Source organism: Teleopsis dalmanni, chromosome 1 (assembly GCF_002237135.1).
Source record: "Teleopsis dalmanni isolate 2A chromosome 1, ASM223713v2, whole genome shotgun sequence".
Classification (NCBI taxonomy): Eukaryota; Metazoa; Arthropoda; class Insecta; order Diptera; family Diopsidae; genus Teleopsis; species Teleopsis dalmanni.
The window spans coordinates 189,970,266-190,031,933 of record NC_051846.1 but is presented as its reverse complement, the minus strand read 5'-3'; the positions used below and the strand labels follow the sequence as shown (position 1 = coordinate 190,031,933).

The following is a 61,668-nucleotide window of genomic DNA, read 5'->3' as shown; positions in this document are numbered from 1 at the left end:
AATAGGAAGATCGTAAAAAATGGCGCTAGGAACCAAAGCACGTGCTGTAAATTATTTTCGATAAGATTGGAATTTAAAAATATTTTAAAACAAAGAAATAAAAAACAATTAAAACAAAACAAACATAATCATTACTAATTTTTGCTTATCAGTATCTAACACCTGAAATATAAAAATATAGACATACTAATACACTTATGAATGTGCAGCGTCAAAATATTATAAAGAAATAATAAATATTATATACAAAAACAAAAAAATTAAATTGAAAATTTACATATAAACAAAAATAAAAATAATAAACAAAAAAAAAACATTTTAAAAATTAAAATTTATATCGTATTTAGAATAAAAGATATTTTAGAAATACAAATAAGAGAACAGAAATGCTCGATAATGTACAATTTTATATTCAAAATACATACATACATATATAGAGATACATATACATAAGTATAACTAACAATTACTAAAGTACTTGCTGATTGTAAACAATTTACTTAGAAAATTATATTGAAAATATCGGAAATAACGTATATAAATATAAATATATTTATATATATAGATAATATATATAAATATAAATAGTAGAAAGAATTAAATATAAAAAGCGTTCACTGACATTTTGAAACTATACAAGAAAATGTGAAGTCAGAGAGATAATTCTATATATTATAATAAATATAGCGGAAGCTCGTATAACTCAACCTTGAAAAAGTACTATTCAGTATCTACAAAAGATTTCTTTAAGCATTTTTTTATGCAACTAATGTATCATTTATACAACAAACAATTGTAAAATATCTTCATAAAATATACATATAAATCTATATATATATATATATATATACTCTACATATATATATAATAAATAAAATAAACAAAAGTGCAATAAAATTACTTTACTATTTAATAAACTTAACTCGTATGAAAAACAATATTTTATATTGTTAAAAAAATATAATTATAATATTTAAGAAAAATAAAAATAAACATAAATATTTCTAACAGAAATTGAAATACCTTACAGGTAAAAAAAAATTAAAATCAGTTTGAAATAACTTTTTAGTGCTATTCATGATTCCGAGTAACAAACCTGATGATCGAGTAACCGAGTAACCGAATAAAACTTGTAATATTGTTGCCACTTTGCACTGTTACTAACTCATTTGATTACCGAGCGAATGAAGACGACGATTGCGATCGTGAATACCACTATTATATATTATCAGACACATACATGATTATCTTTAATATCAATAGAATTTCTGTAAAACGTGGCTAATGCTTTTTTAAATAAATTTATATACAATTAAATACACAAAATTTTTAGAAAAACTCACAATAAAATTATAAATAATTAACATAGAAATCTTTATGTATAAAATTGAAAACAAATTAAATAAAATATAATATAACAATAACAACAAAAAATATTTATGTACAAGTATGAGATTCTAAATATAAGCACACACATACGAATAAAACATACATACAAATTGAATACTATATTATATATAAATATATATATATACATATATAAAGATGATCAATAAAATTAAAACAATTTATTAGTAATCAATAAATAGTATATGTTTTATTTAAATAAAGAAAGTAAAAGTTATATTAAATACAGATCTCTTCGCTTTTTCTATCGTATCTCAAGTTGGAAGTTTTATCATCATTACATGAGTTTACTACTCCAGATCTACTCAAACTGTAATAATGTATTAAACACATTTTGAATTTTTTACAGAAACTTAAAAATTGTTGTGGAAATGTAGATATTGACCAGACATACAAAGCAATAATCCGATCAATTCTTTATGCTTGGAACTATAAATCTTAGGTCAAAGTAAAATTGATATATGTACATATATAGTCAAACAGAAATTCAAGATAACGCTTATAGAAGCAGATTTATACTACGTTAAATTAAAACAAATACTAAAGTTCTGATTTTGTTAGATGATACGGGATTGGAGACCCAAACAAATCTTACAGAACCAGTTAGACTGATTTCGCTGAATTGATATAGTGAGAACTGATATAAAACTGACTCAGAAACAGTTGCGAAAAAACTTGAGAGATGAAGGAACAGTAAAAAAACAGTTGACAAAAATATCTAGAACCAGTTAGACAGATTTCGCTGGATTGATGTAGTGAGAACTGATATAGAACTGACTCAGAAACAATTGCGAAAAAACTTGAGATGAAGAAACAGTAAAAAAACAGTTGACAAAAATATCCTGTATATAATATGATGATTCCGTGTACAAGACAATTATAAGATTAATACTAAAGATGTGTTCTAGGAAAGGAGTAGGAAAACAGATACTTTAACTTAACACTAAAGAGATGGGAAAATGGGTATGATGACTGAGAAATGTTAATCATATCACCAATCAATCATTTTAAAATTAAATATTAATATATTAAAAATGTATTTTGTTTATTTTAACATACAATATTATAGGAAATTAAAGTGAATATTTAATTCATTCTCTTCAAGTGAGGTAAAGTTTAGAAGTTGGATTTTTCACAATTCTTTGTTAAAGATCCGATTAAATTTCCAAAGCGGCTCTGTTCTATAGTTTAAAACTCGGAATCATTATTTCTTTAATTAATCGGTTTATCTACCCTTAAAAAATGGTAATTAACGGTAGTATGTTGAGTTAAAAATCCAGTATTCCATCAAAATTCTGATATGCTTAGACTGAAAAACTTTTCCACATTTTTGTTTGTGACTCAAATGAGCTGTTTAGATAGATAGCCCTTTAATATTATATAAGGCTTTCTCCAACAGTTAATATGATACAATTTGACAAGTGAATAATCCGCTAAAAGATCCAAGTGCTATGAAGATAGCTAGAGCTACTTTGTCAAATGTTTCGTTATCATCGTATCTGAGTATAATAATATTACTTTATTCATTGTAGCCAATGAACACTATATATTAATTTATTTTATTATAGAATATTTATATAGAAAATTAAAAGCAATTTATATATTTATATTTAATTTTTATTAATATTTAGTTTAAAAATTTATATTACATAAATTATTGTTTCACATTAAATTAATTTGTCTACAATTATTTTTACATAATGTCACTATTTATGTTTTGAATTGTAAAAATTTTTTAATTAAATTATTAGGTATCAAAAGGGCGTTTTTATAAAAAAAATTTATAATAAATTTTATTTAAAATAAAATTGCTATATTTAAAATTTCATTTTCTAAAGCATAAAATAACGAAGCGTTAAAATAAATATAAACAAAATAAAAATGTTGTCTCTTAATACATTTCCAGCACCACAATTACACGTATGTTGCATATAAAAAATTGCCAATTTGTTTATAAAATTATTATTACCTAAATTAAAATATATCAACACAATATTTGCCTCACATGTTACATATTATTACAACTCAAACAGTAGTTAAAAATGATCACCAACTTAATTCATATAAGTTACAAAATTAAAATAATAAAGAAATTATAAGATTTAACAAATTAACTTATCGATTTGTGCGTTGGCACAAGCTTATGGAATACTACAGAATAAAGCTCAGTAAATAAAATTTCAACAGTTTAATATTGCTACTATAAACATAAATAATTATTTTATATTATTAAGTTTACTATAGCATAAAGAAAACTGACTATAAGAATATTTTTATGATCTTCGACGTCGAATTTCTTTGTCTAATATTAAACTTATTTTAAAAAATAAACAATTGCGCCAAATATGAGATGATATTTTACACTACAATACAACAATCTATGTCCATGTATAACACCCACGTACGCAATCCTGTTGCTTTAACTATAGGTTTAGTAGTTTTATGAACCAAATTGTTCCTTGGCTTGATCAATGGGACCGAATTCGTAGCTACCACGACCATCAAATTGTAAGTAATAATCATGATGTGTCCATAATGACTTGCGATGGGATACGGTAAATAGTGTAATGCCAGCATCACGGCAATAGCTATACATTTGACCTTCTACATCGACAGATACAGCGCTAGTGCACTCATCGAGTATAGCGAATTGTGGACTATGATAGAATAGGCGTGCCATAGCAATACGTTGCTTTTCACCACCTGATAATACATCAATCCAATCTTCGATAGCGTTTAGACCATTTTCACGCTGTTCCAAATATGTTAGCTGTACAACATCTAAATATTGCATTAAGTCCTCATCAGTTTTGCCATTGCGTACCATATCATCCCGTGTATGTGGGTAGATTATCTATAAAATAAATATTTAAATAAAATTTATGTTTTTTGAATTAATATTTCTTATTTGAGAAAATATTTACTTGATCACGCAATGTGCCCAATGTCATATAGGGTCTTTGAGGAATGTAGAAAAGCTTGCCACGTAGAGGTTTCGTCACTTTACCACCCCAAGTTGGCCACAGTTCACCAAGTATGCGGAATAAACTAGATTTACCACAGCCATTTGGACCACATACTAACACATTCATACCAGAACTATAAAAAAACAGGAAATTTTTATTATTATATGTAAAATAAATGATTAAGAAAATTATTTCAATGATACTGAAAATGTAGGCTTTGAACTTGACTATTTATAAAAGTAAGTAATCTTCAATATTCGCTATAATATTTTTTACTTCAGGTGTTTTTAAAGCTTACATGGACAAAAAAACATTTGGTTTAAAATATCGAATTTATAGGGAACAATAAAATTCGCTCAATTGATTGATTTTCTTTGTGTTAGTTAAGTTTATCAACTTATATTCAGTTGATAACTTATATTTTCTCTCCATCCTTACTACTATCTTTATGCCTATATTGTGTTATATCCCAATGGACATTAGTTGCTATTATCTAACATGGATAATAAGAGGTAAAACTCTCAATTGATGACTGGATACAGTCACGTGCTAAGCAGTCACTTGTCAAGAACAAACGTGTGTCACACTGCAGTTCCACTTCCCCTGACAAAACCCATCGGTTTACTTGCATGAACGTATATATCAACTCGAGCTATATTGCATTATTTTTCTGTCCTACTGAGTTTACAAGGTTTCTCTATATGGCTCTAGGATATGTCCATTCATTCTTATTCAGTCTTATCCAAAAGCAAACTCTTGATTTCTCTTATAAAAACCTACATACGTTGGCAATAAATCATCGATCAATATATACAATTTTTAAATTTATAATACGAACGATGAATAAAAAGTAGTTATGACACACGGTGTGCTCAAATATTTATAAAAATTTTATTTAAACTCTTTTTCTTCATTATAAAACCTTCTCTTTATAAAAATGGATAACTTCATCATTAATTTACTTAAATATTTCCTATTAAGAAATTTATGATGCTTACCGCACTTCGAAGGTTAACTCCTTTAGTAGTATATCACCGTTCGGAGTTACAAGTGGCACTTTCTCAAATTTAATAATATTATCAACAAACACCATTTCACCCTTGTTTGGACCGAAATCGCTTTCACCATTTATAACATTATTAACCATTGTACGTTCATATGTGCCTTTATTTAAATCATTGAGTACTTTTACGAGTTCAGTCATTCTAGCGGTGAAGCCTATATAAAGAAAATGCAATATTCATTAACACATCTTTATTAAAGATATAGGAAATCATTGACATACCAGCTAAACGAGACATTTCACGTCCAGCCAAGACTAAACGTCCAATAGCCTCAGCTAATTTGATTAACATTCTACCATAGGTATAATAGGCCTATAACATAAAATATTATGAAATATATATAATAGGTATGTTAAAACACAAGGAATTTACCTGTAAACGTTGACCACTCTTTTCACCAGATAAAAGAGGATGATTCTCGGTAAAGAAAGGAATTGAGACCGCATAAAAGCCAACAATTGAAGCGAAATCTATAAGTTTAAATTATATATTTAAGCTGAAATAGAATATTAATAATAGATTTTATAGTTTGACTTACATTTTCCTACGATATTATCAATAATACCCATGCTTACACGGAACTCTAGGAATTTTCTTAAATGTGAACGTAATTTTGAGAAACTAGCTAAAAGTGTTAGTTTCTCACGAACATTGCCTTGATAGAACGCCACTTCTTCAGAATTTGTAATGAGTCTGCTATTTACATAACGGAATTCGCCTTCCAATTTTTGTTCTTCAACAGTTAGGCGACCTGTTGGACGGCGTAAACGGGTCAGGAAAATGCCAGCAAAGAATAGGTACAGCATAAGCACAGAAGGTGTCTGAAAAGGTTATGGGTTATATTAGTAATAAAAAAATTTATTAGTTAATATCAATAATACCTTTCCGCCTAAATTCACTGTTAATCGGTAAACATAAATGAATATGTCCAAAACAGGTTTACTGATGTTCGAATATAAATCGGTAGCGCTTTCACAGAATTTATCAATATCTGTTGTGAGTAATTGATCGGCATTGGCTATTCTATTATCCAAATTGGACATCTTATAGTATGTATAGCCCCTATAAAATAGTTAAATATTAATATAAATGTCAGTACATATTAATAATTTTTATATTTATTAAACTTACCTGAGGTATTGATTGTACAGATGATGTGTCAAATTCGTTCTAAATCTTAATTTTAATTCACCTAAACTCCATTTTAGTATATTTGTTACAACTGAAATCTATAATTTAATAAAAAATTTATTTAATTTTTGAAATATTAATTAAAAATTCTAGAATTTTATATACCATTGGCAAGGCAGCAAGATATTTAAGTAGTGCAGATCTGAATTTTGTTTTGTTCATGTGTATAATTGTGCTTTCCACGACAGTGGCATTTTGAATCATCCATATGTCACTGACTGAACGTCCAATCAATGAGGCAGCAATTACGAGTAATAAACCACTTTCAACGCTCCAAATTCCGGGAATCAAAATTGCTGTAAGTAAAAAATTTTGTAAATAAGTGTTAATGTTTATTGAAGAAGCTGAAACTGAGTACAATATGATTCATTAGAACATGATGAGGAGTGATATGCTTTAATTGATGGAGTGAGAAAAAACTTAAGGACATTAAAAATAAATTACAACTTTTTAATTCAAAAAGTATGCGTAATATTGCTATATATTATTCATGTAATTGAGATAATTAAATGATAAAAATCATAACAATGTTATGCACTTAAGGATTGTGTGTTAAGGTGGGCGACATTACTAAAATTAGCTAATGGTAAGGACTTTCTGAAAATGACATATACAAATAAGAGTAATCACTAACCGCACGGGGCGGTACGCAGATCTTAGATCAATCATTGAATAATCATGAGGATTATGAGTAACACTCAAATTACTCAGTGAGATGGGTGGGACTCTGCAGAAGCCCCCCAGCCATCATAGAGTAAAAGTGTCCAGATGCACTAACTCGGAAAAGGTTCAACATAATAATAACACAAAAAATATTGTTACTATTAATCTTATTCTTATTTTCAATTTCAATCTTATTTAAACCATTTTCAATCTTATTGTCAGTATTTGTATAAACTTCGCTTAACTAAGATATTATTATTCAAAGATTTATAGCCTGGAGTAAACCAAAGATCTTATTTTTTTTTTATTTTTTATATCTCTTAATTCTAGCTTCTCTTCATTATATTTAATCATCATCCGTGACTATACAGTCCATTAGGTCCTAAGCCTGTTTCTTGGTCGCTCTCTTCTTCTGGTGCTTCCTACTTCGTTCTCATAAATCTTAAACGGTACTCTCATATCCGGCATTCTTATCACATATCCAACCTAATATGTTCAATATGTAATCATTATGCATATTTCATTATATTCTAAGTTATGCTGTAATGGCAGCCTATTGCTCATCAAAGCTTATTTGAGCACATATAATGGTAATATCTATAATAGAATATAAAGGATATTCTTTATTTAATTATATCCACTTCAAAAGTGGATCCATAGAGAGTTTTAAAAGGAGTGCAAAACAACTATACACAATTGCCATAATACAAAAAGAGCAGATAGCATAAATATACAAGTAGTATACATATCTACCAGCCATTCAGAGGATAAAAATGGTGGTTCAACCAAATGTGGCTTTCTACGTTTAGGAGTAGTTTATTCTAATGACTATCCCCTTTATTCCTTTAGGAATTTGTTTGTGAAGATAAGGAATGGATAAGAAGCAAGCGAGCACAATTTAATAGTGTCTAACTTATGTAAAGGACAAATACGAAAGGTTTAGGGGAAAAATTTAAAACTCGGTGGAATTATCTTATTTTGGAATAAGAAATTTAATTTCTTGTTGACATGATTTGCCAATGACTTCAATATTATTAAAAAAACCTCTATTTTAATTTAAAAAAAATTAACAAAAAGTAAAGAATAATTGATAATACAATTTAATACGATACGATTAAAAACAAATATAAAATAAATTCTGATGTAAAGATAATACAAATATGCAAATATATATGGAAGTAGATAATTAAACAATTTTAGTTATAAATACCAGAAAAAGGCGTGGATTGAAAGTACAAATTGTACACTCATGATTACTTATTATTATTATTCATAATTATTAGTAATTAATTTTCAAAAACATTAAAGTTATATTTTCCAATAAGTTGAAATTATACTGTATTGGATTAATTAAACTACAAACACGTTTCTAGAGGTTGCTTAGACTACTGTAATCATTTTTGCTAAATCATCCCTGAAAAAGGCATTGTAAATAATATTTCCGCTAAGTCAGACCCAGTCATCGGTGAAGGCGAGAGACCTATTAAATTATCTAAATTTAACGGGATGTATTTAGACTTTACTATTCTATACATAAAAGGGTTCTTGCGAAGACTATGGTAACAAAACGGCAAAAAATCGCTAATTGAGGTACATAGAAGTTATCTAATGGCCTGCCATTGAAACCAACCGACCAACCAGACCCAGTGAAACTATAAATGAGTTTCTTGATTCAACAACTCATTGTTCTTTAGACAAATTAATCATTCTTCCTTTAAAAAACAAAGTTTTTAATAAGGAAGGAAGTAAAGTTGTAGAAAGGTAAGGTAAGAAGCTAAATAATTTAAATTAGATTGAGACTCTGTAGAAGGTGGCAAGATTTATAGGCAATAATTATGCATTCCAGATCTAAGTTCTGAGTTTTCGAAGCATTAAGAAGAAACAGAGGATATTCAACTTGTAGAATGGAGATCAGAACGTTTTTTGTTAAGGCGTTTTTGCTATTAGATAAGGAGTGCAATTTACGCCATACTACTTTCCACAAGTATAGATCAAGGAAGATTATGTATTTAAGGTCTATTGTCTAAGCTTAACAAACGATTTAAGAGGTATAAAAGACATTCAACCTTTAGAATGAAAATCAAATAATTTTTTGTTAAGAAGTTTCTAAATTTAAAGAAAGAGAGTTATAATTTTCACGAGCATAGATCAAGGAAAGAAAAAAACACTAATAATAATAAATAGTTTGTATTTATATATATAATAGATATATATTATAGACAAAAAGATAATGCAACTATTTTAGTTTTGAATATAGCAAAGTAAACTTTGAGAAATTAAATTTTATATTTTACATTACTTGAAGTAAAATGTAAAATTTTCAAAAGTATGATATTTAAAAAATAAATTACAATAGAAATTCGAACAAAAATTCATAGGATAGAAATTCAAAATTACATCATTGCGTCATAGCAAAAATTCCTTAAGATGGCATGTCTTGCAGCAATTGCCTTCACTGCTGTGGTCCACTTAATTTTTCGTACATCATTCTTTTTCACTCAGAGTTTGGACAAATGCTCAAAATCACCAGGTATTTCCAGTTGGATTTTCGTCATTGCCTTGTTGGATATATTATCAGATATTAAATTATATCCGTATCGTTACGCGCATTTGGGAAAATGGATCCAAATCTCTGTTGAAATTGTTATGACAGTCTTGATCACGGAATTCATAACATTAGTTATGTGGTGTACTTTCGAGCGTATAATCGGACGACTTACAAAGGCTTTACTTTTGGTTGTGGGTTTGGATTTGAGTACCTATCTGAAATATGAGAAAGTTATTTTGGGTACGATAACTACTGCTTTCAGTCTCTCCATATTATGCTACGCTTTACAAGCTACCGATCATATATATTTTGTGCAACTAAAATGTAAGCGGTTTGCCAAGAAAGTTAAAGTGGATTGCCTACATTATTGGTACAACTTAACAGGTGGTCCCAAAATTTCTCGAAATAAGATGTACCAATATTATTTATGTGATTCCGATGACTAATGAACTGAAAAATTGGTCCTAATTTCGATGTGCATATGAACATATATATATAACTATACACGAATATATAAGAGTATATATTTAAGAATCCTCAATTTGCTGAATCGCAATAACAATAAAAACATAATTTAAATGAATTTTAAATTAATCTTTTTTTATATTTCGAACTTACGTAAAAGCTGTCTTAGTTGCTTGAAGAATACTGCATTGACCTGGGCTTTAGATTGCTTTTTCCCTTTCTTCTCCGTTATTGTGTACTGTATTTTGTCTTCATATCCCGGTTTTCTAAGAAGAGGAATAAACAAAATATATAAAGTATTATAGGTTTTCATAAATTTAAATTAAGTATTTATATCGCAGTGTTAGATCTCTAAATGTTTAGGAAATCCTCAAATATTTAATTTATATGAAAAACTTCAGATTTTAAGTATAAAATAAATGTTTATGGGAGCATTCATATGAAAAAGTTGGATATTAATAACATAATATAATTTATCTTTAATATATTTCACATAAAATTCACACGATTATATGTAAAAGATAGCCACTATATTCTATACAGAATAAAAATTCTTTGAAAAATAATAAGTTCTCACTAGTCAACAGAAGTTATGAAATTGTCGATAAGGCACATTAATCAATCAAAAATGTAATACATATATATTTATGTAGTTCGTCAATAAAGGTAGAACAAAAAGTCGAACATTAAGTGAATAAAAAATATCTATATCGGGCACAATGGTCAACTGTGCCTTTGTTTTAGCCTGTCATACACTCAGGAAGAATGGATAACGATAAATTCTCTTTCCCCTGTTATGACATGTAAAGTAATACGAAAGTCAAATTTATTCAGTTTGTTTAATTTTTTCTGAATGCAAACACTAAAGTAAATAAAAGGAATCTTAAAATTTATATACAAAATAAATAAGTTGATCTATAGCCAGATAATCAGACCGGCATTTGTCAACTCTACTATCCAGAAGCTACAAGTTGCTTAAAGTCAGGTTCTCCGAAGACTCTTTAAAGTACCATGGTGCATTCGCACGAATGACATGCTGAGAGACCTCAGAAAAGATCAAGTCAAAAAATACATAAGGGACAGAGCCCTGAAGCTGCCCTACATAGCACTATCTAATCTCAGAGCAGTCACTAGCCCTACGGAGCGGTATGCAGATCTTAGTTCAATAATCGAATAATTAGCAAAGCTTATAAGGAATACATAAATTAGTCAAACAGAAGAGGAGACTTTGTAGAAACCCGGCTAAGAAAAAGTGAAAGTGCCCAGTTGCACCAATTCGGAAAAACCTGAACATAAGACATTTTTTCAATGAGTAAGATATAGTATATACTTCATATCTGCTATTGCTCTGTCAGGGACCCCTGCGCAAGGTAATTTAAATACCCTAATGATATTTCTTAGAGGATTATAGTTCATTGCAAGCGAACTAAATCACTTAAAAGACCATTTGAGTGTCATTAAATGTTCATGTTATATGTTTGAAACTCTTTCAATTCAATACGCTAACGCTATAGGTCATAGGTCTAAGTGACTTCCTAAATTTGATTCTATTTAAATATCAAAGACTACTCTAACGATTACTAAAGCCTGTATTATTTCATATAGGTAGTATTATAGGAGTGCTAATCAATCTAACATGGTTCTATATTCAGTTCACACTGTATTAAAAATGGATCAAACTATAAGATATAGTTTAATCTAAACTAATGGTTTTCAGCATTTTATGTTTAACTAATACATAGATCTTTTCAAAAAGAATAACCGGAAATAAGTACTAGACTAAACCATGTATTACGTGCTTGCATAGCGCAAAATTTCGCACATATATTTAATTAAAATTTTATTTAAAATTCGAGAAACTGAACATTCAAATAATTGTAATCATTTCCGCCACTAACAACAAATGATTTAATATATACCATACATACTATAAATTAGAAGTGTTTATTTAATCATACAACACGCAATCTTAATTACCCTGTGTAATGTAAAAATGGAACAAATCAAATTGAACTAATCTAAACAGATGAATAAAATTAAAAAATAAAATTAAAAAAAATTGCGAATAACTAAGTAAAATTTTATACATATTTATTTTTAGATTTGTATCGAAAGGTATTATTAATTCCAAGTTATGCCATTACAACACTTGAGAGAAATAATAAAACTGATTAATGTGTGTCATGATAACAAAGTATGGATAGGTCAGTATAAATATTAAAGTTCCTTCAATATATTTCAATTTTGTTTTTTTTATTAACGACTCAACTGAGTCTTTAGTAGAAAGACTTTCTAACACTCAATTTTTTTGTTTACATTTAGAATCCAGAGATAGACGTATATAATACATAAATAAGGGTATTTTTATATTTTCTTCCAATTTTATTTTAAAGTTACTTTTTCTTTTTTCTAACCATATTTCAAGACGCTTGAAACACAACATGTACGCGATTTACCTCGCCAGACTTAGACTTCGGTAATTATTAACTGCCTATCCCATTATAATGAAATTAAGCAACATCTCTCTAAAGAACATAATGGCGTTTTGAACAGCTACTGGTCTATAAAACTAAGGTAATTTTTCACAATAATCCTCAAAGGATGCAGTGACGTGGTGATAAGTTCCCAACCCGTTTAAAATTTTATCTAATCTAAGCTGCAGTTTTATGGCAGTCAAAAGGTGCCCAATCGGATGATATCAGCTTCCAATCGGGATCGCTAAAAACACTTTATAAATAAGGCCACGACCGGATACCGGTTATAGTCTGGCCGGGTCTGCATTCCGGAGCCATTCCTCAATCTCGACGAATCCCCAAAGGGATTTTACAAGCGGATCCGCACTGGCAACAACAACAACATAGACTGTTGATAGGCTATCATACAAAACACATATTTAACTAAATGATTATTAGTATATATAATGCGTCTTTCAACTCTGAAAGCCTCTAATTAATAATTGAATAATAATTAAAAGATGCTATTACTAGAGCAACACTACAGATAACTACCATGCTAAAGAACTGATTTATTTTTTCGACATCTAGATGTCCTTATTCAGCAAGAAAGAACTTAAGTATTAAATTATGACGATGAAAATGCGGAAAAAAATTAAGCGGCATTAAACTCATAAGTAATAAGAGGGAAGATATTCTCAAGACGAGCTTCCATAAAACACCGTTATTGTTAATGGTAAACTATAAGTCTAGTCAGAAGAATGTATATTTATATATTTAACTATTTAGTAGATGTCGAATTGAATTTATTACTTTAATGAGAGCTGTAAGAAGTGTTTGTCTGTTGCACAGTTTAAAGTTTTTCTTAACAGGTAAATTAATTTTTACTATTTTAAAAGTCAAATAGTTTGTAGCTACATTAGTAGGTACAAAAAATATGAAGTATACGAGTATTAACATACTACACATGTTCCAAGAAGCAAAAGTTTATAATGAAACATTTCCCTTTCAGAACGTTTTAATCAGTCAACCAACGCAAGCCTAACTAGATAACAATAACCTTATCAAGAATGAAATTTTATGTTCTCCCATACATATGCGGAATAAAATGACAATGACAATATATGAATCAGTGATTTGTAAACATTTGTAGGTACAAATACATTAAACCTATTTCATACGTTATTTGGACTTCAAATTTGCGAAAATGGTATATATGGTATGTAAAGATATTAAAGCATACATATTTACGAATGGTTAAAACAACAACTGAGTACATTTTTAAATTAACATAAATAAAGTTCACTTATTTGACAATATTGTGCGATATATAATAGGTGTCTTTATATTAATATTCATTCTTTGGCGGGACGTATGAGCAATAAATTTAGAAGGTTAGATACTGAATGACGAGTTGCAAAGTGTACTGAAATATTTAATTAAATAAAATTAGTGAAGACATAAGTTAAAAAGAATACAAAAATTTTAATATGTTAAATTGGAAGCATTTAAATTAATGACAGTCTTTGAATATAAAAAATATAAATACATACATATATATGATACAAATTGGTTTTGATTCTATCAAGGAATCCATTGGCATATATAAAATAAAATACAATAATGAGTTAAATAATCTAATGAGTGACGGTATAGTAGATAGATACTTGAAAATACAAAGGTTTAAATTAGCTAGTCATGTCTACATTATACCAGAAGATAATCAACTGAGTCAAATTTACTTAAGAAGTTCACTGGAAGCAGGGAAAAACCACAAGCTTGCAAATATATATCAATAAAATATTAAAAAATTATTTTATTAAATAAAAAAATAATTATTATATAATAATTATATAATAATATTTATTAAGAACTAAAGTTACAAGTTTTCTGGAGTACACAACATACCCGGGGATGTACATATATTATATGTATATAGGTTTTTTTTATTGTTGTCATATTGTTAAGAATTATTTATATATATGTATGTAACATTTGTAACATATATAGATGTATATAGACATATAGAATATATGTATGTTATGTATAATATATATAAGCATAAACATTTGAGTGTTTATCAAAAAATTCTATTGATGATTATTATTTTTAAAATGTTAAAAATTATTAGAAAGCAAAGATGTTTGTAGGGAAGATACTCTGTCATAATTAATTACTATAAAATGATTAGTACCCTTTCAATCTGAAAAATTCCCTATGGAAGATGCTTTTCAGTCTGGTCAACCTAGACCAGATTATTGTTATTATTGGTGGTATTATTTCAATCTGAAAAACTTGATGTGAAAGTTGCTCTTCAGTCTGGTCAGCTTATTACCGAATAATGTAGAAAATTATGGATATAAGCTTCAGAAAGACCAATATGCAAACAGTAGATATAAAAAAATGAACAACTATCGTTAAGGGACTAAAGAACTAAAAATTAATACAAATTTGTATTCAAAAAGAAGTATGTTCGGAAACACATTGGTATGCAAAGTTAAAAAAATTTAAAGACTCAAGTTTTTATCTACAAACTATTATTGGACCGGAACAAGTTTGACATATATTTAAATCATATGATAACATAGCTGATCAGAAGTGAATAATATACTATATTGTGGCACGAAATTTAAGATGAAAAAGAGATAAAACTCCATGAAGCAGTAACAAAGCTGGCAGAAATAACAAGCAAGGTATTGGTATATGTTTGACAGAACTGCAATGGTCTCTCCGTAATGAGCTACGACCATTTGACTAAAGGATTCATCTCATATTCTGCACTGACAGAATTTTACACAATTAAAACAAAAACTTAAACTTGTAATTTGACAATATATTAAAAGTTGATAGTTAGGTCTAAAAAGCCCACTTGAGCTCAAATAATGGACCATTGTGGTACCACAGAAATAGTATTAGTATGTACATGAAATGAAAGATTAGTATACGACCAACGCCGAAAAACGTTACGACTTTACCATAAGATAAAAGAAAACCAACCTGACAGTTCTATGAATTTGGTTAAGTCACTAATATTACAGGATGACAGCTCGATCAGGTCGGTAAGAAAAGCGGCCCCGAAGATTTTTGGTCTCTTCCTAGCTAAATACGTTAATACTTAATAAACCATATTGGGTTTGAAATAATCAATATTTTTAAGCTCATCGGTCCTAATTAAAAGTGTGGTAGCCTTATCGGTTTGCGTTATTTTGCCATATGCTTCCTGCTTAACCTAATAATACATTTATGACATTATTTTATAACAGACAGCTGATAAAATATTAAAAAGTAAGTGAACTAAAATGTCCAACTGCTTAAATTTATTAAAGTGTGATAATTTGTCTGATATTAATTGTACAAGTATTTTTTAATTATTAAAAAAATTATTTAAAAAAATATATTAATATTTTTACAGCGATTTTATTTTAGCAAAATATTTCTGCCGATTCATGTTGCTCTCATAAAACGATGACGCACGTAAGTTAATATTTTCATAGACATTTAGATTCTCTATTTAAATGCCTATTTGGATGATATTCAATAATCTACGAAATTATTTAATTTTATAAAATTATAAAAATTTTATAACTACTTTTATATAAAGCACACGTCTGCAAATTTTGATCATTTTAGTTTGGTTTATTAACATATTTTTTTTTTTTTTTGAATGTTATTCTTCTCTCTCTAGGAAATTTTTATTTAGTTTTGGACTTTGATCCACATGTGCTGTGGTTAAGCTCAGGCGATGTTGATTAATTCAAAAATTAAAATCGCCAGTAAGTTTTATCTACGAATTCCGCTTTTGCGAATCTAATCAATAAAGAGAAATCATAATAGAAGATATTAGAAATACGGACAGAAAAGAACACGTAAGTCTCTGTTATTCAAAGAATCGCTGAAACTTGATTTCAATATTATTAATTTTTATTTTAACCTTTTAACCTTATATCAGCAAACATAATAAAAATACAAATGTATATAGCAGAAAGTATTAATAATAAATTTAATATCTAATAAAATTTTATTTTAAATAATTCACAATTTATTTATTAATATTGAAACATTTACTTTTTTAACTTTTTACTTTCATACTATATATATTTATACTTTTACATATTTTACATATTATGGTATATACTATTAATTGTTGAGTGTTTCAGGGGTTTTTTTTTATTGAAGACGCTATCTTTCTAAATTCTTGAGTTCAGACCATGTACTAAAAATATGAATCCAATTTTTATAATTTTAAGTTTTTCTTATAAAAATAAAAAGGTTCAAAGGTCTGTTGAACATTTTTTAAAAAAATATAAAAAAATATAATACAATATATAGTGACATGCAGATTATTTTTTTATCAATGTCTGCTAATTTTATTCAGTTTTATTTCGTAGACTGATACGATTAGGTAGACAGAGATTATTGTGTTAAATTTCGATATCACATAATTTTATAGATAAATATTAATGACTCAAAAATAACTACACTAGTTACACTAAATAGACTATATATTAGACTATATATTATTTATTTTTCTAATTTATTAGGTAATTACATACATATTTTGTATGAGAGTATAATTAATATGTAAGATTATTACAATTTAGCATGAGTTATTTACATATTACATTAATTAATTAAGTAGTATTAGTTAATTAAGCAATATTAATTATTTAAGTAATATTAATTAATTAAGTAATAGTAATTCATTAAGTAATATTAATTAATTAAGTAATATTAATTAATTAATTAATATTAATTAATTAATTAATATTAATTAAGTAATATTAATTTAATTAAGACATATTTGATGCATTGAAGTCAAAATTATTATTTTTTTTTAAATTTCAGGCAATTCTTTATAATTCTATAAACGTTTATAAACCGTTATTTGCGAAATTAACTTCGGATGGAGGCTCACGGGCAACAGAAATATAAACGATGATATACGAAAACTAAAATATGGGTGGATAGAGCATACATTACGTAATTCATATGATGACATTACGCACACTGCGCTAATCTAATACCCTGAAGGAATACGACACAGGAGCAGACCCAAAATCAGCTGAACGAAAACAATACTTCATAAAACTGGCAAATCGTTTAACGAATTAAGACAAATGGCACAAAATAGAAATTGTTGAAAAACTTTTGTTGAGTCCTTAAACTCTTAATGGAGTATGGAATAATAATAATTTGTCTCAATTTCTGTAATATTCAATAGCTCAAAGGTAAGTAAAAATTGCTGTACTGAAATACTTTCGACTACTACAGATGGATGAATGAAGTATAAGAAGTTAATCGCTGGGTTTCAATTGAGGTTTTTGTGTCTTTGAAGTTCATTTTTGTTGATAATTTCTCCGATTTTTATAATTCATATAAGACCAAAAGCTTTTGTTGCTGTATAAAATGATTTTTAAAACTACAGACTAAAATATGAAAAATTACTGGCGTAAACACATATTTTATAGCTTATTTTTATTTTATGAAGAATGGAATAAAATAGAATAGAAATTCAACGGAGTACTGGCACTCATTGAAGCATTCCACACCCATAACTTTTATAGAAGAAATCTAATACTCAGATTGTAACCTTCAGAGAATAGTACAAGATACGTACAGTGGTGCAATGGTATCTTCCGAAAGATAGTACAATAGTACGGAGAATCTTCGCCTTTTTTGGATTTATTAATTGAAGAATTTATTATGACTGTATTTGTATTAGAAATTTTTTGAAGTTTGTGTTGTAAATTTCATTATTGCTGTTAGTAAAAGTGTGCTCATAACATATAAATCTTAATTTATTAATTAAGATTATAATATAATTATAAATAATAATTACATAAATTAATATATAAATTGTATAATATAAAATGTATACAATTTATAGTAATACTAAAACTTCGTTTGAAGCTTTGCTAAACGCTACACATCCATATAGAAGCCAGCTAAAAATTGCACAAAGCCAGGCTCTGAGAAGACTTTTTAAGGTACCATGGTACATTAGGACGAATGACATCCTCAAGGAACTCAAGATTGATCCAATCAAAACATACATAAACGATAGAACCCTGAATATATTTGCGGAAACTGACAGACTTACCAACACTGCGTAATCGAATCTCAGAATGGTTACAGGTTCCTCGGGGAGATATGCAGATCTGAGGGTAATTATTGCTGAGTCCAGTCAATCTAGTCAAGGCGTAAAGAGTGGTTTTGAAGATACCTCAAATTAATTAAGAGTAAAAGTGCTCAAGTGCACTGATTCGAATAGCTTCAACATAACTAAAACTTCTTGAATTTTCTTTATACTTAGGAGTCGATTTTAATCATCTAATCAAAATTCATTAGAATTTTTTAGTATTTAAATAAAAATTATTTTCATTTTACAAATAAAATTTTTTTTTATAGGGCTTCTTACTCGCAATGACTATATCATTTTTCGTTTAATAGATGTAAATTATTAGTAAAATATTTATATAAATAAATACGTATATCTGTATATTTTGCTGTGGAACGTGATGTGAAGAAAAATTCATTTATGTCACCTTTCAAATGTAGTGATTTTAATTAACAAGTTTTTATTACATTTATTGTAAACATATTTTGACTATGTACTGACGAAGGTGTTTCAATGTTAATGTTCGCTTAATTATATGCCAAAACATCAACACAATGTCAATGATTTACGCTTAATAAATTAAAACCAAAAATTTAGAAAAATTTTTTGCTTATTATAAACTCGGGGTATATTATTTTTCTCCCATATCTAAAAGAACTTTAAACTATTGAACAGAGTCACAATAGTGCATAACCCAAGATGGACACCACATGACCACTATGAGTATCATCACAGATCCAACATTTTAAATAATATTAAAATTTAACAATTAAAAATAAATATTATTAAATAATTCAATTAGTCTATAGCTGGTTTAGAATTTTGTTCTAATAAAACACAGCAAGTGAATTTGTTAATGAATTTTCAAAGCAAATTAACAAACCTTCAAGTTTGAACATACAAGTCAGGTACGGCTTTTGGTCATTTGCCTAATAAACACTGACTCTGAGTTTTAAATTTGCAGGGCACAAGTTCAACCCCTGCAGTTGCGAAAAATTTTTTATGAATAATTAGACACAAGAAATATTACTAAAATATGACGAATGATAGGTATTTGGCATATTAGAAATAGCTGTATGGTCAGCCAAAAATTCAATTAATTAAAAAATAATAAAAGAAATTGTTGTTGTAATTTGCTATTATTCAAAAATCTTCTGTATAAAAATAATAGTTTCTATTTAGAAACATAGTTTCTTTTGCCATAATTGACTTAAATTAAATTCAAACAAGTTATTGCCCAGCATTCACCTGAACTAGATTGATATTGCTGAGTTATACCATAATGTCTTCAGCATGATCTTATCTTATACTTATTCAAGGAAATTTAATCTAGAATGTCTGACACTGTTTACAGTGTCTTATGAATTTCTTATGAATTTGGTTAGAATAGAACTATTGGTTAGAATTAACTATTTGAGTAGCTTGGTTTAAAACTTTTACCAAGAAGATACTTTAATGATTAGAAAGTCTAACATTTCTGTATAGTAAAAAAAATCCAGTCAAAGCACACCCAGTGTAGTTTAAAAAAAATTTTTGGATCTAACTATCTTAACATATTTAGTATGTCAATATTTGGGAAGTTGATTTAAGTTAATATTAATACTTTTTTCGCTTTATAAAAAATTGTTCATTAACTCACGCCTATAATTGTTTAGTATAAATACATTAATGAAATTTATAAATAAAAAGAAACAATAAAAAATAAACATTTTAATCAAAAACAACAATATTATTAAGTTTGTTTAAAAGAAATATAAATATTAAAAGCTTCAATCAATTACGCTACCATTATTCTCGAAAAAAATGACCTTAATGACATAAGGAAAACACAAGAAGGCGTTAGGTGTGGACAATTATTATTTATAAATTATATGTTTACTTTAATATGACATTAAGTAGTTATTAAATAATGCATTTACACATTAATGATTATGATTGTTATGATTATTGTTTGAAGAAAATAATTATAGAAAAACGATTGTTTATTTTGTAGACTTTGTATTTTCTATAAATTCTTTCAAATAAGAATTAATATAATTTTAATTGATTTTTATTTTTTATGTTTTTTTTATATATGTAAATGGAAGATAAATAAATATAAAAATAAAAACAAATATTTCGTAATTGTCATTTGATATGCTTCAAAGTCACGTTTTGCAGCTCGAGCACAAAAACCTAACCACAATTAAATAACAACAATAATATATTAACTATAAGATACTTCATTTGTAAAATTTATTAAAATCTATAAAAAAAGATAAAGACAATTATTTACTAAAAAAAACGGTTGTTTCATTTACTGCTCTTTTTGTGCATACATAACTGTAACTAATTTATCTATTAAGTATTCGGCAATACTCAGAATAGCTGTATGGTCAGCCAAAAATTCAATGAATTAAAAATAATAAAAATTTTGTTGTTGTTAGCTCGTCTGGTGTTAGAGCGAACCAGACGATGATAAGCGATATCCTACCCATACCCAATCCATCCACTCTCACTCCCTAATTCCATTCCCACACTTACTCTATCATTATCCATCCACATTCTAACCCATATTTCGTCCAGATCCCTGCGGGATGTGGAAAAGGGTATTAAACCAAAACGCCATTTTATTTAGTTATAGGAAACAGAACTGATATAAAGAAAATAAAGAGTTGATGATATTGGACTGCTGAGTTTTTAAGAACTACTGTAACTAGGTGCCATTTGATTTCGTAGAGTCGTAGTAAAAAAGTATGACTTTGTACGACTTAGATTGAAGAAACAATATTGATACTGAATTGTCTGCCAGTCTTGTTTCTTCATGTCGTTGATGTGAAAATTTATCGTGTTATGAATGATAATGTAGACCAGTTTAATGCTTAGGCATGCTTCTCATTCCCAAATATGTTGATCGACGATCTACAATAATCTCAATTTTTGGAAAAACATCTAAAGTAAAACTTTTATGCTAAAGATAATTGTACTATGTTATTATAATAGCGATAAAGAATTGTAAGAAAGCTAAAGAGAATATCGGAGAACTTCAATTTTCAGCTATGAGAACAAGTACAGTATATTTTTGAACATTTTTAATGTCAATCAGTTTTAAAAATGCGTTAACTCCAGTTCTAAAAGACATCTTATAATTTTTTAAAGAATTTTAATTTGATAATGATAATGGAGTTAACCCAGTTTGAATAAGTTTTAAAATTATTAAAAGTTTGATAGCTTTCAAATGAAGAATATATTTATAGACATATCTTTTATAGTCATACATATATTTCATATCTATTTAAATTCAGATTGATTTCTTTTTTATATTATATCTTTTATAATCTGCTAGATTAAACATAATTTAAAGTACTTGTAAAGATTAATGAAAGTAAAGAATAAGTAAAAATAAAAAACTTGTAGAACTTATATAAATAGACTTGATACTAATATATTTATTAGATTATTTAACTGAATAAAATCTCTATATAACATCATATATAAAAGTAAACTATTCTCAGTATAATTAAATGATGACTACGTACATAGTTCAACAAATTTTTGTATTTAATTCCAACAAACTTTTTATTATTTCAATATTTTTATAGCAAAATAGAAAAATTTTTAACACACTCAAACAAAACTATTCCTAAGACCGTGAAGGAGGGGGTACGGGGAATTTTTCACACCAACCAATTTAAAAAAAAAAAAAACAAAAAAGAAATACAACACTTTCTGCTAAATAATGATCAATACACATATACATATGTGTATGCATACTTGTGTAAATTATTTTGTTTTATAGATACTATCATAGAGGTTACGATACCATACATTTTGTGTTAGCCCTAAGGTCAATTTGCATTTCACTTAAGTGGGTAAGTATTTAATGATTGTATGGAGAAATCATTAACGATAAAAATGGTAGGTATTTACGACTTGACATTTCTTTGCTATATAAGCACTTTTTATACATAAAATCAATGAATAGTTAAAGAAATTTACAAAGTACCTATATGTATTTATAAGCAATTAATGATTAAAATTAAATGCTATAATAATCGTTATTATAATAATTATATCATAAGTAGTGTAACCTCAAAGTTCAAGTGTTTTATATCGGAGATAACTTAACTGATTCTTAATCTGAATACGTACAAAAAAAACCGATGATGGACTTTGTACCTAACAAACGTATGCTTTAAACTTAATATACTTCCTCATCGATGATTTAGCGAAAACTCATATTCGCATAGTTATATTAAACCACACAAATCTATGTTTTTCAAAAATTTTTATTGTGTTTCGAAAAATAAATAAATTTCAGTACAACCAAAAAAAGCAAAGAAAAAAACAACTCTAAAATTTCAAGTGTTTATCGAAAAAACGTGGAAGTCAATTTATATGACTCAATACCCAATGCTAGACTCGGTACTCACACACACAGTCTACAGCTATACACAGATACTTCTATACGAATCTGTAGTTGTGGCTGCCTTTAGATAGGTAAATATTAGTTTGGCGGCAAAATTTTACAAGTGCATTTGTGGTTAAGTTTTATGAAGTACATTTGGGTGCTGTCTGAATCAAGTTAAATAGTTTATAAAATATTTACAGATAAATTCCAGTGTTTTTGTATGCAAATATCGATAACTATTGCATAAAAAAATTATATATATACATTATTAATTATAGTATAAAAAGCAAATGCAAACTTGTTTTTCTAATTCAGAGAAGAAATAATCTGGAACTGGAAATTATTAATTTATACATAATATTTATATAATAACACAACCATAGTATTAAATTTTTTTCCAAGTTTTTATAAAACATCTGGAACACAATTGCATTTTTTATTACTCGTAACAATAAAATTGTTTAAAGAGATATCTTGTATCTTTTCATAGGAATCTAACATGAACTATTTGTGTTTTTTTTAACGGTTGGAAATTATATTGAAGAAATTATTAATATGTTTTATGAAATTTAGATACATCGGTCATTTATACGCAGAAACCTGAAATTAATGCCCACTATGGTTATATTTTCTAAAACATTTGCAATATATCTAGAAATAGACATTTATACGCCGAACTGAAATCAATATCCACAAGACCATATTCTACAAAGCACATGGAATTGTTATTAAAAAATAGATATATATTTAGATATATCGGTAATTTATATACAGAATTCGAAATTAATTGAATACACTATGATTATATTTTCTAACACATTTGGAATGAGCTCAAGGAATAGATACTTATACGCACACCTGTAATGAACACCCACGAGATCCTATTCTAAAAAGTACCAGTAATCCTTATAATAAATAAATATATATTTTAATAGATCGATGATTTATACAGAAACTCGAAATTAATACTGACTATGATTAAATTTTCTAAAACATTTGGAATGAACTCAAGGAATAGCTTAAATGAACACAAATGAGACCCTATTCTAAAAAGCACCTGTAATGTTTATAAAATATAGATATATACTTAGATACATCGGTCATTTATACGCAGATACTCAAAATTAATACCCTCTATGTTTATATTTTCTAAAACGTTTGCAATGTTTCTAGGAATATATACTTATACGCATACCTGAAATGAATACCTATGAGACTATATTCTAAAAAAACACTTGCAAAACTTATAATACCTAAATAGATATATTTTTATATGCATTGGTAATTTATACGCAGAAACCTGAAACAAATACCCATGCTAACCACATTTTGTAAAAAACTTGCAATGCTTGCAAATAATACATACTTATACATAGAGACCTGTTATTAATACCCACGATGACTATGATCTATTCAACACTTTCAATGCTTACAATAATAAATATACATTTAGATACATCGTTAATTTTTACGCGGAACCGTGAAATCAATATCCACAATTGTTATTCTCACAAATAATAGATACAAATGCATACATATATCAGTGTAACTTATATACGTAGACCCGAAATTTAAACCCAACATAATGACCATGTTTTGTAAAACTTTTGCATATTTTAAAATAATATTTATTTACTAATAGCAATTACTTTAAATATTCCAAAATTGTTTAGAGAGTTGCTACTGTTGCTACGGTCAACAACGATTTCTATATAAGCATCTGCAACATTCAATACAATTAAAAATAACAATATCACTCTAATATTTGGAATATATCTACATAACGGAAATAACACATTCTTCTAATTCCAATAGTAGACTTTTTATATTATTACTATTGCTTTTCGAAGGCGTAAATATAACGAACACCAATTTCTTGAGAATGTGACGGATATAGCTATCGAAAAATTCACATATATAAACGAATATTAGTTTTCGAGGAAGCTCTAAGTTTTAAAAGACACTCCTTTTGGGTCCAAAACAAGATGAAAATCAAGAGTATATGTTTCGAGAGAATGACAATTACCCCATTACCTGGAAATCGGGTAATCGAAAATCCATTACCCGGAGAAAATATAATGGCCTTCGTTTATTAAGCTAGAGATATTGTAAAGTCTAAATAAACCCCTTTCTCATTTAAAAATAATGAACATACTTTCTGTTTCATACAAAAACAGAGACTATTTGATGGTGTCCTCGCACCATCTGCCGATGAGATAACAATATGAAAGGCAATTGATATGTAGACCCACTGCGATCAGTTAGTGTTGATCCGACTGGGATCAGGATCAATACTGTGAATGTATACATACACTGTTTTCTACGCATTTATTTTTAATTAGTAAATGCTTTCATCTAATAATGAATATAATACTGAACAATTCTCCAGTATTCCCAGAAAAATATAGTCTTATGCGATAAATAGGCAAATAGCTTATAAGAAATGAAAAATACACTAATTATGAGTACATTGTTTATATTCTGATTGGCAAATTTAAATATAGAATATATTATATTCAAAAAATAAAACTAATTAATTTATTAATCAGATTAATTTATTAATTTGAAATATAGAAAAATTAGTAAAAACTATTTGTTAAGTATTAAAAAACAATACTAAATGACAAATATTTTTCTTTTAATAACTTTAAAAAAATAACTTGGTAAAATACTACAGTTAGATATATTAAAGTATTTAAAATTAAAAGCTTTTTTATGATAACGGAAGTACATATATAATTAACTGATAATAATGTATTATTTGTTTCACATGTTTTATTAACTATAACTATTCAAAGTACTTTATACATTTACATCAAAGTTTTTGTATATAATTTTTATTTATACATCCAATGTACTTCGCACATAATATAAAAAGAGTTTATAATTATAATGTTTAACATATTTTTTAGCGGGACAAAGGTCTTGAAAATTTTATAATTTATTGACTTTACTAAAAAATATATAATTACTTGGATAAGTGTTTAACTACTTTCTTTAGTTTAGATTAGGTAAAGTAAAACAGTCAAAGAGATCGATCTGCTAACCGATTGTGTGTGTTATCATATAAATTTCGAATAGTTTAAAACTATTAAAACTACTTTAAACCATTAATGAAGCCCAAAGGGAAGGTCTCAAAGTTTAGCTAGTCATTTTAAACTTAAATATCAGAGTATTAGTCACACATATTCACATTAAGCTTAGTAATGTATAATCAAACGATTATTTTGCTAAGATACTAGGTGTCTTCGCTATTCGATTCGTTGAAACCATCGCCATCCATTATTTTAGTGGGGTTATACGGAAACTTCAATAATAATATGAAGTAACATAAGTCATTCCTTAATATTCTTTGACAAATTATTCTCCTATATAAGAAAAGGTTACAATAATTCGAACAAGATGTTAAACACAATTTCTAATATAATATCCACAACTAGTTATCGGTCGTAAGTTGCAAAACATATATTCAGAATAGCTTGAGGATTTTGTATGTATTGCTTGCCGATGAGAATATACATTTCCTTCAACTTTAAGTAAAGGCCCTTTCTTTTCTTCTTCACACACAACTTGTAACATAGGTTTGTATCAAGTGCTATTCTATATCTTTGGTATATATAGGCTTATAAACTATATTTGTTAATGTGAAGTTAATATTCAATTATTGTTTTAAGTTCATTACTTTGCCGTCTATATATGTTACAGAGTCAAATCCCGATTGCAACTAACTCATCACCGCCTCAATACCAATAAAATAGAAAGATAGCAGTATCATCTGAGAATTATGCAGTGATATATACTAGAATGGTGACTAAATTTTTTTTTTAATAATAATTTTTAACAACAAATACCATATTAAATGCACAGTTTTAAAATATTTCATCATAAACAAGAAATATTCGAAATCTTTTATAGATTATGAATTATTTAATAGTATAAAGAGTGAAGTCAGCCACTAATAGAGAGTTGAACTGAATGAAGTTATCTTATTTTCGTTATAAGTTCAAAGTCCAAAAAAATAAATTTTATGTGTTAAAAGTGATTGGGTACCAGACGCTATAATATGCAAAATATGAACTTTGTTCCGCATATATAAAGTATATAATATATGCATAAATATAATATATGCATATAAAAAAAAATTATAAATATACGAAATTGTACTAATAATATAAATTTATTTTATTTATAAATATTCAATAGTAATTACGGGTTATTAAAGGTCTTGATAATTTTTATCAGTAGAAAAATTTGTTCCAAAAAAGTTATAGGCCTAAGAAATAATGATAGGCTTGCAATCTGCAGACTTTAAACTCAAACATTATCTACAGCTAATTTATAAATAATAAAAATGTTCGCTAATCCAAAATAATAAAATATTTAGAGTAATCATATAAAATTGATAAAGAAGTGATGAAATATTTTATAAACATTTTACCATTTTATGGTGATGGTGATATATTCGCGATATTGTTACCAAGTTCAATTTTTATAACCCAATTCTGACAGAAAAATTACTAATAAGGCAATAAAAAACTTTCATTTAGATTAGATTATGTTAAAATGTATGAAAAATGTAGACACTTCATATTAAAAAAAAAAATAATATTAATCGATATCGGCTGTTATATGATTTTGTTTTGATTCTTGTTATCGGCGCGAATTGAATTAATTTGAATTAAATAATGCGATAAGCATTTTTCTCGAGTTTTGTGCAGGCAGTCTGAAATTAAAATTGCATTGCAATGCAATTATTTATACGAGTATATCAGAAAATGTATTTATCTATATATCATTCTATATATATTGATAATATTATTGCATTGAAAAAATTTAATTTCACTCATAGTTATTTAAAAATAAAAAAATAATTTTAACATTAATTGATTTCTGTTTATAATAATAATTTAAACAATTTCATAATTCCAAATTGTTTTGAATATCATTAATAATATTAAAGATTTTTTTTGCAAAGATTATAAGAACAAAATCAAAGTCCAACTAGTATATAATTGATTTAGGTGCTGTATAATAAGCAGATGTGGGATAAAGACATGAGAAATTGTAAATATATGAAAGAAGTTATAATAGATAATAATAGTGGACAGCCTATTCAACTATGTTAGCTTTGGTAGGTTAGTATATAACTAGTATATAATTGATTTAGGTGCTGTATAAGCAGGTGTGGGATAACGACATGAGAAATTGTAAGTATATGAAAGAAGTTATAATAGATAATAATAGTGGACAAGCCTATTCAACTAGGTTTGATATGTTAGTATATAACTAGTATATAATTGATTTAGGTGCTGTATAATAACCATCTGCTCATCTGGTGGGATAAAGAAATGAAAAATTGTGAATATATGAAAGAAGTTATAATAGATAATAATAGTGGACAAATCTATTCAACTAGATTTGGTAGGTTAGATTTCAGGATGACTCTCTGTGACTGACTTAACAGATATATATCATTCAATACTTCCAATTAATTTAGTCAAAACTCTTTTTAATTTAAACTTAGTCTTAATATTAATAGAAATTTAAATTTATAAAACAAATAAATATATAAATAGATTTCAGGCCAAACTAATATATATTTTAAATAATACATATAAGTTCATAGGGAGGCCAAGATTCAACTAGGATCTAATGATGATGATATAAATTAATTTATAATTAATTGCTAACATTTTTCTAAATATTAGATATTTTTAAAAATAATATACTTGTAATAAATATTCTAACTAATAATCAAAGGTAATAAATTATTTATTACTACCAGTGAAATAAATTGTTTATAGATCCAAAAACAAATACTAACAATCGATTAATTGTTACTATTATAACAATTAATCGATTGTGAGCCAAATATTTATTATTACAATATTTTAATTAAAATTAAATTTAACCGAGCACTTTGATCAATCAACGATAACTGAACTTAATAAGTGTTAAATAAATTTTGTAACATTTTTTTATAATATGCAATATCGAAGTTAATGTTATTTCTTTGATATGGGAGCTTCATTTGTTTTAATAGACATTTAACACACATAAATTTTGGTGAACTTACAAAAATAGAAAAAACATTTTACGAGTTGATTAAGTAATAGAAAAAAAATAACAAGAAATCTTTAGAAGCTAAAGGGATACTCTATAACATCATAGGAAATGAATAAAAAATTGACTTACAAAGTTTGTTAATGGTTGTATAAGCCCTACATATGCTAAGAGCTTATTTAGATGTGTAAATCAAAATAAGATTTGGTGTAAACTTGATACTTCTGAAACTGAAGGACGGTCAAAAGGACGATAGATTGTAACATGAAGATAAAAATGTTAATAAGATATCTTTTATATATGGTAGAATACATAAAATATATAAATATAAATTCTCTCCGTTTACAAAAAAGCAACTAAACTTATTTATTTAAAATTTAAATAAAAAACTTTATTTTTGAACTTTAAAAACTTATTTTAAAAAAAACTTTCACTAATTAAATTCTAACCAACATTACGAACCATAAAGAATTTGGTACAAAAAACCTATTAAGATGAGTACTTTATTTACATAAAAGTACTTTACCGACAAACGAATAAAAATATTTATAAAAAATGATAAATTTAAAATAAATAATATTTGATAGTGTAAATAACCAACGAATGCTACATGATGGTATTTGTAAATACTTTCTTTATTTAAAATATAAATAACTGCAACGTTTTAATATATAACAATTAAGTATGTTATATTTGAATACTGTAAAATTCTACAGAGCAAACACCAAAAACTGGTTCTGTGTTTAATAGTAGTCTAATTAACAAAGAGTTAATAAATAGCTAATGTCTAAAATTAATTTTTGGTCTATAGGTATCCTAGCAGAGTTTTTATTGACCATGTAATGAAAAGTTAAAAGCTAATGATAAAAAGCCGGTTTATATGTATACTTGCAGAACCTTCATTGACCACGAAAATAATTAATTGCAATGAAAAAAAGAGTTAACAACTAACGACGAAATTTGTTTCTGGGATTATCGGTAATCAGTCTTCATTGCTTATGAAATAAAGAGTTAATTGTTAATGACGGAATATGGTTCTGGCTTTTTAGGTACCCTACCACAACTTTTATTGACCATAAAACGGATAGTTGAAAGCTAATGCTAAAAAGCCGGTTTAAAGGTGTACTCGTAGAACCTTCATTGACTAAGAATAGTATTAATAGTTAACGATGAAAATTAGTTCTGGATTAATAGGTATCCTAGTAGAGCTTTCATTGAGCATGAAAAGAAGAAAATTAATTGAACCATTAAATGAAACGTTAATAGCGACTAAAATTACTTCTGGGTCTATAGGTATACTAGCGTCAGATTTTATTAGCCATAGTTAACTACATAGAGTAATAGTTAACTACAAAAATGTATTCAGAACTTATAGGCATCACAACAAAACCTTTATTGGCCATGAAACTAAGAGTTTATAGCTGCCGTTAAGATGTATTTTGCAGACCTTATCGGAAAATCACTACAGAAATATGATCTATAAATTGGATATTTGTTAAAATGTTTGCTGAAAAGATTCTGACATTGAAAAAAATAAACCTTGACAGAAGAGTAAGCAGAAGTATCACACCAAGACCAAGGGCAAGTTTAATCACCTTAATCAGGTCACACCGACAGAAGTCTTAAATGACTAATAGGGACCCTAACTCCAAGTAATACTAACGTAGTCCGGGGTAGAACAGGGATCTCTAGGAATGAGGGAGAGTGATTTAGTCCGTGCGAGTCGGGCACTCACTTTTCAGGGTGACGGATTGTGGGTAGTGCGTAGGCATTCCAAAAAGTTTGATATTTGTTAATTTACATGTATGGTATTAACTTATACTTCCTTATTAAAATAATTTTTACACCTAAGAAAACGTTATTTAATTTTCATTTTATTCACTCATTAAACAACCTAGTATATAAAATAAATTAAAGATCGTAAATTGTGCCAATTAAGTTTTGATTTAACATCTAGTCTATAGTAAGAACGTTGATCTCATAGCACTGCATTTATATCGTTATATGATATCTTTACCTTTTATTACTCAATGTAATATTTACATATACACACTCAATAAAAATATCAATGACTCTGCTTAGGTCAGGGTTAGCAATGTAAAAAAATATTACTCTATTAACTGTTATTTTGGACTCACATACACAAACAAACGACTCATTAACCTGTGGCTGTCGTATTAAATTAAAATAATTTTTGTACCTACCCCAGTTCAAAACCTAAACTCATACCATTTTTCTTTTGCTTTGTTTTTGCATTTTTTTTTATATTAACTTAATTTTTTTGTTATTGTAAGGCAGTAACTTTTTTTATCTTTATTTGTGTATTTCCTTTGTCTGCTCCGTAATGTGGTTCTGGTTGAACTTCACATACGACTTCACATTCAATAAAAATAATAAAACATTTTACTTAACATGAAAAGTTTACTATATGTAATAAAAAAATAAAATACAATATAAAAAAAAAAAAAAAAGTAATTATTTTTAAACGTAGGACAATTTAACACAAATGCATAAAACAATTTTGCATTTTTATGCTTAATTACAATTTTTAATTAGAGTGCATTCGCATTTGAACTATTAGAAACGCTAATAAATTAAATAAATTATAAAACGTACGAAACTAAATTGATGTACTGAAATTAATTTTCTTTTTTTGCAAATATTTGATATCAACATTAACGACAAATATATGTTATCATGAGCTTACACTGCAATTGCAACCAATCAATAACATATATAAGGTTATTATTGTCAGTATAATGAAAATTGCACGATATGTAAATAAAATAAATTTATATACAGAATTTAATTGAATTTTTTTTGTGTTTTTTTTTTTTGTAATTTTAATATTTGTTTTTTGCATTTTTATAAACGAAAGGTGATATATTTTTACATTAACTTTATTCGTTAAGATCATTCGTAAAGTTATTATGAACACTAGTTGATTGATATTAGCGAGTGCCTAGTTTTTAAGCAATGCAATACAAAGCGCGAAAAGTATGTTGAAATTAAATACAATAACAAAATTGCATTGCTTTGTGAATTGTAAACAGAAAAAAGCATGCAACAACAACAACCACAATAAAGGAAAAAGAAAATTATTGTAATCCTATATGGATTATACTGTGTAGCGGTTATATACTAATGATACACAGCGCAACGCAGCACATTGCAAAAATCGTGTTGAATACGTTATGTGTTGTAAATATGATTGCATATGATGCACTTTGCTAGCCACTCGTTTTACAGCTGTTGCAACAACAAACGCAATACAATACTAACAACGACACAAAAAAAAGAAACAAATTTAACAAAGATGAAAGAGTTTTTAGACGTTTTTTAACTAAACCAAACTGCAACGAGATGCGATGACGAAAGTGCGATGTAAAACTGGTAGCCAGTCAAGTCATTTGTTGCTTTATTATTCGTACATTTTTTTATTTTTGATTGTGTAAAACAAAAAAACAACAAAAAGTTGTTAATGAGTGCAACAACAAAAACAACAGAAAACATGACCCCTCAATATAAAAAATTGCAAAACAAAATAAAAAATCTTATTACATAAATAAAACACGCTTTTTTTAATCTCTTAATAATTATAGCAATTTTGTTAAACAACTGCAGACAAAAAATAAAAAAACAAAAAAAAAATATATAAATAAAAATCGCCTATAATTTGTTTGGTCCATAACAACAACAAATTACACTTTCAGTCTACCCAAAAGCTAAAAATTTGTTAATGCACTTGAAAACCGGAAAAAAACAATCACTCAGTTGCACGCCGCGTTATGACATTGAAAACTGACTTGCTAGTTTTTATTATTAATACACACCACACCACTACTCTGCAATATTCCCACCACAATTTAATAAAAACAGAAAAAAAAACAGTCTAATTCAAACGTCATAACATTACCAAAAAATCATACTTCAATGGCAACAAAGTACAAGTTTTTTTCTATTCTCTTAACTTTTTCTTGTTCATAAAAAAACACACGAGGAGTTTGCTACACCTTGGTGTAGTCTAGCTAAATCAGGCATGTAATATTTATGACGTTGTCACGCGTTTTACGCTTTAAATAATTGCAATTAAATTGATAATAATTATGTTTAACTTTTTAAAAAATAACGATGTTGCTTGCCAAATGTACTAACCTGCGTTTACTGGACATTTTTCCATATGCAATTATCCAAAGTGCAGCTGATAGGCCTGCTGCGCCAACAATAGCGCTTTGATTTTGCATTAATTTACTTAATGCTGGTGCCATTTTTTATCTTTTATATATATATTTCAAATTATATTAATAATATTTATTAACACAACAAAAAATGGTTAAGCTATTTATTTTGAACACGTCGTCGTAAAAAAAAAAAAACTATTATAATTTTTTTTTTGCGCTTTGTTTCTTCTTTTCGTTCCTATGGCGTGTTTGTCAGTGGTTTTATTTAATACCCTCCAACTCTTTTTGTTAATGACTTTTTTATTTTCTTTGCAAAAGCTATTTTTCTTCTCTATTAATTTTGAAAGTAGTTATTGCCAAAACTTCTTTCTGTGCAAAAAAAAAGTTTATTTTATTGTATGCTTATACATATGTATATTACACTTGTATTTTGCAAAAAAAAAAATTATATATAAACTAAATTTTATATTTATTTAATTTTAAGCGCAAACATCACCCACCATTACCAAATACCGAACGAGTACTGTGTGCGAATTATTTGTAGCAAGTGATTTTTAATCAATGAATTTATATGTAATTGTTATATATTTAATCAGTTTAAACATTTGCAAATTCAATATACTAATTATCTCATCTACCGATAAGACCACAACCACCAAACGCTATCAATAAATAACAAAATCAGACTGAAGTATCATGATTCCAATAAGAAGGTGTAATAAAAATGTGTTGTGTTGTGTTGTGCAAGTGCCACAGTGCAGGGCTTAAAAGTGTTGCCAACTGCGATTAATATAGTAATAATAACACACAGTACTTGAGAACAGTTTGGATGAGAGTGTAATTAAATTCAATTGAATAAAATATTATTCAATATTAATCTAATTAATATTGTTTATTATTAATAAAAGTATTTATTTTTATTTTATTTTTATTATATTACATTAAACACATAAAAATAATATATAATGTATAACTTTGTATATAAATAGTCTACGCATTATTTGAGAACACTTTCGTTGGAAAAATAATTAAATAAATAGAATGATATTTGATAAACAATAGCTTATGAATATTTTTATACTGGATTCACATGAGAGTTTTGTTTGTAAGTTTAGCTGTCAAAAATTTTGCCTTGGAAGCAACAACAATTGACAGCTAAAATTACAAACATGAAAGCTAAAATTGAAAACAAAACTCTCATGTGAATCCAGTATTAGTTAAGAATTTTTAAACATTGTATAATAAGCAATAAGTTACTATAATAGTTTATAGTGAAAATAATAGTTTATATTATAAATTTAGTTTCCTTCGTCAAAATGGACGTTAAAAATCTATTTAATAAAGTATTTATGTTAAAGCTGATTGGTGTTGTTTTTGATTGATTGTTCTGATTGATGAAAGTATTTAATTTTTGCAATATTTTGTAAAAAACACTATTAAATATTTAACAGTAAACATTATTAATGACATAGCATTATATAGTTGATAAACTACACATTACATAGGAACACATTTGATTGGAGAATAATTATTTAAATTGAATGATATTCAATATGTAAAACTAATAGGAGTGTTTTTTTGAAGAAAGTATTCAAATTTTGCTATAATTTTTTTTTCAACTCAATTAAATATAAAAAGAACATTATATGCAACTTCACCATAAATTTACATCATATTATCGAAGACATATAAATTTTAGCATATAAAAAATATCTCAAAATTACATCCTATATTTAGTTTATTATTAGGGTGATGAGAAAGCAATTTTGAATTTAAAGATATCTTATCTTAAACATTAAAGGTCAAATTTTACAGGCCTAATTTAAGTTTTAAAAATGACAGTATAAATTAAATTAGCTGAATTGAAATTATGACTTTAAATCTGTACTTAATTGCTAAGAATCCAGGAATATGTTCTTGGGATTCAGTGCTTATCAATTCAACCTAGTGTCCAACGCACATTTATATTATAGTCGTTGGCTATAGTAGTTGATAATTCTCACCGTAGTCTAATTATATTAAATACAGTAGTAAATTATTGTTGCTCAATCGTATGCAATACTTCTGAAATGAACTTTGATTTTAAGCTTTTTAAACTTTCTGATACAAATAATCAAGATTGCCATGTTTTTTCATATGTTTTAATTTTCTTTCCATTTTATTGAATTTGACATTCGAATAAATTTATACATAAATTTAAAATAAAAATCAGAAACATTGAAACTTTTTTTTTATTCAGAACATATTTTAATTTTAAAATGATTAGCTCTTTGCTAAGTCGTTTAATTTCTTGATTAAAGTTTTAGTCCAAAATTTGAAGGACTAGAAACTATTGTGAAACTCTTTGGCGTTTATACAATGTAAGTCGCTTTTATATTGCTATTGCCTATTTTACTTAAATTGAAATATATTTATATACATTATTTAATAACGGAATTGCAAATGTAGTTCTATAAATTATTATAATTCCTCGTTCACAGTGGCGATATATGGTTTTGAATTTTTTTTGCTGTACGGCCCAATTCTATTCCGTTCAAAAATCACATTCGCGGACTTTCTTGAATTTATTTTGTTTCTCTTTAAGAGTCCGTTTTGAATAACAAGGCCAATCTATCTTATACGTTACGCTTAAAACGTATGATAAAAAGGAAAATAGTGTCCTTGTTGAACATTTACACCAATTCGGTTATCAAGTGAATTCTAAAATTGTAATCATCACGTTTCATGGGTTCATCTATTTTCTTAAAAACTTTTCACTGAAAATTTCAGAACAAGTATTTTAATATAAAATAAAAATTATAGTAGGAAACAATGAAGATATCTACTTAGCCTCACAATAGAGAACTTATCTAAAGTCATGGGTTGTGTAACTACTTACTGGCTATTAGGCAGATCCGCTGTAAGGTCGGAAGTTTCCTCTTACGTATATCTTAGAGGCTGTAGAGATTGAAAAGAATAGGAAACTGTGCTGCAGTACTATTGCCACCCAGCTCTAGCTACCCCCTCGGAAAAGTGGTTAAAATATTTCCGGGGTAAGGTGGGTTTGTTCAAAATTCAAGCAGCACCCGAAACCATTTGGAGTTCAAATGCTAGTGAATGAGTTTCACTTGCGACACGGAATTGTAGGTCTAAATCTGATACAACAATGGTCAGAGTTCGCAGCTTCTTCTGCCCTGTTCAATAGAGGTTAGCCTTTTTAATAGGAGTGTCATGGTAGAGAGCCATAGAGTTAAAATCCAAAGTAATATGGGTAGAATAACAGTTTTCATTATTTTCATTTGATGTGGAGTTACATTTCTCAACCAGTTGCTGTTTCACTAAGAACAGCAGAGGGGTTGAATAGGGGTTGTTCTCTTTCAAAGAGAATATATAACTATATCCAAGCATAAAGCTTCGATTAGTGCCAGCAAAAATCCTTGAAATTCCAATGGGCTGCTTAGCCACAAGCATATCAAACTTTTTAGAAAAATTTGTGTTTAACTCCCTCATAAAGGTTCTTTATTGGGGCCTCGAAAAGATTCCATAATTAATTATTCAAGTTCCTATGTTATGTGGTGCTATTACAGTAAAATCGTAGAGTAAACTTGGTCTCCACAGTAAAACGATATAACCTATTCTTTGTTAGGAGTTTTTACTTAAATAATTTTCAACGTGTAGAGTAAGCTTCTATAAATAAAATTATGTATTTCAAATAAACCAAACATGCGTTAGGTGTATATATATATATATATGTATATATATTTTTTACAATATATTTTAAATCTTTAGGTATGATTAAAATGTATGAACAATATATTAATTAATATATATAAAAAAGATCTGTACATATCAAATAATTTACTTTCTTTTTGGTGGTTTTTGATTACGACAAATTTTGTTCCGCCGTGTCCAGATGCTTTAACAAACGATATAAACCTACTGCTTCCTTTACACGGTTATGACCAACACAGAATGCTTCGATCTCAAGGGACAATGCTTTAACATCAATGATTTTGTTCCTTATAAGTGATTGCAAGAATACGCAAACTAAACGCACCAAACGTGCCTGCATGTACTTATCCGTTACTGTTTCGCAAGTGGAAATACAATTGCTTATATACAAATTGATGAATTCTGGTGGTAAATTGACTAAAGTCGTTAATCTATTAACAACTTCCATGGAGTGCAATGTGATGCTACGGTCGACCAATACACGGAAGTACTGCGCCATTTGTGTTGTATTTACAAGTCGCGTTAGTATTTCAACAGATATCAATGGATTATTTTCAACAAGTTGTGGAAGTTTCTCTGAAGTTAAACCAAACTGATGTACAAAATTTTCATTTTTCGTCAATTCTTCTAGTAACAGTTTTTGATCTTGTGGTATTAATGGTTGTAGGTATGCTTGTTCGCACAAATTTTTCAGACTTGCATCAATGCAATCGGTGTTATCATATAAAATTTTATTTGTGGTGTTGCTGATTAAATCAAACCACACCAATTCATCCTCGAAGTCCATTAAAGGTGGCGCCACCGTAAGAATTTCAGGAGTCAAAGCATTTTTTAAAGTGCATATTTCCTCAGTTGGTTGACCTAATTCATCGGGCTCATGTTCGGTAAATACTTTTTCTCCTTGATTCAGATTAGGAATAGGTGTTCCGCCACTCATTCCGCTCATTGTTATCACTTTCGTTGTTGTATGAGCAGCTACTAATGTTAAATATATGTAACATCTAATGCATTATCAAACTGTAAAAAACAAAATATTGTTATAATCTTCATTGATATTATTGTCAAAAGCAATAAAAAAATATATTTATTAAAATCCATTTTATAGCAAATTAGAAATTTGTTTCCTTGGCTCGTCTGCTTCTTTAGTTTGATATTTACAGCATTTAGCTAGTAAAAAAAGAAACAAGCTTTGAACAAATTCGCTAAAGCAGTAAGTGTTGTATGGTTAGTTTATAATTTAAAATAATTTCTTTTTATTATAAAATAATTACTCAATTTTTTAAAATGTTTATTTTGCTTTTTGCCATACCTTTGTGTATTTTGCATTAACATAGCTTGGTTTTAAACGCACTATGTTGGTAACCTACAAATTAGTTTAACATTAATTTAAGTATTTAAATAAAGTCGAACTCGTTGCCAATAATTTTGCTAATAATATTCCAATTAGATTTGCAATGTTTATTTCAGACCATAATAAACATTTCATTGCAATCTGACATAAGCAAGAGTGCTGCCAGCGCGCACAATAGTGTGAAGAAAGCATGACGTTTATAACTGTCAAAGTGTTACCACATGGTTACACTTCACATTTATCTTACGTGTTAATATAATATGTAAATTTTAAAAAGTATATAATTTTTTATACACACACGTTTTCTTTTTTTTTTATGTAATATCGAATACACCAATTCTATATTCTGGTTGTGTTGTGTTACTTAAAGTCTGAGTAAAGTCTGTGTAACATTTTCAAATTTCGACAGGGATGTTACGCTCTCTCAGATGCTCTCATTTACTCACAAATTTGTTCGTGGAACGCACTTGTGTATACACAGTGTTACTCAAAGTTACTATGTGTAGCTCGTGGAACAGACCTAATATGTAAATAGTACGCAAATATTTAAAATAAAAACATATGTTTAAACAATTCTTTATAAATTATAGATTTAGTGCGGAAAATGCTATATTGATATTTTAGAATATATATTTCCAACTAAATCGATTGTGTATAATTTATAGATACAATTGTTTATGCAAATATTATTAATTAAAAATTTACTTCATTATTCATTATTATGCTAAAGTGGTAAACTGCTCAATAGAAACGGCATGAATATTTTGTATGTAGAGCAAAAGTAATAGGAATTTAATTCTTTGTTCTATTTAAGAGAACACTGAAAATATAATTTACTCATTTCTATATTTATTAAAAATTTGTCTACTAAAAAATTAATTAATCTTTTCCATTTTCTCTAATAATGATTGGTATTCCCCCTTAATCATCCTTAGTAGTGATTAATAGGCAAAACCGCTTAAATAAGATGGTGTGAATGTGCTATAACCTAAAATTTTTTTGGTTTTTGTTAACATCTTTAGGGGTCCCTACAAATTTTTTTTTTAAATGTATATTCCGACATATTAATATTGATATTAAAAACAAAGTAATTGATATTTACTTATCATTTTACGTTTAGTTAAGAAAATATTTTTTTTAGTTAATATTACATATAAAATTAATTTTTAAATAAAATTTGTGTTTCATTTTTTCTATACATTTATCTTAAATCTTTTAACAACTGGTAATACTTTTATATATTATTATGAGAATTTATTTATATACATTTAATGTATTTATAACAATATTTATTTTAGCATCTCGGACTAAAGAAATTGATTACATTTAAATTTACTTCTACCGAATGAACTAAGGAGACTCTAGCAATTGGACTGTTAAAAACTTGTACGTATACAATATATAATTGTTTTGTTTGGTATATATAAAACACATATCTTATGATATAATTGTTATTAAATTGCAATTGATTTGCTTAACAATATAACAATATTATTAATATATAATATAAAATATTAATTATATATTAATAACTAATATATTATTAATTAATAATATATATTATTAATTAATTAATTAATAATATATATTATTAATATAACAATATTATTGTTACTAACATAATAATATTTATTTTAGCATCTCGGATTAAAGGAATTTATTACTCTTCACCGATGAACTGTGGAGACTCTAGTTATTGTAAGTATTCAATATATAATTGTTTTGTTTGGTATATATAAAATATATATCTCATGATTTGATTGTAATTAAATATATATATATATATATATATTTTTCGATGTCCATTATTTTTCTTGTTGTTCTTGAGTTAGTACTCTTACGCACTTTTACTCTATAATGACTGGACATCGATGAAATAATTATTAAATTATTTATGTCCAAATTTTTCTTTTTTGACAAGCAAGCCATGAAATAATATTTTATAATAAAATATTTTTCTCTACTAAAACATTTTTTTAATTTTAAGTTGAAATGTATTTCGAAATACAACTCTAATAATTTTCTATTCTCCACTCACATTCAGCCAATTCAGACGAGAACTACACAGTCGCCATATTGTCTTGAGCACAAGAAACTATTCATTTAAGTAGTCGCAATCGTTTGGATATTAAAAATATTCCTGTTCGTTTAAGTCAAAGGTATGATTTATGTTGGTAAATTAATTATAAGTATATTACATATGTCTTAGTTATAAAATGAAAAGAAATGGAATTGATTTTTAATTAAGGTCTTAAAAATGTATTCAATAAATACGTAACTTTTCTCACCATCACAAAGCCTCAAAGTAGGCAAAATTACATAATGTCATATTTAAAGAAAAATTCTTTAGTTTCCAGTGTAAAACTTTATAACATACTAAAAACCGTTAAAAAACAATTAAGTATATATGAAAAACTTTTTAAATTGTACGAAAGGGAAACGTAATATTCATGCGTTCAAGTTCATTTTTCATACAGGAACAGGCAGGTAAACCATTCAAACAGCTAACCTTCAACGTTGCGGCCACATCAACAAGCAAGGAAGAAACGCTGATTAACCGCAGGATACGGATTAAAAAAATAACGTTGAGCAAGTAAAAGTAATATTCCTTTTTTTAATTAAACTTTTTTATATAAAATATTTTCTTGCTTCTAAATAAATATGTATATTTAAAAAGAGTATTGTGGCAAGCAAATATATATAAATCAAAGTAAATACTATTGGTGAAAAAATGGTAACGACATCAAGCAGCGCAATTACTTATTTGGATATGGTTTAAATTACAGATAAACTGATGTCCAGCCAACGCAGTAAACGTGATGAATATGCAATGCAAGACCATCGCCAACGTGACCGATATCGCCGTAGTCGCAGTCGCAGCCACTCATTAGAACGTCGCCGTCATCGTCGTTCTCGCAGCCGTAGCCGTAGTCGTAGCAAGGATCGCTATGATCGACGTGACAAACATTATACATCACGTCGCTATAGAGATGATTCAAAATCACGTTCGAAACGTCATGAACGCAGCCGTACACCACAACGCTCGAATAAATATAGTCATCGTTCACGGTCACGCTCACGTTCGCGTTCACCCAGTGCAGAACGTTCTGATAAAGAGCAGCACAACAAATATATGCAAGAACAAACAGCGTCTGACAATAGCAAGGATTCAGTCAATACAACTTCATCATCCAAACAAGATTATGACAGCTATTTAGAAAATCTACCACTACCGAAACGTACTCGTGAAGGTGCCTACTATAATTTAAGCACAGATGAACCAATAGATAAAGAACGTATACATCGTGAGATGGAAGAAAAACTGCGTGAAACTCTAGCTAGAGAAGGTAAAGTTTATCCACCTCCAAAGCCCGAAGCCTCACATCCAGTGTTTGCTAACGATGGCTCATTTTTGGAAGTATTTAAAAAAATGCAAGCAGCGCAACAATTTCCTTCTTCAAGTGTACCAACTGCTGCACCTATGTTACCTGTCGTTACAGCTAGCACTTCAACAGCACATTATGCGGCGGCTACGGCTGTGGGTAAATCAGCTCCACCACCGCCTGTTGTGGGTCGTCGTCGTGGTGGTAAAATTCTCAAAACCGGCGTTGTAGCAAAACCTAAAGCGAATGCCGAAACATCATCAGATCCGAAAGACTTCTGGGCTTTATATTTGGCCGAAGTTAACAAGTATAAAAATAATGCATGCGAATCTGAAAGTGGCAACCGGCCTCTTGTAAAGTAGGAACATAGATAAAGAACAAAAATACTATTGTATATGTATATATAACTATTACCATTAACTTATCAATTTTTAAGCATTTGTTGATTTTACAAAAAGATATTCTAAAATTTTAAAAAAGAAATCAGTTCCATTTTCTTTATAGATGTTTAAGTTTAACTATTACAACAATTAGTAAGTCGTAGACAATTTTTTTTTTTTGTAAGAACCAACTATTCATATTTACAAAAAATAATAATAGTAATAATATTAATATTAATACTAAGCTATATATAAAATTATGTTAAGTATACAAAATTCACCGTAATGAAGTAACCATCTAATAACTTCTCCATCCTCATCCTTGAACTAACGTATGTATTTCTCTGTATATTTCTTCCTTTTATGGTCAATTCAATAATATTAAGAAAATATTTCTAATATGTCTAAAAAAGGAAAAGGGGAAGATATGAAGTTGGAAACAGCACCATTTGATCCACGATTCCCCAATCAAAACCAAACACGGTATTGCTATCAATCGTATTTGGATTATCATCGCTGCCAGAAGATTCGTGGTGAAGCATACGCACCGTGCAACTACTTCAAGAAAGTCTTCAACTCAATGTGCCCCAACGCTTGGGTAGAGAAGTGGGACGAGCAACGTGATGCTGGCAATTTCCCCGGTAGAATTTAAATACGTTTGATGACTTCATTAAATTCTACTATTAATTTCTTGTTGCTTAACTACAATAATAAAAAACCCATAAAAATGTATTTAATAACTTAGATTTATTCAATTAAAGAAGGTACAAGCAATTAATTGTTTTTTAATTTGTTTGTTATACATTATGGCGACAAATAAACTATAAAATTATAAATTATATAATTGTTTTTCTATTATTGTTGGGTGACAATAGACAAATAAACAAATAATATTACTAACAGCAGCAATAAGTTATTTACTATAATTTGATATTGTTAATCAAAATTTAAGAGCTGACTATGCGGCTAAAGCAGATACTCTCGAATTATCCATCATAAGTCATCTCTGAGAAATAGTTTTAATTTATTTAAAATTAAAATAAAATTCTTCATCACCTCTAACCGCTATTCAGAAATGAAAATCTCAATGCTAAGAATAGGAAGCTATTATATACTCAAATAATTCGTCCGTCACTTCTATATGGATGTGTAGCGTTTAGCAAAGCTTCAAACACTACTATTTGACAACTAGAAATTGCACAAAACCAGGATCTGAGAAGACTTTTTAAAGTACCATGGTACATTAGGATGAATGACATCCTCAGGGACCTCAAGAGTGATCCCATTAAAAAATACATAAAGGATAGAGCCCTGAAATTATTTACGAAAACTAGCAGACTTGCCAACAGCGCTTTATCAAATCTCAGAATGGTTACAGGTTCCTCGGAGAGGTATGCAGATCTGAGGTCAATTATTGATTAGTCTGATGAAGTGATAAACAATAATCCAGTTAAGTCGTAAAGAGGGGTTTTGAAAATACCTCAAGTTAGTAAAAGTGCTCGAGTGCGCTTTTGAAAATGATTTTTTTTTATATTATTTTAATTAATTGAATTTTTGACTGACCATATAGTCATTGGTCATTTATGGAAAACTGCTAGAAGATTGGCACAGTTGTGGGGAGGATGATGAAACCGCATGTTGTTATTGTAGTCCGCAGGCAACTGCTTGTGTAGTCCCTTTTGGGTGTGGCGAACGACATTTTTTGGAACCGTGAAAAGAATACTTGATATTGCTTAGCGCATACGCAGTGCTAGCTTATGCTAGTTAAGACTATTGTACTTAACTTGATAAAACGGCAACAATGAGTGCCATTTTTCATACAAAATTCATATAAATATATGTCGAAGAGGTCTGAGAAGTCTACATTTTCTTACAGCACCAATAGTTCAATAACAGTTTCAATGAAAATTAATTTTAAATTTGATTGAGCAAATCTCAAGACTTCTTCTCAGAAGGTTGTCTTTTCTATAAAGAGTAAGTTCCTTTACCTTACTTAATGTTTATATTTTATGGTTTTTTTTATAACTGCTTTAACGTTTTAACGAAGTGTTTGAGCAAAACTTGGTAGTCTCAAAAAAATGAGTGGGTCCAGGACACATGATCTGTAGCCTTTTATTAGTATTTGATTTTGATGTACACATTTGTTTTATTCTTATTATATGCAACAAATTCATTCCAGTAATTGGTGGAGTTCAACGACCACTTTAAATAGTATTCTTAAACGATACTAAATTATTATTACAGTAGTTTTCCGATTCTTGTTAACTGGTTTACAATATCTAAGGTTAGGTTGGTTCAGACTGACAGCCATGTGAAGAAACAATGGCTAGTTATGATACCACGTTTCAGACCCTGTTCATATGACAGACCTAAAGGACCACTTTAAGCACGAACGGTATATCTTTGAGAATATGCGATTATTTAATTTTATTTATACAATATACTTTTGTTTGTTTTATACGACTGAGAGGATAGAAATGCCTACACACTGACCACGATCCAGCGCCCCGGAAAGTGACTGCTCGACCTAGGCACCTATATACATTTTTGCAATATAGTAGAGAAAAATGTATATAAATATATGTTTGGATCCAATGTAGGGACTGGCTTAGGGAAATTTAAGACTCCTCGTTACTAACACTCTTCATCTCAGCTTTCTTCACTTATTACTAGTATGAACTTTCCATACTGTGGTAGAAACCTTCTCCATTCATTTCTAAGAAGTGGTTTTAGTGGGTTTAAGTCTCCTACTATGGTGGTTCGGATAATGTAGTGTTACAGAATATTGAAAGATATACTACATCCAACACAAAAGATATAATTTTTCCAACACATACATTTATGACTGAAATTATTAACCGTCTTTTAAGTTAAAAGTTTGAAATCTAAGCTACGAGTATATATTAATTTAATTTTATAAAAAGTGATTGAATATACATTCTAATCAAAAACTTATTTTCAACTTATAATTAATATGCGCATTATGTGGGTACAAATCGGAAAGGTTGTATTAGATGGTCGAAAAAAAATTTTCTAGGGGTTATCAAAAATAGTTTAATAATTAAAAACGTAATTAAATTACGTTATTGTCAATAAAAGTCTAATAATCTAATAGTCTAATAAAATATATTAAGCAGAAACGAAGACATAATATCTAAATATTCTTTTTATCCTACATTGTTCAAATAAATAAATATAGTGTTTCAAAAACTGTTGCCCAATAAGTAATGGTAAAGGATTTGTGGATTTTTAGCTTGTTTAAATAACGGTTATGTGTGTTAAAAAGATTTACATAAAACAACAGAATTGATTTCTATTAACATTTGTATTTGATAGTATAACAAAAATAAAGTTTATTGATCTTTTTACAGATTGTTTAACTAACTCTGCTTTAAGATAAAAAAAAAATGAACTTTTCACAGAAAAAAATTTAAGTGCATAAAATGCAATAATTACAACAAATTCACTTATAAAATTAAATTTTATAAAACTACTTTTGGCAAAATAATATTGTAATGTATATTGTAACGATTACTTGTAAACTTTTAACAGAACTTTAAGTTATATATAAATTAAGTTCACATTATTGGTGTTATATATTTTTACGTGAATTAATCTTAGCCTATATCATTTTTGTTCATAATCACAATATATGTTTTATTTGCAATAACTTAGTTTATAGGCACAATCCCTTTACTTCTTTCTGGTAATTTCTATATATACCAATGTAAATAATTTAGTCACATGATCCATCTAACCACCCATCTCTCCATCTTTCGTTCACTTTACTACAATCGAATAATGATTTACCTAATTTCGCATTTACTCGATTATGAAATTTACATAGCCACATTGATAGCTCTGATTGGGACTCGACATTAACAGGATTTTGTTTCAGACTATAAATAAATATTTATAAAATAACGTAGAAATAATTATACATTATATAAAGTGAAAACTCTCCGTAAGCAAACCGTCATACATACTAAGCCAACTGGCTCAATTGTTTCAAAACACAAGAGAGGGCTAAGTGTTCGTTAGGAGAATTTTCACTGCCAGATATAAACGTACTCTTTACGAAAATCATTTGCGCAATATTCGCAGGGATATATTTTTGACAGTGCCTCAAAAAAGTTTCTTGCATCTGCTTTTTGTTCCTCTGTAGGTTTTTCGGTGTAAAAAGCTGCGAAAGTGTGTAGTAAACCCCATGTGGCGTGTCCCAGTCTTGATTTATCCATAGGACAATCATCTCGTTTGTGACCTGATTCCTGGCCATGGGCAGGGGTGTTATCCTATAAATGTTATATTTATGTGAGTATAGAGAATAAGGATTTCATTTGTTTACCGAGCCCGTTTTTGTATGAAATACTTGTCGTTGCTGATTAGACCAAGATTTGAAATCAGTACAGGTTCGACAATTTGGATCGGGATTCGTACGTGTTCCATAGGCATCGTATTTTGACATTATACTGTTCAAAGTATCTTTGCTTGTTATCTTTGGTTGCAACAAACTATCCGGCCCTGCATTTGTGCCGCTGTCTGCAATATTTATCAGCTGTGATGAAATGTAATTAACAAATTTTTAGGTTAATTAAATTTTCACAATGAGACTTTATCGTTTTTTATTAACACTTTTGCCAACAAAGTAAATTATTGATTAAAATTTATTTAAAAAAAATTTTATTTTTTACTTTATAAATGACAAAAAACTCAATTCAGTAATTAATTTTAAATAACTTTTGTATGGCGGGATTTTTAGCACTGCAGTGTAAGCTTTGCTAGATAATAATTACCTTATTACTTAATATATTTTTAAAACTAATACAAAAATTTAGTAACGTATCCACAAACATCTAAAATAAATATTTATAATTACTTCAATTTAGATTTAGTGTTGTATTTTAATTTTATATCATTTCAACAGTTGAGCAAGTGCATTGAAAATTTGTACAAACAGCTGATTTGATAAATGTTGACATTTCTCGATTTGACAGTGGTCAGTGTTGTAAAACGTATTAATTAATAGAACAGACAATGCAGTAAGAAGAAAATATAGCCGCTATTTTTACCAACATCATTTTTGCACTTGTCTCATTTAGGTTGTATTGCTCGTTAAGATCGCTAATGAGGAGCATTTACCAAACCAAAAGCTTTCATATAAATGAGCTCATTATAAATATAAATTATCATTACAAATAAATAAAATAACTGTCTTAAGGCGGAAACTGTCAAATGCAGTCAATTACTTGAAATATTTATCATATAATATAATAAATAAAATAATATATAAAATAAACAATCTATTTCACATGCATAAATCAGATTATGCTAGTGAAAACGACTAAATCTTAATTTCATTAATTACTTATATTAGCTACAGTGGAAACATAATATTATATTAATACAATGCCGTTGGGGGTCTAATCCTCAGCTGCGCAAACTGAAGTGTGCACAAAATTTTATTTGTGAAAATTTTTGAAATTTTAAAATTTTATGTTATAACTATACAAAAATTATAAAATAAAAAATAATTAATTTAAAAATTATTATTAATTTGTATATTAATTAATATATAATGTCTGATATATTGTTTAATTATTTATTTTCAATTACTTAATTTATTCAGTGTAAATACAAATTTCTACATTGACAGCTGTCTAAAATACATTCAGCACTTCTTAATTTACTTTTTAATTCACATTCAGCACGAAAACCTTACAAGCACTTGAGGAATAGTACAAAAAAGTGTAAACTGCGGTGAGAAATAAGTTTTTCGTTTGCGTGTACGCCAAATTCTTTTCAGAGTTGGTTTGTTTTTTTAAAGTAAACATTTTATTTTAAGTAATGTTAGGCAAATTATTATGTAAAAACTTTTGTTCAAATTGCGTTTTTAAATTATTTATATTAAATTACTTTAGAATGTCAGTACATGTGGTAGCTTCATTAAAAAAAAATAAAAAATAAAAAGAGAACTCAAAGGCATTCCATTAGCTATAGATGCATTCTAAAAAATATATAGTTTGGGATTGTTTATGTAGTGATGGCATTATTGGGCCCTACTTGTTCAGAAATGTAGAAAATCGAAATATTTTCTAGAATTTCTTGCAGAAGTAAATGGACTGTTGGCGTTAATGGGCCGTATTTATTTAAAAATATAGAAATTTGATATATTCCTGATCATTGGTGCCAGGAGCGGATCTAAGTGCAATGTATGTTTCAATGAGCTGAATTTAAGAATTTCTACTGAACTGATTTTTAGTTGATATGTTTTGGGCTTCTTTACACCACCATTCAGTATATTAAAACGTATAAATCTGTTGACAATACAATTAGTTTTTAAAAATTTTTTTTTAAAAAATTATAAAAAAACGATTTAGCTCTGGTTCTTACTGCCAGAATTGTGCTTCCAATTAATACAATTACAGCAGTACTTTTCTTTCCAACTCGCAAATCAGTTTCGTTTGAAAAAAGCTAATTTCTGATCAAATTGGATACACATTATAGCAAAACGGATAGATAAATTAATTTTACCAAAGAATCTCAATCTTGATCTCAACCGAAATTGATTGTGAAAGACACATGTTTGCGGTTAACACACCAAAACACAGCTTTCAGAATGATTTATTTGAATTCAGTGGCGAATTCGTTTTTTGGAGAAACCACAACTTCTAGAAATATGGTCGAATTAGCAAGTTGTACAGATGGCCATCGTCAAGAGAAATTTTTACAGAGTTGAATTTAATTTTACTTACTATCTATAAATATAGTAAGTTGAGGCGATCCAAAAATAAATGTTAAGCTCATGGGAGATCCTTGTCAATGTGCTCACTTAGTCTATAATAATAATAAAGCTACGAAGAGTTTAGTAATTCCTTTTTTTACAGTTTTTCATATTCCGGATATAGGCCGTGTCCGAGTTCAAGTAAATTGAGATAAAGTACATTTAACTTCCTAGGTATTTTTTCCACTGCATTTACGTAAATATTTATTTATTGTACTTATTTATTATTTTTGGTTAAAAGTTTTCAGATTTATTTATTTATTTTTTAACCATCTAATAAAATTTTCACAATGATAATACCTAATTTACCTAATTTTTATTTAATTTACCCTACTCGAAATTCTGGTAAATACCAACATTCGCTGTCATAACGACATAATTTACTACTTCTCTCAATTTACCATCAATTTACTCGAACTCGCACACGGCCATACTAAACTATTTTGTTTGGCAAAATTGGAATAATTACTGTTTTCCTCTTCCTGACATAACCTCTAAATTATAAAAAAAAAAATATGTAGCGGATATACAGAGATAACCGTCAATCAATAAGCTATTGCTGGTTTTGAAAGAAGCTTACTTTGATGTATTGAATATATCGCATAAAACACTCAATTCATATATATTAATCTCTGTCTACATTATTACGGTAAGGATGGTAAAACATATAACATTCTTAGTAAAATTTGTATTAAAATAGAATCAATTTCGTAAAGAAATTTCTTGACATTTATAAATAAATTATTTTAAACTTATGGAGAATTAAAATGTGAATTTTTTACAACATGGCTGATATGATAACATATCGCATTGCTGCATCCATATTAATTATAAGTAATTATGTCAGTAAGTAATTATTTCTTATTTTTCACACTATTCTAAATAAAGAATATAATCATTTTATCGGAAAGTTTGTCACGCGAAAAAACAGATTTGGTAAAAAAAATAGATATGTAATCTAAATTCAACAAAAGCACGATGTCAGGTTCGTGAATCCGGTTGTATATTCTTGTCTATCAAACTTATATGCTGTACTTTCTATCTATTAATTAAAAAGCAAACTAATTTCACGTTTTTTAAGTTAAGTGATGACTTTAATGTTGGATTTAATTCTAACAAATATATTGTAAATTTTAAAGGTTATGTGGACTCGGTTTCTTCCTGATTATACTGAGCGTATTAATAAATACGAACTCTGCTTCAATTTTATATTAAAATTCTGATAATTTCGCAAAAATATTAATTTGTTTCTATAGCAGAAATGAAATTTTTATCCATTATATCAGAGAAAAGTTTCAGATGAGGACGAAACTTAAATCAGGCTAATAGGCTGATTGTTTCAATAATCCATATTTAATTTCATTAAATTAGAAGATGATTTCTTGCGCTGTGTGATTGAATACATTTTCTCAATAGAAATATATTTTTAATGGTCTCTAAACTTCAATTCGCAATTATTTACATATTCACTGAAGCAATGCGAAAGCGGATCTGGAGGGAGAATAAGTTTCTCCGAAGAGGAGGTGTTTTAGTCCATATAATGTATTTTATTAATATGTTAGAGCGTCGGGCACACCATTCTTATGACATTTGGTTTGATGGAGCATTCTACCTTCTTATAAAAAAATAAAAAATAAACCTCAAAAGTTTATTTTAGCATGAAATCTTAACCTTCTAACGCCATCTAGCATAACCCTATCGGACTTGTACAACGCGGGATACAGATAACTAAAGCTATCTTATATTTGGATTTCTTTTTACCTCATCTAATATATAATGCATAGCTTGTTTGATAGGTCGCGGTTTATTTGAATTGAGAGGCTTTTTTGAGTAATGATATTTAATAAAATATTATTTCTATATGCTTAAAATATATATGCTTAAATTTTAAGTAAAAACTTATAAAGAGGTTTTTTCGAATAGCAGTGAATTACAACAACAAAAATTAATTTTATATTTTTAATTAATTGAATTTTTGGCTGACCATACAGCTGTTTCGAGTATTGCCAAATACCTTTCATCAGTGGTCTTAAAAATGATTCTTTAATTATTCGTAAATAATTTTTTGAGACTGCAATTACCAGGAATCGAACTCGTGCCCTGTCAAATTTGAAACTCAGAGTCATCGCTCCTTAACCAACTGACCCAAAGCCGTACTTGACTTTTATGTTCGCACATTTTTCTAGAGTTTTATTAATTTGTTGTGAAAGTTTTATTAACATTATTATTATTATTGTTTATATTAGAACGAAATCATAAACCAGCTGTAGAATAATTGAATTAATTAATTATATTTTTATTTTTAATCGTTAAATTTCAATAATATTTTGTTTGTAGAGGCATTGTTTTTTGCATGATTTATATATTCTTTCTTAGGTATAGAACCTAACCTAGCAACGTGATACTGAACGTAAAACTTATATATATTTTTAGCGGAAAGTTACTTCCATTGAACTGTCCTTTAATAAAAACCACTAAATTTAACAATGTTTGCAAATTCAGTTTTTAGTAAGTAGAGTAAATAACGTGTATAAAATTACTGTTTAACAAAATATAAAATTATATGTTTAAACAACCGAAATAGGTTTTTTGGCACTGCATTTCGTAGAAGTGAAAGTACATAAATATCTTTCGAATTTTTTAAATGCACTCATAGATAAACCTAACATATTGCTTTTGTAGTATATTTTACGCACATCACTATGCCATGGACTTAACGCAATGGATACGTTCCAATACATCAAAGCATTAACGTAAACACTATGTCAACCGAACCCAACTGCTTTGTCCTTTAATCCACAGATAACGTCAGTATTTCCCGTCACTCGAACGAAAATCACCTGTAACACATGTGCTGCTAGTGCCTTTCGCTGATAGTAAATTACACGTTTGGCTTGGAAACTTTTTGGTGACGTTGAGGGGTGGTCGCTGAGCTTTACTCAAACTAAGGACAACTTAACGGTAAACTTTGTAAATTTTTCGTTAAAAAGCTTGAAAGCTTTAGCTTAGAATATTTCTTTGGTTCGAACTCAAAAATCAGTCTTCGTGAGGTTCTGTTCGTGTTTACTACTTTTTGGGAAAAGCGCGCGATTCCTCAAGATCAAAGAAAAACATGAACTGTTATTTAAATATTTAATATAACATTATAGATACTTTGAAACATTGTCAGTTAATTATAATTAAAAAAATTAATTTCTCATTTATCTGTGTTTTAAAAGAAACTAATGTTTAAGTGTTAAATTGTTAAAAAATTAGCAAATAATTTAAATAGAAAAATAGTAGTAAAACACTTCTTTAACTTATATAAGTACTCGCACTCGTAGTGACTTTGTATTACACTATACGTAGCCCCGCATACCCCAGCGTAGTTTCCCTCGTTCATGTATCAATTTAAAAAGCTAACAAGGCAGGCAGACAGGCCATATAAGAAAAAACTTAAACACGCCGAAGCAATAAATTTACTTTCCCTCTTTCGTAACGTAGTTTTGTAGAAAGTGGATTAAAACAATTTGTTAAAAATAAACATAAAAATAAAAAAATCAATTCCAAAAAAAAAAACAACAAAAAAAATCCTAAACATAAAAAATAAAACAAAAATAAAATCAACAACAAAAATATTTCAGTAAATCAGAAAGTGTTGAATAAATTATTGAGATTTAAATTTATAAGAGCAGAGCTTAAATAATGACAAATTTTAAAAATATTCAGATATAAATATATTAATTATATATGAAATATATCTATGATAAAAAACTAAGAATTTGTGTGTATTTAAATAAAAAATAAAAAATTTAAAAAATTAAAAAAAATATATAATAAAAATTATTTCGCTTAATTGTTAAAAAAATATTTCACTACGATATAAGCATAAGCAAAATTCGTTTATTAAAAAATTTTAAACAATCATAAAAAATTGAAAAAAATTTATATTAATATAAAATAAAAAATAAAATTGTATTAATAAAAAAATTGAAAAGAAACAAAAAAAAATTAATTAAAAAAATAAGACAAAAATTGCACTTTAAAATAAAATGAAAACTTAATGCATATATAAAAAAAAATTGTTCAATTTACCCATTCGAGTTATTTGTGAAATTGCACTTTAAGGTAATTAAAATAATTGATGGGAACACCAGTTTGTGTATATATTTTTTATGCATAATAACTTTATATCGACACATGCATATGAAGAGTGATTTTTAGAATTTAATCGCGTGTAATTAAAATTAAACGTCAATGCTTCTATAATTATTCGAATTAAAAGTAAGTAAAATACAATATATTTTAAAGCAATTATTTTTTTTCTATATTTAGAAATATTAAAGATTTTATTATTTAAAGTTTTTCTAATATTTTATTTTATTTTATAAGCAATTAATTATTTTCTATTTTGAGAAGCTTAAAATTCCATAATATAAAATTTTTTAAAATACTTTTCATTTTAAGTGCAATTTTTATTTATATTTAATAAAATATAAAGAGGTTTTAATAAAATATAAAATATATAAATATAAATATATATATAAATAAACTCTTTTTTACCTGTCACCCTCAAGGACAAAAAGAATAACCCTACTAATTAAAATCAAATATAATATATGTAATTTTTTTAGTCTGTTAATTGCATAGATGTTTTTAATATAAGAAATTCTCCTGATGAAGGCTAAAGCGAATATGCCGAAATACTTATAGAGATATATAAAAAATAAGGATCTAAGTAAAAGCTAAAATTCCTTAAAAAACAAAACAAATTTTATAATTTTTTATAATTATTTTAAAAATTATATACCATTAACACCAATAATTCGACTATAAGTCATCTTCAGGTTAATGATATATTACCAATATTTATAATATAATAATATTTCAATACAAAAGACAAGCAAATAATTAATTGCTTTGTAATTGTATATCTGAGCTATGAAGTGATAACTACTTTTGGAATTGAATTTCACTATCATTACTAATTACGTGTAATTGTATTATTACAGTAATATCAATAGTGTTCCCCACTGCGTATGAGTGATTTAAATATGGAAGAACATAGAAAGGAAATAAAAGCTGCTTAAGAGCATATATAGGAGTATAATTTTAGGCGTCTTATATAATTAAATAATTTAAATAATTTTTTAAATTAATTAAGTTAGTTTGAAATACTATCTTAAAATAAATATACTGTTGTCTGATATATTTATTCATATATATATAATTGCAAATACACATTAAATTAATATTTACAAAATATATATTAAAATCAAAATATGAAAACAATTAATTAGCTTTGTTAAAATTTCGGCACCATTTACAGCCAGTTAAGAAAAATTATAGGCCGATGTCTTTAATAATTGAAAGAACTATTGAAGGAAGATTCAAGCTTCATGTAAAAAAAATATACAAAAGTATTAAGTTTTGAAATAACAAACAAGGTGTAAAGTTGAATGTCATATCAATTGGAAAATAAAAATATTGAGCATATATCGTAAGTAAAGTAAGCTTAATCTGAGCATATATTTAGCCACTCCGCAACTGTAAATATCTGCATCATCTAAGTGCTAAGACCCTATAATAAACATAATACAATTATGAAACTGCATTTATCCTATTTTTTAGTTATATAGTAGCACCTCATAATATTTTTTATTTCCCATACTTAAAAAGCCACTTAAAGATTAATAGTTTTTAACAAGAGACGAGATAAGTGTCAAATCATAAAACGATCTTAAGATTAAGGGTTTCTCCTAAATTACAAACTATGGTAACATAACTTATATTATCAAAAGGGAATGAATAAATAAAAATTAAAAAAAGAATATTTGAAAAAAAAATTAAAAATGTTCAATACTTTTTAAACACATTTAGTCTTTTCTGTACTTATAACAGTGTAAAGACTATTATAAACTCACATGAATACTTTGTAATAAAATTTTTTATAAGAATTTTTAATTACATTAATTTTCTTACTGCATGTTTATGTTATGTAGTTAAGTCGATTCATTTTTATTAAAATGATGAAGTTGTGTCTGTTTTCTTCGGAGTTGTTTGGACGCTGACTACTTCGGTCTTTATAGCTGCTTTAAGGTCTTTTTGGTTTGGAATGTGAACAACGTGGTATTTGTGCCATTATTGAACCTTTTTGGATTTTCTACTTATTTTAGTAATGCACTTGAGGCAACATATGAAAAGCATTTTATTCGTGGTATGACAATGTGCTATTATTTGCACTAAAAGGACTTTGGTTATTCCAACTATATTTTATTTTTATTTTATTAAAGTATTCTTTTGTATTTTTCTGTCATTTTACAGCAGCAGTTTGAGTAATAGAAAATTTATTTATGAAGATTAACAAATCTTTGTACTGTTCCTAGTTTTTTTTTGCAATCAGAGATCGGTTAGGTGATAAGTTTTTGGAAAGACTTTTTCCATAAAAGTAACTAATTATTTCAATGTTAATTTTTTTTATCGAATGTGAAGCGCCTAATGACGAAAATAAACTATTTATAAGTTGAAGGGTTCGAACAGTAATTAAGAAACAACAACAAAATTTTTTTAAATTAATTTATTGAAATTCGGATGACCATACAATGCTGTTTCTAGTATTGCCAAGTATCAAGTACATCATAATTGTACTTGAGTGATTAGTACTTGGTCAGCGAAATTTCAATAAATTAATTAAAAAGTTATTGTTGTTGTTTCTTTATTACTGTAAGAACCCTTAGTAACTAATTGTCTTCATTAATTTTGTTTTTCAATTATTATTATTATTATTATAATATGATACAATTTCTAAAAATATGTGGAGACTATAAATATTTGAAAAACATATAAGTTAGTTTCTTTTATTTTTGCTTAGTTTTATAAAAACGATTTTATAGAGTTTTGGAGAGTACACACGTACAAATTTTTAAGTTTAACTTTACAAGTATTCGAAATAAACTGAAGCTATAAGAACTGGTAGTATAAAATGTTGACCTATGATCGTCCTTTATGTTGTTTTATTGGAGTTAGTGTCGGTTAATCCTTGTACTATCTTCTCTTTGTGGAGATCTTGTTTTTGTCCACTGCGTTATTCTGCGACCTTTTGATATTTAAGTTTTTTATAGCGTTAGTTTGACCTCTGATCAAATATATATATATATATATAAATTAACACCCGTGGTCTTTTGAATCCTCTTAGTTTCATTAACGACAGAATCATGCGATATAATTCGACTTGTTATCAATTTGTTTGTCTAGAAAAATTCTGTTTGGCTTTGGAAACTCTCAACTCCACAAAACCATGCTCGTTCATGTTTACTTGGACTATTAAACAAAAAACACGTCATTGGTTATTTGTTTTAATAAAAATATCATTAACATTAATCACTTTCTTAACGTACGTTTAATTTGTCACTTTTGGCCACTTAAATTTAAACCAATGCAAGTAGTTAAATGAGTAACATAAAATCAATATCGAGTTAAACTGTCGTTTGCGTTAAACCTCGTTTAACCATCGAATATTACTATTTAAATAGATAAAAGGCATTCATTTATACCTAACCCAAATGATTGACTTCGTTTAAATATTTGTTATGAAAATCGTATTTTATATAAAATGTTATGTATTTTTAAAGTACATAAAAATAGTTTCAAGGATTTTATTGAGTTTTTCTATAAAATTTCAGTTAGCTTTATAATATCACTTAGAGTAGATGTTCAATTTAATTTTCGTCTATTTACTTCGTACTTCGTTAGGTGAATGGCATTGCAAGTTTGTTAAAAAGTTTTAAAAACTTTAAAATTATGAACTTATAAGCTTAAAAGTATTTTGCATATATAAATAATCTAACACTCGTACATTTCAAAATATTTTCCTATGCAAGATGGCACACAATTCAATTCCTATATGAGTGATAGCAGTACAGATACATTTTGGTTGTAAGTTTCGATCATTAAAGTCAAAGTTTTATTGAGAAAACAATTTCTGTGAAGTTTCATATTAAAAATACAAACATGAAATCTGTTTTAGACATTTCAATTATAAATTTTGTGAATATCTTAGGTTTCTCTTTAGCTCCAAAAACGACGGAACTCAACTGAACTCAACGCAACGCAACGCAACTATTCTATGAAATATGCACTGAGTATATAATTATTTTATTTAAATCCAAAATTTATGTTTTTATTTTTTTTTTCTGACTTTCATGACATAACAAAATTATGAGCTTCCACTTGCTGATGTATTCAAATTAATAAACTCGAGATTCATTATGGCTTGCAACTTGAAAAGGAATAAGAATTTTAATAAAAAGCTTTTCGTATGCTTTGTAGTAGCATGTTTTCCATTTTCAGTTCTGTAATTAATTAAATTCATTATTTTAGTGCTTGTACTCGATTTTGGACTTAAAAAGTAATTTAATATTAAAAAGAGAACGAAAAAATAAAAACAAAAAATAGAGAATAATAAAATAAAAAATTTTATATACATATAGATGTATATAGATAGAAAAGTTTTTTACTTTTCCACTTTAAGTCCATTTTTAACGCCCAATGACAGCTGTAACTGAAAATAAGCAAAAATATCCTTAATTTGCATTTTATTGCAAGAACTGAAATATAAAAAAAAAATCTTTTTCGTTGCATATTTAAATATAAGAAAAACAAATATATTAAAAATGTATGAGGGAAAACGCATTAGTTTAACGAAAAGGAAGTTTAAAGAGCGCCATATTGCATATTTTCTGGGTATTAAGGTCATACATTGGTAGCAAATATATATACGTATATATCTATTATTATTCATGAATTTTATTTCTTTGTGCTGCTTGTTTACACTTGCCAAATATTAAGGCTAAAAAGGACTCTTTGCTTTTCTTTTGAGCACATTTAAAAAAGATACTTAAATCTTATTGATAAATAAATAAAAATTATTTATAATAAAATAAAACTGAATTAAATATAAATATATATAAAATATATAAATAAAATATTTAAAAACAAAAAAGTAGTAAATAAAAAATTTTGTATTAAAAAAAATAATACTTTTACTTCTTAAAATATTTTATTTTTTTCTTATGACCAAAAATATTATAGAATAATTTATGAGCGGGCTAATTGGTTGTTTAAATAAAATAACTATAATAAACTATAATTTATTATTTATATTTAAAACCAATTATTTTATAAAGAGGCGTTTCAAACAGTAGTGAACTACAACAACAAGAATTTATTTTATGTTATTTTATTTTTATTATTTTTGGCTGACCATACAGCTGTTTCGAGTATTTCGTGTGGTCTTGAAAATAATTTTTGTATTTAATTATTCGAAAATAATTTTCAGATTTTATTAAGATATCTTCCGATAGTCGAAATCTATCTTCGATAGTCATCTTCAGTAAAATATTCTTAATGTAATATTCAAGAGCCAAAAACATGTCATAAAATTATTATTGAAGCAGATTTAAAAAATATAATTACATGTTATTGACATATAAATAAAAATTATTTGAAAAAATATATTTAAAAACAAAAAAAGTTTTAAAAAATAAATAATACTTTTATTCCTTAAAGTACTATTCAAGAGCCAAAAACATGCCATAAAGTTATTACCAAAGCAAATAAAATCATGAAGTGGAAATTTTTAAGTCCTTCCATATTTTACATAAATTATTTTGCTACAATTTGAGGACATCCGCCTTACTATTTATGTATGTTTGCAGATTTGCATTGTCTGCTTAGGTCCCCTCCCTATTTCTTACCAACAACTTTTTAAGTATTCAATCGATTATTAAAATTGCTTAATTAAAATCAATTCATTATATATTTAATTAAAATTTTAATATTTTTTGGTTAAATGGCTTTTGGTTGTCTTAATGGAATCATATTAAATTTGATTATGTTTAATTGAGTGCAAAATTAAAACTTTGAAACTTAACTAAGCAGAAAATATTATTTTCTTTTAAGGATTAATTAATTAATTCTGAGCTTTAAATTTGATGTAAATTTATAGCTTAAACACCTCATATGCTAACGAGAAATATAAAGTATTTATTACTTATATTTTACTTTAAGATTATCATAATATTTCATCACGTCAATTAATTAAAAAAAATTTTTTTAGTTAGAGATTAGTTAGAGAACAACTGATGTATAGAACAGAATTGAGTTATAACAAAATTTAAAGTTACATTCGTGAAATTGTCTTTCTAAATCACGACCTAAAAGATATTAACTTTTAGTCTGTTAGACCAAATAGGTTATCTTATTTCTTTTCATCAAGCATTGGTCACATCACCTTATACGTTATGCAAATATTTACGTTTACCTAGGAGTGTTGGTCTCATGAATCACACTCATCTTTAACAATAACTTAAAGATGAGAAAAGTTATTCCAATAATACTTTCGCCAGTGCTTACTTTAGGAAGATTAGTTCCCTAAATCTAGCTAATTTGTCACTTTCATTATTTCTTTTAATCTCATTGTGCTTTGGAATTCAAATGAAACTTACCTTTAAAACAGTTTCATTTAAAGCTTTTAGGCAATCATAACCAATCTATGGTATTTGTACTACAGAGTTCATTGATTAGATCCGTATCATGAGGAGTTACTGTCCTAATGCGTGGATCCACGTCATCTGCATGAGCACTGAGAGATGGGACAGCAGAGATGATGAAGTTGATGCAGCTGGGTGAATATATGAGTTCTCTGGTGGGTGGATATGTAAGTTCGCTTTGTTTAATTAAGTTGTTGAATGCACTAAGCTGTAAGCCGATGATATACTGAAGTCATGTACTTGTAGCCACGGTTATGTGCCTATAATGGTGATGAAGCTCCAGTCCATTGAGCTCTATTAGTCAGTGGAGGTCTGAATACTAAATTAAGATTGAACGAAATGTATGATAAAATTTTTTATACCATTTTTATACCAATTGATTAATGTTTTCTATAGAGGTATATAATATATTTGTATCTTGATTAGAAAGTGGTGCAGTTTCCTTTTAGCAGAAACTATTTATTTTTTTTCTTTTAAAATTACCCAATAGTTATATAAAACAGGTTATAAAAAATTTTTTTGTTTTTAAAAAAATTTTATTTGAATCAATATTTCGACTATATTTTATATTTATCTTCGGGGTACTATACCTTTATAGTATTCTATGGTTATCTTTGGGGCATTTTACCTTCATAGTATTCTATAGTCATATGAAATCAATATTTCGACGATATTTTGTAGTCATCTTCGGGGTACTACACCTTCATAGTTTTCTATAGTTATCTTCGGGATACTATAGCTTCTTAGTATTCTATAGTCATATAGAACCAATAATTCGACTATATTTTATAGTCATCTTCGGGGTACAAAACTTGCATAGTATTCTATAGTTATCTTCGAGATACTATAGCTTTCTAGTATTCTATAGTTATATATAACCAATATTTGGACTATATTTCATAGTCATCTTCAGGGTACTGCACCTTCATAGTATTTTATCATAGTATTCTAGTTATCTTCGGAATGGTATACCTTTATGGTATTCTATAGTCATATAGTACCAATATTTCGACTATATTTCACAGTCATCTTCGGGGTACTACACCTTCATAGTATTTTATCATATTATTCTAGTTATCTTCGGAATGGTATACCTTCATGGTATTCTATAGTCATATATAACCAATATTTTGACTATATTTTATAATCATCTTCGGGGTACAACACCTTTATAGTATTCTATAGTTATCTTCGGGGTACTATACGTTCATAGTATTCTATACTCATGTAGAACCAATGTTTTGACTATATTTTATAGTCATCTTCGGGGTACTATACCTTCATAGTATTCTATAGATATCTTCGGGGTACTATATCTTCATAGTATTCTACAGTCACTTCCAGGGTACTATACTTACATTGTATTCAATAGTTATCTTTAGAGTATTACACCTTCATTTTATTCTATAGTCATTTTTAGAGTACTGTACCAGGGTACATTCAAAGTACCTTGGAGATGAGTATAAAATATAATCGAAATTTTGGTTCAAATAAAATAAAACAAAAAAAAAACACTTTTTTTAAAAAAGTATATTATTTAACTATTAACTAATAAGCGTGTTTAAAAAGAAAATGATTATTAAAAAAAATTTTTGTTCATTAAAATAATAAATTACTTAAAACTACCTAAAATTCATCACTTAAATATCACTTTCCCAGCAAAAAACCTCTTTTGATAAGACTAGATCTATTTTGTTACTCATATACAATAATAAATATATATGATAAATAAAAATTCATATCAACTTCCTTTGCTTCGACAATCCTTTTTAATATTTCCTATTTTTTTATGCATTTTTTATTATTTATTTTACACTTCCGAGTCTTAACAATTATTTTTCATGTATTTACAAATACTTATTTAGCAATAAGCTTAAGTGTTTATATTTTGAAGTTGTATTTTACGACCATTTAAAAAAAATGATTTTTTTTAAAACAAAAAGGGAAAATCCCAATTTATTGAAACTCAAAAAAAACTTTTAATTTTTATAAAATATTAAAAATATTGACAAATAAAATCCATA

At 27.3% G+C, this 61,668-nt stretch overlaps 5 protein-coding genes across 14 annotated transcripts; 2 read left to right on the top strand and 3 right to left on the bottom strand.

The window, feature by feature from the left end:
- Nucleotides 1–3,174: 3,174 nt before the first annotated feature.
- On the bottom strand, nucleotides 3,175–34,196 carry LOC119670879 (ATP-binding cassette sub-family D member 3; the record flags this gene model as incomplete). Its single annotated transcript, XM_038081313.1, is given in 12 exon segments — nucleotides 3,175–4,261; nucleotides 4,332–4,506; nucleotides 5,372–5,591; nucleotides 5,659–5,749; nucleotides 5,810–5,907; nucleotides 5,976–6,258; nucleotides 6,319–6,499; nucleotides 6,569–6,666; nucleotides 6,734–6,924; nucleotides 10,458–10,570; nucleotides 33,484–33,878; nucleotides 34,010–34,196. Coding segments are annotated over 11 exon segments (1,977 nt in total). The 5' UTR covers nucleotides 33,597–33,878; nucleotides 34,010–34,196.
- Nucleotides 9,622–10,390, top strand: LOC119670880. The gene has a single exon (XM_038081314.1). The coding sequence runs from the start codon at nucleotides 9,719–9,721 to the stop codon at nucleotides 10,283–10,285; it is 567 nt and encodes a 188-aa protein (XP_037937242.1). The 5' UTR covers nucleotides 9,622–9,718; the 3' UTR covers nucleotides 10,286–10,390.
- A 1,530-nt stretch (nucleotides 34,197–35,726) lies between the features above and the next one.
- On the top strand, nucleotides 35,727–43,108 carry LOC119670876 (cytochrome c oxidase subunit 6B2-like). 8 transcript variants are annotated; one of them, XM_038081305.1, is made up of 7 exons: nucleotides 35,727–35,869; nucleotides 39,870–39,957; nucleotides 40,210–40,269; nucleotides 40,616–40,730; nucleotides 41,049–41,164; nucleotides 41,358–42,312; nucleotides 42,721–42,800. In XM_038081305.1, the coding sequence occupies exons 6-7, from the start codon at nucleotides 41,366–41,368 to the stop codon at nucleotides 42,731–42,733; spliced, it is 960 nt and encodes a 319-aa protein (XP_037937233.1). In that variant the 5' UTR covers nucleotides 35,727–35,869; nucleotides 39,870–39,957; nucleotides 40,210–40,269; nucleotides 40,616–40,730; nucleotides 41,049–41,164; nucleotides 41,358–41,365; the 3' UTR covers nucleotides 42,734–42,800. The 8 variants fall into 8 exon arrangements, with proteins under 8 accessions (XP_037937233.1, XP_037937230.1, XP_037937236.1 ...); XM_038081302.1 differs by having other exon boundaries at nucleotides 41,049–41,170; XM_038081303.1 differs by lacking the exon at nucleotides 35,727–35,869 and adding an exon at nucleotides 38,348–38,430 and having other exon boundaries at nucleotides 41,049–41,170.
- On the bottom strand, nucleotides 37,233–38,736 carry LOC119670878 (CCR4-NOT transcription complex subunit 11). Its single transcript, XM_038081311.1, has 2 exons — nucleotides 38,530–38,736; nucleotides 37,233–38,237 (listed from the first exon to the last, which is right to left on the bottom strand). Exon 2 carries the CDS (start codon nucleotides 38,164–38,166, stop codon nucleotides 37,372–37,374), a length of 795 nt encoding a protein of 264 aa, XP_037937239.1. The 5' UTR covers nucleotides 38,167–38,237; nucleotides 38,530–38,736; the 3' UTR covers nucleotides 37,233–37,371.
- Nucleotides 43,109–45,830: 2,722 nt separating the features above from the next.
- Nucleotides 45,831–47,264, bottom strand: LOC119670875 (FAD-linked sulfhydryl oxidase ALR). 3 transcript variants are annotated; one of them, XM_038081300.1, is made up of 4 exons: nucleotides 47,211–47,264; nucleotides 46,680–46,889; nucleotides 46,406–46,626; nucleotides 45,831–46,233 (listed from the first exon to the last, which is right to left on the bottom strand). In XM_038081300.1, the coding sequence occupies exons 2-4, from the start codon at nucleotides 46,797–46,799 to the stop codon at nucleotides 46,071–46,073; spliced, it is 504 nt and encodes a 167-aa protein (XP_037937228.1). In that variant the 5' UTR covers nucleotides 46,800–46,889; nucleotides 47,211–47,264; the 3' UTR covers nucleotides 45,831–46,070. The 3 variants fall into 3 exon arrangements, with proteins under 3 accessions (XP_037937228.1, XP_037937227.1, XP_037937229.1); XM_038081299.1 differs by lacking the exon at nucleotides 47,211–47,264 and adding an exon at nucleotides 47,128–47,163; XM_038081301.1 differs by lacking the exon at nucleotides 47,211–47,264 and adding an exon at nucleotides 47,128–47,152 and having other exon boundaries at nucleotides 46,680–46,873.
- Between the last annotated feature and the right edge of the window lie 14,404 nt (nucleotides 47,265–61,668).

Coding starts and splice junctions, on each gene's coding strand:
- LOC119670880 (XM_038081314.1), top strand. CDS start 9,719: ATGGCATGTCTTGCAGCAATTGCCTTCACTGCTGTGGTCCACTTAATT.
- LOC119670878 (XM_038081311.1), bottom strand. CDS start 38,166: ATGAGCGGAATGAGTGGCGGAACACCTATTCCTAATCTGAATCAAGGA.
- LOC119670876 (XM_038081305.1), top strand. CDS start 41,366: ATGTCCAGCCAACGCAGTAAACGTGATGAATATGCAATGCAAGACCAT.
- LOC119670875 (XM_038081300.1), bottom strand. CDS start 46,799: ATGTCAAAATACGATGCCTATGGAACACGTACGAATCCCGATCCAAAT. Junction 46,627..46,679: donor TTCATACAAAAACGGGCTCG/GTAAACAAATGA, acceptor TAACATTTATAG/GATAACACCCCTGCCCATGG. Junction 46,234..46,405: donor GCAAATGATTTTCGTAAAGA/GTACGTTTATAT, acceptor ATTTATTTATAG/TCTGAAACAAAATCCTGTTA.